The 60,364-nt window shown below is 45.8% G+C and overlaps 5 protein-coding genes across 8 annotated transcripts; 2 read left to right on the top strand and 3 right to left on the bottom strand.

The window, feature by feature from the left end:
* Positions 1 to 7,684: 7,684 nt before the first annotated feature.
* Positions 7,685 to 16,940, bottom strand: AGTRAP (angiotensin II receptor associated protein). 2 transcript variants are annotated; one of them, XM_030963765.1, is made up of 6 exons: positions 16,862 to 16,907; positions 13,563 to 13,610; positions 11,580 to 11,614; positions 11,256 to 11,367; positions 10,477 to 10,675; positions 7,685 to 8,448 (listed from the first exon to the last, which is right to left on the bottom strand). In XM_030963765.1, the coding sequence occupies exons 1-6, from the start codon at positions 16,886 to 16,888 to the stop codon at positions 8,342 to 8,344; spliced, it is 528 nt and encodes a 175-aa protein (XP_030819625.1). In that variant the 5' UTR covers positions 16,889 to 16,907; the 3' UTR covers positions 7,685 to 8,341. The 2 variants fall into 2 exon arrangements, with proteins under 2 accessions (XP_030819625.1, XP_030819626.1); XM_030963766.1 differs by lacking the exon at positions 13,563 to 13,610 and having other exon boundaries at positions 16,862 to 16,940.
* A 7,209-nt stretch (positions 16,941 to 24,149) lies between these two features.
* DRAXIN (dorsal inhibitory axon guidance protein) lies at positions 24,150 to 40,432 on the bottom strand. The gene is made up of 7 exons (XM_030963728.1): positions 39,832 to 40,432; positions 31,391 to 31,869; positions 29,877 to 30,064; positions 29,387 to 29,498; positions 28,933 to 29,022; positions 28,576 to 28,665; positions 24,150 to 25,172 (listed from the first exon to the last, which is right to left on the bottom strand). The coding sequence occupies exons 2-7, from the start codon at positions 31,851 to 31,853 to the stop codon at positions 25,060 to 25,062; spliced, it is 1,056 nt and encodes a 351-aa protein (XP_030819588.1). The 5' UTR covers positions 31,854 to 31,869; positions 39,832 to 40,432; the 3' UTR covers positions 24,150 to 25,059.
* MAD2L2 (mitotic arrest deficient 2 like 2) lies at positions 39,620 to 47,600 on the top strand. 3 transcript variants are annotated; one of them, XM_030963732.1, is made up of 9 exons: positions 39,620 to 39,802; positions 43,327 to 43,378; positions 43,608 to 43,726; positions 44,244 to 44,315; positions 45,172 to 45,272; positions 45,388 to 45,482; positions 45,585 to 45,658; positions 46,702 to 46,794; positions 47,096 to 47,600. In XM_030963732.1, exons 2-9 carry the CDS (start codon positions 43,339 to 43,341, stop codon positions 47,135 to 47,137), a joined length of 636 nt encoding a protein of 211 aa, XP_030819592.1. In that variant the 5' UTR covers positions 39,620 to 39,802; positions 43,327 to 43,338; the 3' UTR covers positions 47,138 to 47,600. The 3 variants fall into 3 exon arrangements, with proteins under 3 accessions (XP_030819592.1, XP_030819590.1, XP_030819591.1); XM_030963730.1 differs by lacking the exon at positions 39,620 to 39,802 and adding an exon at positions 40,505 to 40,567; XM_030963731.1 differs by lacking the exon at positions 39,620 to 39,802 and adding an exon at positions 40,665 to 40,793.
* LOC115912259 (F-box only protein 44-like) lies at positions 45,551 to 52,028 on the bottom strand. Its single transcript, XM_030963729.1, has 6 exons — positions 52,007 to 52,028; positions 51,576 to 51,889; positions 50,837 to 50,963; positions 50,053 to 50,148; positions 49,573 to 49,708; positions 45,551 to 48,864 (listed from the first exon to the last, which is right to left on the bottom strand). The coding sequence occupies exons 1-6, from the start codon at positions 52,018 to 52,020 to the stop codon at positions 48,718 to 48,720; spliced, it is 834 nt and encodes a 277-aa protein (XP_030819589.1). The 5' UTR covers positions 52,021 to 52,028; the 3' UTR covers positions 45,551 to 48,717.
* A 223-nt stretch (positions 52,029 to 52,251) lies between these two features.
* LOC115912257 (F-box only protein 2-like) lies at positions 52,252 to 58,336 on the top strand. Its single transcript, XM_030963727.1, has 6 exons — positions 52,252 to 52,281; positions 54,083 to 54,409; positions 55,503 to 55,629; positions 55,721 to 55,816; positions 56,407 to 56,542; positions 57,429 to 58,336. Exons 2-6 carry the CDS (start codon positions 54,166 to 54,168, stop codon positions 57,561 to 57,563), a joined length of 738 nt encoding a protein of 245 aa, XP_030819587.1. The 5' UTR covers positions 52,252 to 52,281; positions 54,083 to 54,165; the 3' UTR covers positions 57,564 to 58,336.
* Positions 58,337 to 60,364: the final 2,028 nt, after the last annotated feature.

Here is a 60,364-nt window from a genome sequence, read left to right as displayed (position 1 = left end):
TCTTCATTTCTAGCCAAGGCTGAATTTAGAAGATAGCATTGAAAAGATGCAGAAATTATATGTCAGGTCATGCTCCATTCTAAATGACAACCCTTTGAAAAGAAGTGGATGCAGCCCCTCAGCCAACCACAGCAGATTCATGCAGGCTAAGTCCTAAACCCAAATGTTCCTAGGGACATGGCTCCTTAGCCACTTCCCAGAGGTGCTCCCCAGTTAACTACCAGCACACTCATACTTAAACACAGTCTTTTTACCTTTGTTCATTAGCTTTCAATGACCAGAAGCTGTTCTCTGAGATCTGCAAACAGACAAGAGACAGCAATTCAGAATTATTCACACTGCTCCACTCTATTGAAGAATTTGTGGCACACATCATTTTGGATGGAGACCAGAGCAGGACTGCCTCAAGATCCTGTATTATGTGGGATGCCTTGGATGCTGCTCCCACACCATTGCTCTGTGAATATTCTTATATACTTCAGACATAAAAAGGCACAAAAAGCCTGAAATCTCAGGGCCCTGCAACAATGCACAGAGTAAAATCCAGTTTAATGCTTTCCTTCAACATGCAGATCAGGGAATATAAGCAGGTGTTTACATTCCCAAAACAGCCAGGCTGACAAGCTGGTCTTTAGGAATTTACATGTGAGATGGAAAGATGCATATATTGGGATGAAGAAGGACTGTAAAGAGATGAGATTCTGGCTATTCAGTGACAAGAAAAAACCATAGGACAAGCATCCCCATCACTTGTACCTCAACTCTGCACCTCTAGCAAGTGGCAGAAACAAGCACAAGTAATACCTGTGAACAGAGATGCTTCACAGTGACCACACCCTCACCTCTCTGGGCACAGTTTTCTGTGTCTGGTTCCCTTCTTCACAGCACCATGGTTCTTTGGCATTCCTTTCTACAGAACATTCTTCACACTGCTCAAGATTGCCATCAGCTTCCAAATTCCACCGGCTGCTTTGGCAGGAGTATTTGTTTCTCCTTCCTTCTCTGCTCATGTTCATACAATCTACATCAGAATGTTCATTAAAGCCTTCTTCAACTGGTGTACCCAAAGGATTGGACTGGCTGCTGCCCACTGTAGCTGTTCTTCTGGCTGCTCGTGATCTGGAGTGACACACCTCTTCTGACTCTTTGCTGCACTTAACATGAGAGCTGTTGACTTCTACAGATTTAACACTAAGCTGCTGGCCTGGTCTAAACTCTTTATCTCCAGGATGAGAAGCGATGCTCACACACACTTCTGTAGGAGTCCCACACATGGCTACACGAACATTCCTCTGAGCCCCCCCCAAATCTGTCTCCAGTAACACCTGCAGACCCTCTGGATCCAGACTGGCTGAAAGGTCTTTCTTCCAAGACTCAGCACATGGAGACCCCCCATTAGATGTCTGTTCTCCTTTAACAACCCTTCCAGGAGAATGACTTTTTCTGTGAACATAAAGACTACCAGTTTCCAGAGATGGCTTTACCAGGGACTGGCATCTGAAGAAAGGGGAGCAGTTGAAGGAGGAATCTGCTTCTGTACCCACTAGCCTGCCAGAGCCCACTCCAGAAGCAAGGGTTTGTGGTTGGATGCCACCTGAAATTTTGGTTCTCCATGTGTTAGAACCAATGTATCCATATCTGTAAGAGCCAGAGAGAGGCTCAGCAGCACTGAAGTCTCTTGTCAGTGCACTAAGGCTCCAGTCTTTAGCAAATGGGACACTCCATTTCAATCTTGCCTGCGTTGCACTGGTTCTAACTGCAGCTAGCTGTTCTCCCATGGTCAGGATACTGGGACCTAAATCATCAGGAGCAAAGCATGAATGGCCAATGACTGGAGAAGACTCAGACTCCAGAGGGAGGGAACCCCGTATCCCCATCAAAGCACTTTCTTGCCTAAGCCTCTGGACTGAACAGCACAAGCTAGCAGAAATCTGTGAGGATTGCAAATGAGACTGAAAAGACTCCAGATTAGATGGATCAAGACTCCCCAGGGTCAGGGCTGAACTGTGACAAGTGTTCACACTTTCACTTGAGCGCCCTAAAGAAGGACCCACCACTAATTCATGCCTAAGAGGGGAATCTGCAGCATGAGATGACAAATGTGCATTGACCAACAAAGGGCTCACAGGATTCATTCAAGAAGCAGGAGAAGGCTGATGCTGTTGGCTTTCCACCAAATAGTCACAATTCTTGTTCCTTCTTTCTGAACAGTGATGGTGAACAGTGGGCATGGAGCAGTTACCAGCTGCCTTGGCTTCCTGATGGTGTTGTTGAGGAAAGTCAATGCTCTCACTCCTTCTCCCTCCCAAAACACAAGGCTCAAGGTGAAAGTGCCTCTGGGGGAGATACACAGCAGGGAGGACTGACAAAGCAAGATGGGGACTCTATGAACTACACACTTAGGGCTGTGCTGCTGTAGCCTAGAGCACAGATTATTCTGCTGCAGCAAGCAGGAACTGGAGAACTGGCTGGCAGTGTCCAGGAAGGGCTGAGAAGGGCAGGAGAGATTAGTCTGTCTTCAGACCGGGATCTCTTCCCATCTGACAGAGGTGTGGTACACAGCTAGCCCTGTGCTGCTGTCTCTGGGCTTATACTGAATGCTGCAGCCTCAGGCCAGGGATGAGAAATGTCTACTCGACTTCTAGTGCCCAAATACAGATTGAAATTCACGTTCTTCTGAATGTTTCTTTGCTCTGAAGAAAAACAAGAAGAAATATAAGCAAAGGACTGTGAGTATTTCCTATCTCATCTTGCCTAGTTTGCCAAAGCCTTTGGGTACTTTCCTTGTGAATTTCTTGTCTCTGATCCACCAGCCTCAGTCCTGAAAGTGTTATGGACACTACTCTCTTCCTGTTTTTCAGCAGACAATCGTATCTGGCAGAGCAGGAATGAATGAAAAGGACAGATTCAGTTCTCCACAAAAAACCTGGAAAACAAAGACTTCCAGCATTATACACCAGCAGCCTCAGGAGGAGTCTGTTGCTAGAAAGGCTGAATTATCCCAAGCTCAAGACTACACAGACTTATTTCTTTTTGTCTGTACTAAAGGATGAAACCATGTTTACATATTCATAAAATCCACACTGTCCCCTAATCTGGAAGATTTACAGCATAGCTGGGAGACCTACTGTGCAGTCTAGCCACTAAGTCTGATGGTTATACATATAACATTCATGCTGAAAATGGATTCTTAAGTTGCTGCTAACAGGCAAGTGCAATTTGAGAGGACTGTGATTCCATTCCCTCAGATTTTAAAAGCAAGTTGTCAATCACTGTCATTCTAACCACCATTCTTTTCCACCTCTCTTTTAAAAAATGAAAATGGTATTCTATAAAGACACACACATCTCTATCATCTTAAAGCCCCCTAGTCAATCTGAGAAGAGACAGCAACGATATCAATGCCCATTGTCTTTTTCAAACACACTCTAATCCCAGAAAGCCTCCTGCCAAATTGCACTGTTTCTAAGCTGTGTTTATCTCATTCTCTTCTAAGGGAACATTTCAGGCTCAGTTGTCCCTGTTTGTAACAGCTCATTTTTCCCTCTCACATGCAAACTCCTTCAGTAATCACCACAATCTGGGGAGCAAACACAGTTTCTAAAGCAGCAGGAGACAGTCAGGCAGTGCTGCAATTATCCCTGGGAACTGCTGTTACTGCCTTTCATACATCACCGAGGGTGCCACGAACGGAAAGATCCCATTATTTCTTCCAGACCAGTTGAAGTTGGCAACTACAGAGTGAACAGACAAAGCACAGCTGCCTTCCTTAGGGTGCCTATCACTGCATGAAGTATAACCACAAAATGCACTGGACTGGTGTTCCATGGAAGCACTCCTTGCATCCCAGAAATATCCAATCAACAAGCAATGTATCACAAAAGGGTGTTACAAAGGATTTAAATTGCAAAAGGACATAAACCCACCACGTTTTTCAGTGTTATTTTGCTCTGTGAACATCCAAACCCTGGCTCTGGACTACCTTATGCTCAAGAATCTGGACATAATCTATTTTCTTGATAATAATCCATTTTCTTGATAACTTGTGTTTTTTTAGCTTTCCATTTCAATTCTTTGTGCTAGGTACCAGGTTCTCACCACATCACCATGGTTATTTCAGGTGGTTTCCTTCACCTCACTCATTCCTAATTTCAGTCTCATTGAGATCTGGAAGAAATAGTACGCTTTCAAAATCACGTTTGTCTGCCTTCTGAAATTGCTACTCAGATCTTTAAAATAACAACTTTTAAGCAGTAGGGTTAATCTCAGTCACAACAAGATCTTAGGAAGATCTTTTTTAAAACTTCTTCTGAGGCCAAAAGATACTCAAGGCAAACTGCACATTTTAACAACTGCAAAATCCATGACCAATGGATTTTATGTTAGTTTTTATGATTCCAACTAAAACATTTAATGCATGCTTACTATATACACACTTAGCAGCAACACACTAACGCATTAAAACCTGAAACAAATTCAATTAAGCAAATAAAAATTAAGATGATCAAGTTATTTCTGTTGTTATAAGCAAAAGGAAATAAATAGCACAGTTAATGAAAAGTAAATCAAGCGCTTTCAAGCAAATACCATTTCAGCAATACGGTAATAATACCAGACCCATAATAAACACATTTGCACTGCACACACAGCGCTTATTCCCAATCCCTGCAGATCAAGACTGATCCATTTCATATTCCAAGTAGGGGCCAGTGATTACTCCGAGCTCACACTTCAGCTGCCTTAGAAAGCGGATTTTTCCAAACACTGCTCAGCGTTACAAACCAAACCAACCATCGCTGCTGCTGCACAATGCCTGAGATCAACAAGTATTGGAATATTACCAATATAGCCGGACAGGACGTGCCTGAGCTTGTCTGGCTCTTGCTGCTGAAACAAAAAGTGGCAACTGTGGTGTTTTCACCTCAGAGACACTTTTGGCTAGTGTCAAAAGTGTCTCTGAGGTGCAGAGATGCTGCAGCTAGGGGCTTGGAGGCAGGTCCAGGCATGCAGGAGCTCTGATGGCTGCAGGATGGAGCTTCCCCCTGTAACAGGGGCTGCTCCCCAGGTTTACATCTGGTGGAGAAACTTTAAGGTGATGGTGAAGGAAAGGAGTCAGTTCTGATGGAGGGTTTGGATCCGGAGCTTTATTCTGGCCCACAGGCCTCTGAATGCAGCAACAGCTCCAGCAGAACTCACAAACCTCGTGGTTGCTGTTCCTTTTAACCCCGAGGAGAGGGGCAGGGAAGGGGTAGGGAGCCACCAACCAGGTACATAGAAGGAGGTCTTAAGGGACAAAGGACACCTGGATAGTTTAATGTCTCCCCAGGGGTAGAGGGCATCTTTTGAATCCTGCCAACCACTCGATGCCCTTCTGGAATGCCAGGACTGACAGACAGTACTCGGCAGGGGGCAAAGGAGGGGGAAGGAGAGGCGACTGACACACCTGGGGAAGGAATCTTCAGCGAGAAACCCGGGGTATCTGAGGCAAACCATGACATCACACCGCAACAAACACGCACACACAGGTAGCCCTCCCTCGGCAGCGCTGCCATCCAAGCACCCAGGACGCAGTAATGGGAGTGAGAAACTCCTCACCCACGGCCGAGGCTCCACTTACCCACACCGAGAGGCACCGGCTGCACTGCTGGGCCCCGGGGACCGACCCACACCGAGCGTCTGAGCCGGCACCTCCTCCGTGGCACAGCCACCCTCGTCCCGCTCAGCTCCAGCTGCGGCTCCATAAGCAGCTTATCCCCCCGATTAGGTCGGTCACCGGGGCTACAGATGGCCGGGGAAAGCCGCTCTGGGCCATGGCTAATTAAAGCCGGGGACCGGCCGGGGAGAAGGGGGCTCATGCCGGGCGGGAGCCGTGCCTGTCCTGAGCAGTGCCTCAGGACAGCGCCACGGCTTCCTCTGCAAGAGGAACCTGAACCCGCCAGCGCTGAGGGAGGCACCTGCGGGAGCCATGCCGGTCCCGGGCAGTGCCTCAGGACAGCCGCCACGGCTTCCCCTCCGCCCTCCTTCCCAACCCGAACCCGCCAGCGCTGAGGGAGGCACCTGCCCTAGGCGGGCTGGGCTCAATGCTGGGAGCTGCCTGCTCACCGCCAAAACGCCGGGCGCAGCAGCAGCCGAGGGTTTAAAAACACAAAGCGAAACCAGCCGAATGGAGCATCGCAGCTGTATGGGTGAGGAGATGTCACTGAGACCCCTTGAGAGGCAGCAAGGCCGTGCTCTGGCACAGCAGGCCCGTGAATCCCCTCACACCCTCCTGAACCAGATACACTCTCTTCCTCCTCAGCCGGGAGAAGGGTCTGTTTTTATCATCACCTCTGATTTACTGCCCAAAACAGGTATCCTTGAGGTACGGTAAGATCAGTGTTACTCGTGAGGGGTTTGTTTGTATCATCACCTCTGATTTACGGCCCAAAACAGGTATCCTTGAGGTACAGTAAGATCAGTGTTACTTGTGAGGGGTTTGTTTGTATCATCACCTCTGATTTACGGCCCAAAACAGGTATCCTTGAGGTACGGTAAGATCAGTGTTACTCATGCCTTGCTCTGTTTCTTGGAGCTCTCAAATGTACCAAATTTCTCACAGAAAAACGCAGGACAGGTCAGCTAGATGGGTATGTCCAATGCATAACATCTGGAAGGCCTCCCTAGTTAAAACTGACTGTGCCAACACCCAAACCCCACAGCATTAAAAGCAGTGATTTTCAGTCTTTGGTCCATGGAGCTAGGTAAAAAAAACCCATAGCATTTAAATGTCTTACTCAGGGCTCTGTGCTGTCACTGTACAGTTCTAAAGAGCTGAAAAAACCCATTCACATAAAGGCTGTGGAACTCCACAAGCCCCAGCAATTTCTGCCTACTCTTTCCTTCTTTGCCATCTAATTACATGAACAGACCAATTCCTAGTCTTGTGCCCTATTATATGTAAAGCCTGAAAAAAGAATGTGTAACACTTTTATGGCATTTACCATGTGCTTGGTTCAGGTACACCAAGAGGTCAATGTGGTGCTTGTGCAGCAGAGTAGAGGAAGCATCTGCTTACGTTTGAAGTGATGGAAATTGGGAGAAATCTGCTTGGTTTTAAAAATACAAATGGCTCGTTTCTGGAGGTTACAGCAAAGTCAACAGGGATCTTGGTTATTCAAGAATCAACACAGCAGAAGGTCTTGTCAGGAGAAATGCAGTTGTAAAGTAACAGATATAAACTTTGACAATGAACCTGCTTCAGAAAAATACCTATCTTCCTAGCACTAGAATTCTGCCAAAGCTAACATACTCATTTTCTTCTGTAAATGAATCCTGTTGAAATGTGGTTGTTTGCATGCTTCTGGGGTTTTGATTTTTTGGTTTTCTTTTTTTAGAATCTTACCTGAAATCCACAGCAGGACAGATTTATCGTGCATAGCAACAGAGTCTATAGTTTGTCACACCCAATGGAGCTCACATCTACAGTGTAAATAAGTCCATGTTTCCTCAATCATTTTACTAGCCCATCTCCCCACCCACACAATTATATGCAGTATCTTCTACTTCTCAGAGTAAAGCTTAGGCTAAAAGCCACCAGAGCCCTGTAGACCTTCCCCCATAATAACTCTCCCAGATGGCCTGGCTACAGTCCCAAGCCCTCAGGAAAAGCTACATTTTCAAATGAGACATAAGTGACCAGTGTAACTTTTTCTAACACAGAAAAACTGTGTTCATTTTATAGTTTTCTTAGAAAAAGGTAACATTTCAAGTTCTGTTAAGACAAGCAGCTGAAGGCAAAAGGATATTTCAAGGCACAAAGGATGTGTAATCTACATTCAACAGTCATTTTAAGTATCCTGAAGGACATTCAACCTGCATAAAAGCATCAGTTAATAAAACCCAATACCAGATACTGGGAGCACAAGAAGTTAAATAATGCCATCAAAACCAGCTCTTGGGAACTCCCAGATGTTTCCTGGAAATATATCTGCACAAAATCAGGCTACACTGTGTTGTTTTAGGGCAGTCCATAAGCCTTTTAAAGATTGCTTGTCCAGGAGTACTTTGAGTGGTTCTCTTATAAAGAAGAGGAAGCACAATGGAACACTGCAGAAGGTGCATCCAGTCACATGTACAGAGGAGAGATTTAGGGGGAGGGAAGAAAGGAGTACTGGGATTACACAGTGCTTAACATGACACCTCCAAGATCTTCTGGACTTACTGCAGCACCCATCTGCCTAACCTTTAGGCAGGCAAAAGAAATATCAGATCTTCTCTTATTTTCCCAGTAGCAGGTGCTGCTCAGTGGGAAGAGGAAGGCTTGGCTGGGCAAGGGCAGTGTCTGTGCTGGCTGCAGGGTGCCTCAGTAGGGTGGCTGGGCTGCCTTGCTTGAGGAAGGCCACTGTGGAGGTGCCTCTGGCTGATCAATGGGCTCGTAGCTGCTGCTGTCCCGGCCTGCACTGGTGACACCTGAATGGAGATGGAAGAGAACAAGCTTGGCACAAAGGCAAAAGCACAAGAACTGAATGCTCTAGAAGAAACTAACAGCTCAGAAGCACACATTTTACCAGCTCCCCCAGCACCTGTGGTCTGTGATCCTCACTAAACAAGGTGGTAAGAAAAGTCATCCTTCCAACGTGCCTGTTCTTTCCTTGAGAACCAGTCTCTTAGCAGCCACATGGCTGTGTGGAAAGCAAGACCCACAATACCCCATAGCAGCACAACAGGTTCCTGTAACAGTGCATTTCAGCAAGATAAGTGTATGAGAACTCAGGGAAAAATTAACAGACAGAGCCAAAAGCTGCAGGAGCTGTGGCTAGCTGACAGCACAGATTTAAAGGAATGCTACATCCGTGAACCACTCTTCCCAACAATGCAGCTATGCTTCAAATGTGGTCAAATTGCCTCAAATTTGAGTCCAATGGTCCTAACTGAACCATGAACAATTTGCCTCTGCAAAATCATGTTACTGTCCAGGGGATGAGCAGGGAAAGAGGAGGCAGAGAATATCCATGGACAGCTCTTTATCTATGGGCATTTGCCATGGGGAGAAGGCAACTTGAATCAGATAGCCACCAGACTATGAGGGATTTGTTCTAAGCAGCAAGGATGCTCCCAGGCAACAAAGAGGGACTTAGAGTAGAAGAAAAACAAGACAGAAAAGGCTAGGAAAATTTCAACACTGCTGAGTTCAAAAGAAAATGCCAGATAGCAGGAAAATCAGAGGAAATTTGTCAAGCACATTCATCACAAAGCAACACACAGTACTGAAAATCTTGTAAGAAAGACAGTTTCATATCAGGAGAGGATGTGAAACTACAAAGTGTCTTAATTCCCACCTGTGCCTGAGAGGAGACTCTCAGTTTGGCATAGTGTGGTTGAAAAGAAGTGCAGGAGATGAACTCCTCAATGATACCAATACTTTCTATACACATATTGAATCCCAATGACAAGCACAGTGAGCAGCTAATAAAAACTGACACAAAAAAGGCACTGCAGGTGACTCACATGCCTCCTGACCCAGGAGGCATAAGACATATCCATCTGGATTTTCACAAGTAGCTGGCAGAGATGACATCCACACTCCACTAGCAGAGAGGTGCAAATATCACACAGTGCCCTAAGCCATGGTTTCTTTCCATGGCTTCTCCTCCCCTGCAGGTTTCCATCTCTTTTCACAGGAGTGTGATCTTTGCTACCACCAAAGCTTCCAGATATTGTAATGCAGGTACACCATCTTTTTTCCTGCACAGCCTTCTCAGGATGACAAACAGAACTGTGACAGGCTGCAGGTTTTGCCAGCATGAATTCAAACAACAATCCCTGGCAAACAATCAATCCCTGGCAGCTGCCCAGGCATGAATTACTACCAGGAATGCTTGGCAAAGCTGACCAAGACCCAGAACATCTAGCCACAGCCCATCCTCTCTGACAAATCTTCCACGTTATCATTTTCAAATACAACCAGGGGAAAAATTAAATGTCTCCAAGCTAACATTAGTCCCAATTTCCATGTGAGGAACAAAGTCCAAAGCAATCAAGGTAAATAGGACATGTGAGGCCCATGTGGAGTTAGAAATCCAGCTTTATTTCCCTCTTGTTCATAATCCAGCCAGAGGAACTACTGCCTCTACTTTCCCCCAGAAGGAAAAAAAAGGGTTGACAAAGAAAGGACACCCAAAAATTTCCAGCAAACACACACAAATGCAGGAAGAGGAAGAGAGGAAAAGCCTCTCAAAACCATTGTGGGCAAAATGGTGTTGAGATGTCAAAATGTCAAAAACTTCAGTTCTGCAAGGGGAGAGAGGAAGAATATAAATTTAAGGCCAAAGACACACCAGAAGGACAAAATGGGATAACAAACATGAGCAAGACAGAGCAAGCACCCTGTCTGCCTGGAATGGAAGGCAGAATCCAGTTGCACAGAGCTCAGGCTGAAGCGCAAGGCAGCCCTGAGGAGGTGGCCCACACTGATAGGGAAGCAGAAGAAGCTCCTACCTATGTTCAAGGTGTACTCTCCTCCACGCTCCCGATACATCCGATACACCAAGTAGCAGGACACGGGTTTGAGGAGGAGGCTGAAGATGGCCATGCCTACACTGAACCGCTTGGCATCACTGAGGTAGGCGTGGGAAGGGTAGAAGATAGAGATGTGAATGATGTCTGTGAGGACTGTGAGCAGCAGGCCAGTCAAGAACTGGAAACAAGGACAGAGAATGGGACATGAACAGAACAAGGGTTTAACCACCAACACTAACAGTCAGTATCTGTTTCCTGCAAGATCTGTGTTGCACAATCATTCTTCACTCCAGTATCACACAGCACTCTTGGTACTGCCCCAGGCAGACAGCTACTCCTAGATGAATGATTTTGTATTTCATGCCTTTTCCTGTCAAATATCTTCTCATATTCTAGAATTGTTTATTTTTGTTTGCCAATCTATTCAATGTTCAGAAAAGGATTTTACAGAGCCCTTCCAACTGAAGCATATTAAATGCTTTGAGTCCTCATCTGGCATTACAAGTCACAACAGCAGGTTGTGAAAAAAGGAAGAATCAAGTATGTCACATCTCTGAGAAGAAAAATAATTGACAGTGAATGCTTCTCACCATGGTTTACAGAGTTCATAGATTTATATGCTCTCTTAAAAAAAAACAAACCCACCCAAACAGGGAGCTTCTGTATTGGGAACAGCTGAAAATCATCACTAGCTCAAAGACTCTGCCCTCCACCCTCTTCCTGAGCAGCCTGGGGCAGACCAGCACTCTTACACTCACCATCGTTATGGCATCAAGGGAATCTCGCTGCACAATGGCCCAGATCCCCACTGCAAGGACACTGAAATTTCCCCAGGCATAGGAGACAGGTAACATGTAATTCATGCATCCCCTGCCAAAAGAGACAAAAAAAATCCAGCTCACATTCACAATAAGTCTGCAACAGTTTGGTTTCATCCCTGTTCCCATACAAACACCTCACTCTTAGATTTAGGATTTTCTTGCAAACAGGCACAAACAGGGGGTGCTGATTCCCAGGGAACATCCCATTCCTAGTTTGAAGGAATACTCTCTTGTCCCCCAGGCCAGACACTAATCACTCACCACACTGTGAGCAGCCAATGTACCAGAATGATAGCCTATGAAAAAAAAAACAACAAACAGGAAGACAGGTTAGCATGTGGGGAGAACTCTGGGAGGATCAACGTGAAATGGCACCATCATGTTCCCCAGGGATGGGTGGAAGAGTGCCTTGGACCCATGAACCAGTGCAGAAAGATGGTGAAGCAATTGGGACAGTGAAGACAAAGCTATTTTTCTCCACATCTGTTGCTGAGTATGTCCTGTTGTGCTACACTGTAGTCATTCACTCTTCTTGTCATCTCTGTCAACATCTGATTCAGGCACCACTTAGCCTTTTCTAAATGGGTTATTAATTTTGGAACTCCAGAAGAGCTTGCACAGAAAGCCAGGCAATCTGATTAACACTGTGCTAGCACAGTTTATACATGACCAATCTGGCATCCCATCACCAAAATGCCCATGGATAGCCATGCCTCCAGCTCCCAGAATTTCCCTCCAGTCCTCAGCAAATCCTTCTTTTACCTCCTTCCAGTCTGTTCAGAGCAGTGGTCTAACCTCACTGCAGTATTAACAGATCTGAAGGCTTCTTCCAGGACTCTGTGAACCTGATCCTACCAGAGCACACAGCTCTTTCCACTCCCAGTGAAGCCACTAGGTCCCATTGCCAACAGTGCCCTGAGTAACAGTAAGATAATGCTGTCACAAATTCTGTACTTTGCAAGTGTCCTTAATGATCCTGGTCCTTGTGCTTAATGGGACAAATCCAAGAAGAAAGGATTGTACTGTAATAAGTGATACAAGGATTCTCTTCACCACCACTTGCCATTTTTGTAACCAAGGAAACAAACCCTACATGTTTATTCAGAGAGCATATGGGAACAAAAATATATCACTTCAGGCTTTTTCTACATCTATAGCCTGCTGGTCACTCCAGCAAAGGGAGATCACTCATATTTGCTCTCTAAACATTTGTGAAAGCAAGAATTTGGAAGACAGGCTCTGTTAACAGTCTCACTAAAGAAAGGCTGAAGCCTGGACATATCAGAGGATCCATGGGATACAGGTGCACTTTCATTTTTTCCTAGCTGTGAGAAAGGCTTCAAATTGGCATTTCTGCTGACTTTGGTATTAAAAAGACAAAACCTACATTACTAAAACCCCTCTGAAGCACACTCCCCCACCCCAAAGGAAAAAAAAGAAAATTGGGAAATGAGTACACAGCAAAAGCCTAAGTTACTCAGTGGACACAGGAAAGCTGTATGCAGATAGGAGTATTAAGACACACACAAAAAAATTAAAATCTACTGACACCCTGCTAGATTCCTTGACTTAAAACATCTGTCTATGCTCTAACTGAAAACAAAAGTAGTTGCTGGAGAAGAGAGTGAGGCTGTGACATAAGTGAAGCACAGTCAGGACAGCACAGGAGTGGCCCAGCTGCTGGGCTCACACTGCTCGGCCAGGACACCACAATGCAAAAGATTTCCTGCTCTTCCTTCACTGCAGTGCCCCATCACAGCTGCTGAGCACTCACTACACTTCACTGTAACTTCCAACACGGCTCATTTTTACTAATTAATTTCTTTAGTTGTTCATGAAAGCTTACAAAATGCTTCACCACCCCTCATGCTTCCCCTTCTCCCAAATTGTACCACAGACATACTGGAAAAACTGCTAATCAGTCAAATACAAGATATTCCTGGATATGAGAATGGAGACATGCAAATAGCATTTACTCAAGAGACTATCACAACATCAGGAAAAATCTTAATTAGGTAGTCTTTAATTGCATGTTACATACCCTCAAGACCCCTCAAAGCTCACCAGTTAACATAATTAGGCAGAGTGGGTTTTTTTTAAAGCTGTCTAGATCAATACTGCAGTTACTAAATTATGAAGTATGTTTAGTCATCAGCATAAAGTCAGGCAAACTAGGGCTGATACTTTGAATGACTGCTGAAATAAAACCAAGATATTCCCTTTTTAGTTATTAGTCCAATTTACCTGACAGTTCTTCAGCACACTATGGAGTTGGCTGGTGGTGCTGGTATGCTTTAACATAGAAAATATAGTGTTAATGAAAAATTACAAGTTACTATGTGAGATTAGTTAATTTGCAGGCAGTCTCCTGATAAAACAGCAGAATAATTTAAAATGTTTCCATCTATCCAAGGACTTAAGTCTGTAGCTAAGACAGACATACATTTCTTCTTTTGAGAAAATAACTCCAAAGTTATTGATGAACTAGTGGTGAGAGCAGAAATTAAGAAAGGTGGGTCCTTTGTCTCCATCTCTTCTGAGAAAAAGGATGGCTATGTAATTAAAAGCACCCCATTGGAAACTGGGGAGAGCTAAGGAGAATTCCTACCTCCTTTGCAAATCCCAGCATGTGATGAAACTAATTGCCAAGCATAAAAAGAGCCTAGGTCTGCCAGGGTCTCATTAGATGGGAAACTCTTTGGAACAGGAACTCCTTTAAACATGCTTCAGCACAGAGCTTAGCACAAGATTGAATTTTGACCAAGTTAAAAATGAAACAGTTCCAAATTACAATTATTTTCTTGTTGTATCTAAATTTCTATTTTTGAGCAAGCTCACCTACTCTATGAGTGACATTCACCTGAGAACACACAAAACCAAAATATGAATCTGAGTGGCCACCTGTGAGGATGCTCCTCATTATTATAACAGAGTGATAATAATGAAAGTGCTTAAGCAGTGGGACAGGCTATCCAATGGGGCTGACATGGCTCTGTTCTTATTTTAAAACTCAGCTGATTTTTGAGTTGAGCTATTTGATCTAACTTTGCAGTTTGCCTTGCTTTGAGTAGGAGGTTTAATCACATGGCATACAGACATCTCTATTATTCCTTGCTTCTGTGACTTAGCATTTAAAAATGCCTAAGCACAAGATCTGTGTTTCCAGGCACATGAATTGCAGGGCATTGTCCAGGCTTGATCAAAGTTAAACGTTGTATTTTGAGGCTCTGCATGATTATTTCAATAATCACAGGTGTCAAGCTGTCATGGCAAAAGCATGGCTGTGCTGCTCCCCCCGTGTTTTGCTGAACCGAGCCAGTAGATCCTGTTCAATGAGCATGTTCCCCACCCACTCCAGGGCAAAGCCTGCTACCTTAATTTTACAGCTCTGCTTAAAGAGCTACCCCGAGGCTAAGATACTGCTACATTCTGGCACAAACACAGCTCAGTCATGCAGCTTTCTTGGAACTACTTCTATCACAAGGCTCATCTTTATAATCTCACAGAACCAGTAAGCAGATCATGCCAATGAATCATAGCAGTGTGTGTTATTTCTAGGCCCCTTCGGAGTAAGAATCTTCCCCACTTTTGTGGTATTTTATAGGGAGTCAGGCCCTAACTCAGGAACAGAATGAAGTGTAGGTACAACTATTCACTCCCAATTCCTGGCTTTGCAGCTCAGAGCACAAGTGGCAGACTTGACAAGAAGGAATTTCTTAATGCTGAAAACAGTTTGCCCAGGACAAACTCACACTTATCTAGCAAGAGGCTGGGGAATGGTTGTCTGAAACAAGGAAGAAAGGCAACATTTCAGTTTTATTGTCTTTGTGACTCATTCACTGAAAAGTCAGTGCTTTTCACCTGCCCTATCTCCATTTCCCACGGTAGAACATGTATTTTGTGTTGGCAAACTTCTTAATTAAGTGTCCTCAGTTTTTACTGTTGTTTTAGCATGGGAAAAAATAATCAAATCAAGTTAAAAAACAAAGCAGAAGGCAAGATCTTTTAATCTTCCTACTGCCCTGGGAATCACACAGTAGTCCAAACTTGTCAGAGCAAAGTATCAGCTTGTTTCCAGAATGTAATATAATCCACAAGCTGGGCCTTGAAAAATCCATTTGCTTACTTGCCTCTAATGAGGGAAGTTGCTTTTCTTGGTGAACTAGTAAGAGGGGTATTCATCATTATATGAACACCAATCTTTTCTTTAATACAGCCACATGAAAGCTGTCCTATACAAAGCTGAATTAATAATAAAGCTGAGATAATACTATTCTCCTATCCAAGCCATAGGCAGCCTGGTCCTAGGCCACTGCTCACAGCTTAACAAATCAGCAAAAAATGCCCTGATGTGATCTGTGATGCTTTCAGTCTCTAGGCAAAGCTTTAACCAAAGATAGCACCTGAACCACGCTGTATTAAATAAAATCACAAGGTAGTGAAGCTGGGAAAGGACATGAACACCTAGAAATCTCAGGGCTCTGAAAATGTGAAAGACAAAAAAATAGGGGAAAATGTCACGTATCTGGTAGCACAGAAGACATCAGAATCAAACATCAACATCAAAAGCAAAGTGTGATTTTAACATCCACTGGCCAGAAGCAAGGAAGTGCTTCTTCCAAAAGTGAAAAATGCTATGTTACTGGTTAAGTCTGTTCTATCTCCTTTTGTGGTTATCAGATATTCACTGAAATTTCCAAAGTGCCCACAAGTGGAGCCTGCCCTAGCCAGCAGAGAAGCAATTGCAGTTATGTATCAGATTATAAGCCCGAAGTAAGTGGGCTTATTTTTCTAAGATACTTTGCCTGACAAGCAAAAGCTTTGTCTCCTCAGGATCTTGTGCAGTGTTTATCTTGGCTTAGCTCTGGTCAGCTGATCTAGGAACCTCCATGGACATTAGTTAATAGCCAGCTGTTGTCTCTGCCCAGTCCTTGGCCACTTCAGCAATATCCCTGAAGTAGGGGCAAACTTTGGAGTCATCACCTGGTGGGTTTAAGCAAGAATCATCCACTGAGTTGGAAGGGACCCATCAGGATCACCAACTGCTGGCCCTGCACAAGACACCACAAGAATTCCAGCCTGTGCTTGAGAGCGTTGTCCTAATGCTCCTTGAACTCAGGCTTGATACTGTGACCACTGCCCTGGGGAGCCTGTTCAATGCCGGATCACCCTCTGGAGAAAACATTTTCCTGACAGCCAACCTAAACCTCCCTCCGACTCGGATTCATGGCCTTCAGAACTTCTGCAGCCTTTGACCACGTGATAAAAAAAGGAGAAACTTCAGTTTTTCCTCCTCGGAGGGCTCCGGTTTTCCTCCTCGGAGGGCTCCGATTTTCCTCCTCGGAGGGCTCCGCAGCTCCAGCAGGGCCTCAGCCAGGATCTGGAGCGGGCACACGGCCGGAGATCATGCGAGAGGAGCAGGGTACAGGGAGGGCCGATTCGATCCGAACTCCCGGGGGGGCTCAGCCCGCCGCAGCCGCCCCCAGCCGCCCTCCCGCTCCCCCGGCCCCGCTCCCGAGCCCCGGGGCAGGGGAAGCCCCTACCTTGAGGCTGACGGCCGGCAGCTCCATGGCAGCAGCCCCGGGACCGCCGGCAGGGCCGGGCTCGGGGACAGAGAGGGGCGGGGGGAGCCGGGACACCGCCCCCGGCCCCGCCCGGCCCCGGCCCGGACTCGGCGGGCGGTGCGCGGCGGCTCTGGGGCGCGCCAGGTATGGAATTGGTATGGGGAGGGAATGATGCATCTGACTCTATCTTATCAGAAGGCTAATTAATTACTTTATTATACTATATTATTCTATACTATATTACACTATATTACATTCCATCTAAACTGAATCCGCCAAGCACTCCACTGCGCTCAATCTCGTGACTGTCAGCCCACAGTCCCGACACACACACACCCTGATAGGCCAAGGAAACAAATCACCATCACTTTGGGTAAACAGTCTCCATATTGCATTCTACTTTGGCACAGCAAATGATAAGAATTGTTTTTCCTTTCTCTGAGGTTCAGAGAATGTGAAACCCAGAAATATTCTTGAGTTGTGCCTCGCTTTTCTCTGTGAAATGTGGCTACACGGGGGGGCCCTGTTGGAGTTCACAGCTGGTTAGAGGTGTCCCAGCAGAGGAGGCAGCCCGGCTGCTCTGCCTGCCTGATGTGAACCTCACAGCTTCTGATCTCCTTAATGCCTCGAAGGCAGGTGCCATGAGGATGGTGCCAGACTCTTCTCAGTGGTACCCAGTCACAGGATGGTGGGCATAAACTAAAACACCACAAGTTCCAGCTAAACATGAGAAAGAACTTCTTTATGTTGAGGGTGGCTGAACACTGGGACAGGCTGCCTGAGAAGGGCATGGAGTCTCTCTGGAGATGTTCCAAGCACAACTGGTCACGTTCCTGTGTCACCTGCTCCAGGTCACCCTGCCTTGGAAGGGGGAAGGGGTGGCAGGGAGCTGGACTGGATGATCTCCAGAGGCCCCTTCCAACCCTAACAATTCAGTGATTTTGTTTCAAAAGCCACCATTAAGTTAAAAATATGCATATATCAGTTTCTTGGCTGCAAACACCCAGCCAAAGTGTGCACAGATCAGTTTGTTGGCTCCAAAAACCCAGCCAAACTCTTCCATCTGTTTGCACATGCAGTGCAGTGAGACAAGGCTGGACATTATGCTTTGATTGTAATCAGTGTCTGGGTAAGCTAATGTGTGCAAAGGACTTAGCAGCTTTCTGCAGGAAGAGAGTTTTTGTGCATGTATCAGTGGTGTGACCAAAGAGTAAGGAGTGACAAAGAAACTGTTGATAGACACCAATAAAAAAGTTATTTTAAGGTGCTAACTGTGCTCAGCTATGTCACCCCACAGCTAAGTCAAGTTAAGGTCAGTCTTAGGGGTTGAGCCAGGTAGCTAGCATGGCTGGCAGGTCCTTAGTTGCTTCCTTTGGCCCTGGATTTTTCCCTAGAGCTAGATGACTGAACCCTTTGCCTAAAAACCTGGTACAAACAACAAGTTCTTCAATTCTTATTCTGAAAGAAACCTGGTTTCACTTTAGAGCTGGGGAAGTTGGTAAGTGACCAATTCAACCCCACACAGTTCAGCTATAACTTACCATTTCCTGTCCAGTTCATACCAGCAGCCTTTTCTGCAGGTCTAACAAATGAAACAACAGAACCCAGAGGTCGGGGTGACATTTCTCAAACTCTCCCCATCCTTGCCTAATGTATGCTGTCTGCAGTGTAAGGCTGCAATGTCTTACTAGGTTAGTTCCTTTCTTGTCGTTATTCCTTCTTAAAGAAAAGATGGGGCCTCTAAGAAAGCAGCTGGGTCAGAGGTTCATTGCAGAAGTTGGATGTGGAAATGCATGAGTCATCCTTCAGTCTCATTTCCAGTTCAAGGAGTGAGAATTGTGCAGTGCTGAACTTACTGTCATGCATTCTCAAACAAGCCACAAATGTAGTGCAATCCAGCCTGTCCTTGACCATGTCCTGAGTGCTATTGACTGCTTACAGCAGCACACTTCAAGATTTCCCAAGGCAAAGCATTAAATGCCAAAATGAAATTACCTAGAAAATGCTAGGAAGCATCAAAATAAAACTGACTGGCTGCATAGCACAGAACAACAGTAAAAAACCCAAAAAGGCTGTGAAAGTCCCCTCAGGAATCTCTGAATATGTCACTTTCAAATGAAAGATTGAAATATAACTCATCTATTGCCGCATGACACATGAGCTGTGCCTTCACTTCCATTATTGTGTCTTGCCTGGACACATTACTGTGTCTTGCAGGGAAGTCCTGTCTCCATCTACAGAAGTAGTGGTATCAAATGAGATCAATGCTTGTGGTTCCAGTAATGTCAAGTGTCACTGTCATATTTTCTGAAAAATCCCTTTGCCCAGGATTCTTCTCCTGGGAAGCTGAGAATCCTCAGAGAAAAATGAAAATAATAATTATCTGATCTGCTTCTCCTGTGTTTTGCTGCTTTGGAATGTGTTTGGAGATTGTTTATCCAACAGGTGAATGTTTGATTAGTTTCATGTGAATTGTTTTGACTTAATGACCAATCACAGTCCAGCTGTGTCAGGACTCTGGAAGCAGTCACAAGTTTTCATTATCATTCTTTGTAGCCTTCTGTAAGTATCTTTATTCTTTAGTAGACTTTTAGTGTAGCATTCTTTAATATGATATAAGATCATAGAATAATAAATTAGCCTTCTAAGAACATGGAGTCAGATTCTCAATTCTTCCTTCATCCTGGGGACCCAGCAAATACTACAGTCAAGGAATGACTGGATTTCAATGTAAATGACAAAAATATAGGACACTTGGGATGGGGGGAAAGACAGAGAGACTGAATAGCCTTATTGCTGGCTCAGTGCTGTGTGTGAAGTGCACTAGGTATCTATCAAAGGAGAACTGTTTGTTATGAAGATAAATTCCACTGTTCCAGGTGAACGATAAGCACTGTTACGATGCAGCATCATGTGGGTATGATCCTGTTTTTTTAAGATTTTCTAAGCCTTCTGATGTTTGTATTCTTGTAATGAACTTTCTCATGCACTTTATGTAAATAACTTATTGTTTTGCATTCTTTTCTGGTGGAGGAGAAATTTGATGGACTGTTGGTTTGTCCAGTGTCAGTGGAGAGGTGGCACTGTCATCCTCCAATCCACTGTCACCTTTGGAAATCTATAAATGTTGGAGTCAGAAATTAAACTTCCCTCTTTTTTACCTTGGAGAGTTGCATGTCTGCGTTGTTTTATTTCGTGTCCTACAGTGACAGTGTGGGTGTCTTTGATCCCTTCAGCATTTTCACTCAGCCTGAGACAGTCTCATTATCATTTATGCAGCGTGAGCCATGATTTGAATTGACGTGTCCTCTGTTTAACGCAAAGCATTTCCCCTTGTACAATAAAAGCACTTGATTTCATTTTGTTCATCCATGTATCGTGCAGCTAATTCATCCCTGCTTATTTTATCCTGGGCTTGCATGTCATGGACTCGAGGGACTTAGGAATTATCTCATGGATATGAAAACAATGAGAGCTATGACTGACATTATGCATTTGTATGTCTCTCACACCTATGTGATCTGGGGGTTGCTTGTTTTTCATTTCTGCTTTGTGCTGGTGTACCTTGTAAATTGCCTCTCTGTGTAACCCACTGTCTCTCTTCCCTTCCCCAGGTTTGATAAAGCAACACAGCATGGTGAGGAAGATAAGCAGCGAGTTAAAGAAGGCCTGCAGGGAGAAGCAGGTTACCCAGGAGACTGGATGCAGAGATTTTTTGTGACTAGAAGACTGCTCCAGGTGAGTTCAGCTCACTGCAACCAATACCGAGCAATTTGCTGCTTTATGCAAAATCTGTTGTTTTTAAAAATCTATTGGTTTGCCTTGTGCAGACTGAGTAAAACCCTAATACATAGCTGGATCCCCTCCTGATAGCATAAAAGTGAGGCTAATAAGGCAGAAATGCTTTCCTTTGCATTTTCAGGACACTGTACCTTTGGTGTGTTAGATGATAGCAATTCCATAGGGTTAATTCCATAGAGTTAATACAATTGCTCCTGCTGGCCTTTGGAGGTGGAGACAAGCTCACCCCTCACAGTTCTGCCCTCCTTCCCCTCTCTAGGGGTTTAGTCTGAAGACAACTAAAGGCTGCAGCTGACACCAGTATCTCTGAGTTTTGCCCCTGGCTATGGAGCTGAGAGCAGTGAAGGCACCACCTCAGCACAAATACATATATATTAGCCACAGAACCTTTCTGAATAAGTAGTAAGGAAGGGCCTATAGAAGTTGCCTGGCTCTACAAACTCCCTTTTAAATCCCAGTGGGAAATCAGCAAACAGAATCATTATCTGGATTGGAGGGGAAACTGAAGGCATTTTGTAATGCTGGTGGAAAGCCTCCTCCTGCAATTTCACTGCAATTTCACTGGCAAGGTGATCTGGGGAGTGGAGAGGGTCACATTAATGTGGTGTCCTGACAAATGCACTTGGAAGTCCTTCCCATCTCAGCAGCAACGAGCTGCTCCTCTGATTTTCTAAAATCTAACTAAAGCTTTGAGATATCATTAAGAGACCACTCTTCAAGGTTCACTGGCACTCCAGAAAATGAACTGACACACCAGAAGTGGTTTTATGGAGTGCATATGCTCACTCAGAACATTCCAAGAAAACAACAGCCCTCGGGTTTTTTTGATAAAAAATATGAAAGCAATGTTTTTTCCAGGCTTCATGTAGCAGAGAATGACTGGCATGGATGTGAACAATTTGGTACAGCATGGGTTTCAAATTGAAGCACTTTCACACACTGTGGCTTTACAACAGGGTAATTACTGGGGGAGGGAGGGAAGACAGAGAGTTTCAATAAAACACCTCCAAGCGAAAATGAATGCAGACTATTACAGACCTGAGACAGAATGATTCCCAAGTGTTTTAATTTGTGCTTCCACTCCTTGCCTGTCTTGCAGTCATAATTTTGGCAACTACCAGCAACATCCTGGAGATTCAACAGCATTTGCAGAACAGGCAGCTGCTGAAATGATTATGTCAAATCAGCACGCTGTTCTGTCTTTTCCATGTTTAATGATTCTCACCCTTGGGGAGCAATTTAAGGTGATGCATAACCCTTGGACTCTTAGAGGCTACTAACAGCAGTAGCTGTAGAACAGGACTTTGGGTAGGACTTTGTCACTCACCTTTCTTGCATGCATGCTCTGTGATTAACTTTAGAAATTATTGCACAGAGTCCTGCTATGGCTGCTTTGGGCCTGGTCCAAAGTCCTTTCAAGACAATAGACAATCTTGCAAGAGCTGTGACTTAGATTCTCTGGGGGCAGCAGAGAAGCTGAGCTTGTGTGAATTCTTAATTTGAGTTTCTTAAACAATCAGTTGAGAAGAAAATATAAATCAAGTCTTGCTTGACATTTGTATCTCTCTCTTGTTCAGCCCTAATGCCCCCAAAGGCAAAACTGTTACCGACAGCACTGTGACTATGAGATATTGGGTAAAAAGGGAAAAGCTGCTAAAAGTAACCCATGATGGTGATGCTCTGCAGCTGCTGTCATGCCTGTGAGACAGCACAGAGTGGCACTAAGAAACTTTGCTGTGCTCACAAGTGGGTTGGGCTTGGACAAATGTTGCCCTGGGGTTTTATATCACAGGCTGCTCTTGCATTCCACACCTTTGCACGTTATTTACTCAACAGCTTTCCTTTGCACCGCAATTGTGAAGTCAGTAGTTGATCTGGCTGACCCATATTTCAGGCTGATTCTTTTCACGCTGCTGTGGCTATGCAGCATGTGCCTGTACCACTGCTCACCCTTCCTGCTCCACCTCTGTGACACCACAGCTTGACTCAGCAGGAATGGCACTTGGTCACAGGCTCGTTCTGAAACTCCAGTGTGAGCAATCAATCCAGTAATCTGTTAATTGTATCAGTAAACTTGACTGATAATAGTTAACTGAATTTTCACTGACCTTAACTAATCCCACCAATTAAGAATAGTGTTTTCTCTATATTCAGAGTTAATAGCAGACTAAGGGCTGAAAAAACAAGAATTGAAGAAGTCCCCTTTAAGAGTCTAAAAGCTCAGAAAAAATTCAGACTTGCTTGTATTTCATATATGCAACATTCTTGCCTAAAACACTGTCCATGATCCTACAAGGATCCCATTTGTAGTGTAAGAGGCAAGGAATACCTGCATCACCAAGGATCAAGACCCCTGCAAAATTTCCTTTTTGCTTTCAATTGCACTGCTCCCCCCAGATCTTGGCTCCTACACTAAAAGCAGTGTGATATCAAACCTGGTTTTGATAGTGCCTGTGCATGTGGTTCTCATCAGTGTCACAGACCAGAGGCTGAGAGCTCTGCAATTGAATGTGATCAATTAGGAGCCTTTTTTCCCTTTATGCTTCCACTGACAATGGCTCTGGCAGCACCACCCACTATTCACATCTGGGCTGAAGGAGGGGCTGCATTCCTCTCCCTGGGTTAATAAACTGATTCCTTGCTGCTGTGGCATCGAGCTGAAGGCAAAACACCTTCATTTACTTCTGTCTTTTGTGCTAAGACTGTCATGCTGTAAACAGAAATCTAAACAGCTGCATCCAGCTCTCTGGTAGGTTTTGCCTAAGTGCTCCCATACAAATTCCTCCCTTTAGCAGGTGTGCACAGGTCAGAAGTGACATTGTGACATTCACAGTGTTTCTCTGTGGCCATGAGTGGGCACTCATATTAAAGATGTAAAGTGTAACTCTCAGTCTTTGAGTGAACACACAATGCAAAGTGGCACTGTAGCATAAACAAGATTGCAAATTGGAGTTTTGGCTAACTAAAAGGAACATGGGGGGTTTAGGGAAGCTGTGTAGAGGATTCTGCCCATAGCACCACGATTAATATTTCTGTTCCTAAAGAAAGTGCTATACATCTCCAGGCTCTTGGATATAAAAAGCTTCATAGCTGCCTCCCTGCAGAAGTCAGGGTATTGGGATGTTTGCAGTAGCAAAAAACATCTTCACCAGCAACCACGACTCCAGGTTAACACACACAGCCTTTGTTGCTCCAATATATCACTGAAGCCAGTAATTAGGTATTAATATAAAGAAGTTTAAAACATCTGGCTGGCTACACTAATAGATAACTGGTAGAAACAGTTATCTCCAATTTGAGTGAGAGTACAGGCAACCTTGGGCAGAGAAATTTTTCTACCAGTGGCACAATTGTTCTGTGTGATTACCTCAAGTCATCAGTGTTACCTGCTGACCAACTTCCTTATAGGCTTTTCTGGCTCCTCCACATCCTTGGGTGCAGTCAAGAAGCAGAAGAGTTGCACAAAGGATATCCATCATATCTTTATTTACATATCACGGAAACACACATGCAACATGTCACAGGTTTTACTACAATGGAACAGCCTGTCCCTATCTCCTGTTACCAAAAACTTTATTTTTGGCTCACTAGGAAAACTATCACTTCCCTAGAAAGCTCCTAAAAATAGTAATTAAAAATAACAGACCTGGCAGGATAGAAAAATGAGTGAGAGCTACAGGCTGGGATGTGTTGCCACATCCTTGCAGAAACCAGGTGGTTCTCTGAAAGCAAGAAAGAATGGAGTGGGATTGGATGGTCCCAAAGATGACAGGTCCCAAGATGCAGTGGTAGTGTGGAACAGCTAAGGAATATGTCTGGAGCAGTGAAAAAAGGAGAGAGTAGGAGGTCTGCCAGAGGGTCCCCTCTCACCTAGGCAGGCAGCTGATCCATTTCCAATTTTTGATTCCACTTGGATGCTACAAATTTCCTCTCCTCTAGGAACTTCCAGTCCTTAAGGAGGATCCATGTACCTTTATTCTCAAGCAATAATTAAGGGGTAAAGTTTAAGCTCATATCCCCTTGGCCCTGAAGGATTTCCACATCTTGCCTCTCTTGAGAGAAGATGAAACTGCAGAGCCTTTTCCTGCCAGGACCATCAGAATGGGAGTCGCGATCATTGCTCACTAACTAGGAGAGGGGGACTCAATTCAGTGGCAGGAATGTGCTGAAGGAAGGGACAGGGAGTGCAGCCCTGCTATGGAAAAGGCTGATGCCACTGTATTTATAATGAGCGTGAGTTTCAGTCTAGCTGGGACCTGGCATGTTCAGAGCCTGCAGCTTTCCCTCATTTGCTCAGCTTTTTCCTCTAATTCCCACTGCTAGGTATAAACAGTTTGACCCCAGTTCCTGACCATCCAGGCAGGAGTCCCACCCTCCTAAACATTAATGAAAGATCCCTGCTCTCCATTGGCTGAGTCAGGCTCCACACAGCGCCCCTTCCTCCGGGTCACTCTTCGGTTCCGGTGGAATTTGGCGTAACAGCGCAGCCCTATGGAAAAGACGTTGTGAAAAATGTGGATTTTATGATTGGCTTTATACAAATATTAAAAATGAATATTATATGTGTTATGTTAGAAAGTAATGCTGTATTAATTTCCTTAAGTAGTGTGTTAAATATAGTTTTAGGTTAAAACATAATGTTAAAATAGAAACTATGCTATGTAGGATACTTTTTTAAAAAGAGGAATGAGGTACTCTCACTGAGATAGCAGCCACGGGACACCTAAATCTTTCAGAGAAAAAGAATTTATTGCTTTCTTATCGAGTTCTTCCTGCCTCACTCAGCCCTGAAGATGCCATCAGGATTCAGAGGCAGAGGTTGACACTGACCAGACAGAATGTTTGAATGGAATTTATGCATCATGTATGAGGTATATGAATATGCAACAGGCTGTTGCTTTTAAGGGTTAATCCTCTGTTAATATGTGTACTTTTTCAGGCTTATTTTGCCCAGAAAAGGTACCCAGACTGTCCCTAACTCTTTGTTTTTATTGTTTCATGTTGTCCTAATCCCAATTGTTCCAATTTTTATTACTCTAATTATATTACTATTTTTATAACCATTTTATTACTATTAAATATTTAAAATTTTAAAACCAAGTGATTGGCGTTTTTCACGACGTGTAGAAGTGAGGAGGGACCAGGGCTCACTACAGCAGTAACACCAACTATTTCTCTGCCTCAGATACTGCTGCACTGGGGACAGTTCTGGTGCTGTGTCAAATAGGGTGGGAGAGAAATGCCTCACATTCAAGGCATATTGCTCTCTGGGCACTGCTGTTCTGTTTGGCTCACTGTTCTGGTTTGGGATTCATTGTTCAGTCAGGTTTCCCTGGATTCTTGAAATACCAATGAATTATTCCAATTGTTTCCAGTGATTTTATGGAAGCCCTGCTTGGTTTCCTCCTATTACTTCCCATTACTGTCTAAGTAATCTCTCCACTGGGAAATTACTACAGACTTAATGTGCAGCAGCAATGACTAGGGACCTCCCCTTGCTATTTATTTCTCTGAAGCTTCAACACAGAAGGGAAGAGGCTTTGAAGTGTTATTACTGGGAGGTCCAATCCAAAGCCCACTGCTCATCTCCTTTAATTTCTCTGTTTTAGATGCTCAATGTGCACGGTCTGAAGGAAGCTAGCTAATATAGCATGGGTGAGTATGAAGGGGAAAAAGGAATTTATTTGTAAAAACCATGAGTACATATTCTCCCATGGCAGTGGAGGGTAATGGGAGCCTCTGGCCATGGTAACTACTTGGTTTCTGGCTCCAAGAGGTTGATTTTATGGTGTTTCTTGTCTGACTTTGTTAGACCAGAATGTGTAGATAGTTGGGCCAAACAGAGTATAGCCTGTGGCTAAATAATTCTCATGAAAACCCTGCTTTTCAGTCGTGCAGGATCTTGTCATTGGGGTTGGCAGGAGCTGATTTGATCATTCTAGAAACTGCAGCTCTTTTCACTTCTAGAGCAGGCAGCAGAGGATTTATAGCTTTTGTAATAAGACAGCTCAAAACTTTCCTTGGTTGTACAGTGGAGATCCAGATGATGTCACACAGCAGTCCTTTGGAATTATGTCCCTGGGCTACATTGAGACCAGCTACCTTAAAAAGCTGGGTTTGTGCCCCTCATTACCAATCACCCCAGGGCAAGCTGGCCTCCTAAAAGGGGAGCATGCAAGATCAGAGCTCTGCTCCTATCTAAGCCTCTTGTCTGTCTTACCTGATCTTCCCTCTCTGGGGATTTTTTTATGCTACACAGGATGCACATTTCTGATCAACTGATAACTAGCTTAAGGATAAAGCAGGGCCTGGGGCAGCCTCATTAAGGACTGCAGAAACACAATTCTTGTTTCTAGGCTAATCTGTCAGAAGGTCATCTCTGATTAAGACCTTGTGGTGTTACGCAACACGCCCAGGGTGAACACTATCATTTAACGTTGCAACTCCAGGAAAGCTGCCCATTGAACTGAGTAAAAAGTAGGCAAAGAGCCTGGTCAAATCACTGGGTACCTAATGCAGGTCACAAAACTTGGCAAACAGAGTTTTTTTTTGGCAGGCAAGACTCAGTGCCTGGAGCTGATCCTGAACCTGTTTAGACTAGAAGAGTGCCTTTTAACGCTTGCATAATGCACCTGCCTAGTAAAGGCTGCTGTGGGTTCTTCAGAAATAGTTTTAAGAAACAAAAGCCTGAGACCTTCCCACATCTACTAAATTGCTACAAGCTCAGTTGAAATGAACTCAGGAAAGTCATGTTTGGCACAAGGGTATCCCCAGCTGGCCATTGCTGCTCCAGATAGCGCAGCCTTGTGTCACAGACATATTTTATGAAAAATCCTTTCGTTAGGATCTTTTCTCCTGAGAAGCTGAGAGGCCTCGGAAACGAAATGTAAACAATAACTATCTCCTCCTGTGGAATGCAACAGGTGCATCTTTGATTGGTCTCATGTGGTTGTTTTTAATTAAGGGCCAATCACAGTCCAGCTGTCTAGGACTTTCTGGTCAGTCACAAGATTTTGTTATCATTCCTTTCTATCCCTTGCTAGCCTTCTGATGAATCCTTTCTCTGTTCTTTTAGTATAGTTTTAATATATCATTTTCTTTTAATATAATATATATCATGAAATAATAAATCAGCCTTCTGAAACATGGAGTCAAGATTCTCATCTCTTCCCTCATCCTGGGACCCCTGTGAACACCACCACAGCCTTGTCCAGCACAGCTTGCCTGGGCTCCCAGGCAGTTCCCAGCCTCAGGCTACCTTAGCAAGCTCAGCTCTTAGTGAGATCAGCTCTTAGTGATTATCAGCTCATTTTGTGATTTCAGCTCTTTTGCTTGCTAAGTGCCTTAGGCAGATGCAGGGAGAGAGAGGAGAAGGCTGTGTGAGGTTCCACAGGGATGGATTTATTTGCAGCCTCTGCGAAAGTCTCGGGGACAGCTCTTCTCCCAAGCTGGGCAAAAGTAGCTCTTTATATAGGATACAAGAATTTTAGAAATTGTCCAATAGTAAGGGTCAAAAGGAAAGTAACCTATAGTCTTACAGAAAGATAAGCAAGGGTCTGAAGGCAGAAAAAGGCGCTTCTTAGGTCCAGTCATCATGACTTGGCATATCCTGTCTTGGTCATGGAGGCCTTGCAGGCCCTGTGCCTGCTACAACTATAGATATAAAGATATAAAGTTATAAAGATATAAAGATATAAATCTATATCTATAGATATAGATAGAAAAGAACTGTTATTCCTTTCCTCATATCTTTGCCAGAGAGCCCTGTAATTTCAAAGCTATAATAATTTGAAGGGAAGGGGTTCATATTTTCCACTCCAAGGGAGGTTCCTGCCTTTCTTGGCAGACACCTGTCTTTTAAACCAGGACAGGGAGCAAAGAGCTGCACTCACCTTCAGTGCACATACAGTCATCATAACACTTGTTGTTAAGGCCTCGATTGTGTGGTTTGCAGACGTGTTCACGTAGGTCACAGCAAGAGCCTGCAACACAGAACCAGGGGTCAGCACAGCTCAGGCATCCCCTTACCTGTAGGGCTACTGACACCCTTGACAGCCTTATTTTACAAATAAACACCCATGACATTGTACAGACATCATCTGGTCCCACAACACGCCTAGAGAGCCTCTGCCCTTCCCTTGCATGCCACTTCCTATCACTAGGAGAAATCGGAATGCACGTCTTAAAACCTGGGCTAGATTGCAAGCATCCTATGTTTGGAGAAATAACTCTGCCAGGCTGATCCTGACCTGGGAGGCAGTCAAGGTGGTGATCACATGGCTCTCCTTCAGCTGTTGTGGTTTCATTTCCACTGCTGGGGCTCTTACTGCGGCGTTTTTCTGTGTCAAAAAAAAAAAAAAAAAGATGCTGATAGAAAATTTCATGCTAGTGTTTTCATTTTGGAGAATATATTTTTTCCAGGGTAAAAACAGCCTCAAATTTCAAGAGTTTGAACTCTAAAACTTCATAGTCTGATCTCCTCCCTATTTCTCCACTCTCCATTTATCATTTTTACTCTGCCCTCCAAATATGCATCCAAAATGAGAAACATTCTGAAACTGAGCACAAAACTCAATCAGCATTATGCTGCTGCTCTCTTCCTCCACCACTATGATCTCCTGTCCTTCAGCACATCTATGAATACTAACTGTAGACAAATCTTACAGGATGACTTTTGGGAAAGAGTACAGGGAGGTTTAGCACCTTTCTTTTTAGCAGATGGCCACATTTCTGGTTTGAGATCCTCATAATCAGTCCAGTCAAAGAGTGCCATATCCAAGGTGGGCATCACATCCCCATCTTGCCTGAGGCGAGCCTGCAAACCACAAAAAAATCAGACAACGGATTACACTCCTGTAGAGACACTGAAGTCTTTGCAAATTTTCATGGTGCTTTTACATTAAAAAGGCTTTATGATTGCACCTCCCCTCCTCCACTCCTGTCTTATCCACTGGGGATTCCTGGCATCTCATTTTCAAAAGCAAAGACCTTTCCCTTGTGAGGCTGAAGCCAAGAGGGAAGTTTCCACTGCTTCTGTGTGACAGCAAAAGGTGAGCAACAAGCACTGGGAGATGCTGGCACTTCAGTCAAATGCACCTACTGTCTCTGTGGTGCTTGAAACTCAGGGAAGTTGGATAGCTGAGGAGAGAGGCAAGGCTTGGGGGTACAGAACATTTCCCAGCTGTCTCTTTACCTGTGACCGTGGTGAGGTGGCTGGAAGAACAGGAGGCTCCTCTGTGGAAACAGCTGAGTCCAGTGCAGCAATGAGGAGTGGGCTGGGAGTCAGACTTGGAGCTTCCTCTGCTTGAAGATTTTGAAACTGTTCTTCAGAGCTTTTGGGTTTCTTGTACAGGGAGCTTGGCCCAGCACCAGGAGTCTTCCCTGCAGAGGGCAACAGGTACAGTGGCATTACCTTTCTCATCCTTTTTCTCTGTGTGACAGATTTGAATCAAAGGAATTCATGTTTCATCCAGTTGCCAACCACTGTTCCATGATCCTGAGCTGCTGTTTTAACCACTGTATAACAGAGTAATGGGCTATTATAGTGATAAATCAGCTCCAGAGTATATGCAGCTTGATTTTTGCATGCTTAAGACATACAAAATCACACCTCCCTGAAGATCTATCTCTTGTTTAAGAAGCAAAACATGTTTTTTGTGGTCTCAAAAGTACAAAATGTACCTATATAACCATTTTTTAACCAATGGATTAAGCTATTGCAAATACCTGTGAATACATTCTTATTTGATTTTAATAGTGAGTTATTTCAATTTAGTTCAAGTCAGGACTTACCTAACTTGAAATTACCTTCACAGATATGTCCCTCTTCTTCATAAGTATTAATTTAAATATAGACCTTAAGTTAACCTCAAGAAATAAGCCCTGTTTGTAGTCTGCAAATATTGCTTCAAACCAATTTTGTTGCATACTCTTTCATATTGCTAGCACAAGCTGTTTAGTCAGTCCTCTGAAAAAACAATAGAGCTCTTCTTGCTGAGGCAGGGAGGAGTGAAGGATGGAACTCAAGGATGTGACACCCAGCTTGTCACACAGTGTAGATTGACACAAATTGCCTCACTTTAACAGAACTCAAGGTTTACCACACTGAGCTCATACCACAGAAACACCCACCCACAACTTGACCTGCAAACGAAAGCAGTCCCAGTCAAAACCAAGCAACATTTTTAAAGTTATCACTGCAATTTCACATATGCAAAATCTGAATTTCTTGTTGTTGTTGTTTAGCATAAACATAGAAGGGTACAAGCTCTGGTGAGAAGAAACTGGTCTTCAAAGCAAAATAAAGGGGCTGTGTTTTTTCTAATTCTCATTATTTTTTGAATTGGTGGGGAGACTGAGCATGGCTTGGATATATTTGTTCCGAAATTGGGCCATTTGCTAAAAAGGAAAATAAAAACAAAACAGACCACCCTAAAACAGCCCCTCAAGTCTTAGGGTCTCTCAGAGCTCCCCCTGTAAGACAAACTGGGTCATTTTCACAAAATTGCAGCCAGCACTAAAATTCTGCTTCTGCAGTTCCCCTTTTTTCTCGTGCCTCTTTTGTTTGGCACATTTCTCCCCAGAGCAGGCGCACACACCCTCCACACACACACGTGGCTCCCCCACAGCTGCCTCTTCTTGCCCTCACACAAGAGATGCTCATTCCCAGTGCCACCACAGCCCCAGCTCCCCTTGGAGCTCAAATACCTTGGTGATGTTTGAGCCTGTCCCTGCGGCTGTGCCGACGATGCTCTCGGTTCTGCTTCTTTCCTTTCTCAGAGCCTGGGGACTGGTTTTCCCTCTCAGGATACGATGATTCAAACCCCAGGAACACGTCCTTATTCTGTTTCAAGGCTGCTGGCTGTCCCTCTGCCACCAGCTCTTCCACAGCTGAAGCTCCACTGCCCATCTTGAGGGTCTCTTCCCCAGCCAGCTGCCCTCTTGAAGGCATGGAATGGACCCTCTCCTTCTTGGCCAAGCCTTGCCTGTGATGGCGCCCAGTTCTGGGCTGCTGCAGCCACATCTCTTGATTTTGAAGGTGGTGGTTGTTCTCTGGGGCATTTTTGAGCTTTGTGCCAGAGTTCAGGGAGATTGCAAGGCTGATGTCTGAAAGAACCAGCACGCACAGGAAAAAGAAAGAAGAGAAGGTGGAAGAAGTTTCCATAATCATGGGTGCTCTGTCTCACCTGCAATTAAAAAAGGGGGGAAAAAAGCAACCAACACTTAGGAACTGTAAAGGCCATGAAGATTCAGTCCTAGAACACTCAGATAAAAACCATTATGGTGTCCTGAGGTGGAAGCAAGTTATTCCCTCTTTGCTTATCTCCTCTTCTCCCAGCCCTGGTTACAGCAGCTGAGACACATGTGCAGGGCCTGCAGGGCTGAGAGGTCCCAGTTTCATGTGCAAATGAGGTCATCAATCAGCAGGACACTTCCCTTTGATTGCCCACTAGCCCCCCTACCCTCCTATTCACAGCCACCATCTGAGGGGCTGGGGGGCTGGCTCCTGCCCACAGCTCTTAAGCCTGGCACAATCCCAGCTGCCAGGCTGGCATCCTGGGCTAGGGGCACTGGCCCCTCCTCACAGCTGGTTTTCTTGCAATGAAGATGTCAAAATGAACAGAACTGGAGGCAGATGGTGGCCACACAGGACCAGTAACAGCCCTGAGCAGCTCAAGACAAGAGACTTTCACACCATGCTTGCATACTGCTTCAGGGTGGTGGAAATTGGTCAAAGAAAGAAAAAACACTGGAGATTTTGTGCTGATACCCCATGGCATAGCAGGGAAATAAAAAGGCTGTCAGCAGAGCAGGGGATGCTGGTCTAAAGGACCAAGGGGCAGAGGCAGGCTGAGGTTTCCTTAGCTTGTCCCACTTTCCTTCCTTGATCCTGCACAGGTCACCAGGGAAGGCTGTCACTGGGAGGGTAATTTAAGTCCCAAGAACATCAAGACCAAGTTTCATTGAGTCCACCAGCACAGTGGCTGCAGACTGTTCTCATTCATTCTGCTTCACTGTTATATTTTTGAGGGTCTTCTTTCATCCTTTTGTTTGTGTTACAAGACATGGCTTTGGGACGTTGTGGCTTCGTGCTCTGTACAAGTCAGAGCATTCTCTAATTAAGTTATTCAGTCATTCTCCCCTGTCCTTTCCCACAAAATAGGGAAGGAATTTGCAGCATTTCTAGTGCAGCTTTTCCAGACTGTCCCTCTCTCTCTGGGCAGCATGAAGAGAAGACATGCTTAAAAACAGAGTTCCCTGCTATACTGACTGCCACAAAACCAGGCTTGTGCTTACATTTGATAAACACTGTCAGAGTTACAGCCACAGCTTTTCACTCAACCTCATCTCAGTCTTTCTGCACCTCAGCACCTGGCTGCACCTGATTTCCATCTGTTCACCAGGAGAGCCACTTTGCTGCTTAATCACAGGGACTCCTACTCCCTCCTCCAGGTGATTTTCTGCTTGGCCAGTGTGCTGATTTGGCACAGCCTGGTTGTTGGTAGTGGGGAGGGAGCCACAGGGGTAGATTCTGTAAGAAGCTGCTAGAAGCTTCCACCATGTCCAACAGAGCCAAAGGGAAGGGAAGGAGGTGTGAGAGGAATGGTGGATTTGTCTTTACAAACCAGCTGTGGATCTGCTGGTAGATAAAACCAGCACTGGGAGATAAAAGAAACAATGGGAAGGATTCCAATGATTGATGGATGGAAAAAGATATTTGCTTTTACAAATAAACTTTAGGTTTGCTGATAAATGAAATTAGACATTGAAAGATGAAAGAAACAATGGGGAAGGAAAACCCCTCAATTCCATAAGAATTACAAATTAAAAGGGAGGGTTATACATGAGAGGGAAATCTTTGGGATCAGGCATTCTGGGAAGTCTGAACCTCTCAAGTACCTCAGCCAATGGGGAAAGAGAGAAGGGAAATGTGGCTGGGAAATTGGGATAAAAAGGAGGCTGTGTCCTCCAAAAATTGGAGAGATCCCAGGGGAATGCCCCATGGCTTCTCCCTTTATTGGAATAAAGTCAAAGTACTCCTCTGTCTCCTTTTTGGACATAAACCTCTGGTGTTTGTGGATTAATTTTCCTAACAGGTGCTCCAAGCATCAGAGCAGAGATTCCTCTGCAAGCTGTGATGAGGACCCTGGTGAAACAAACTGTGCCCTTGTGATGCATGAAGTCCATGGGGCATGCAGGGATCCACACAGCCCATGGGAGAAGTGCTCGTGGTGGGGTGGGTGGATGGCAGAGAAAGCTGGGGTACAGCCGGAGACCCGAACAGAGAGAGGGCTCCTGCTTCCAGACATAGAGAGAGAGGGCTCTGCTCCCAAACTAGAGCAGCCTGTCCTTTGAGGAGTGCACCCTGTGGATGAGTGACCCACACCACAGCAGCTTTGGGATGGCTGTTGCCTGTGGGAGGGAATCCATGGCAGAGCAGAGGAGATTCCTCTCCCTGAGTGAACAGAACAAGACCTTGAGTGACAAACTGACCAAAACCCCCTGCCCTGTCTCCCTGTGCTGTTGGTGGGAAAGAGGGAAGGGCTGGGGAGGGGAAAAGGTGTTTTAAAGGCTTCTTTTACATGTCATTATCCTCCTCTGGCTCCATTAATAATAAATTTACTTTATACCTTTAAATTTGAACCTGTTTTGCCCTTAGAGTATTTTCCTCCCAGCCCTTATCTCAATCAAATTTGTTAATTTTTTTCCCTCTCCTCTGCCCAGCTATAGCATAAGAGGGTGAGCAAACAACTTTTGTGGGTGTTGATGTTTGGCCAGTATCAAACCATGACACCAGCCATAGCAACCTGTGCCTTTCAGGCCAATTCTGACTCCAGTTCTTGTGGAGCTGGCAGAAGATGCACTCGGATTAGCTTGGGCTCTTCCTTTCCCCTTTTCTTTCAGCCTGAGAGACAGATATGGAGAATTTTGAGTCAGTGAACACTTTACCATCACAGCAGCTCAGCATCCTGGAGTTAAGAGAGAGATGCCTTCATCCTGTTAATTGAAAAAGCCCTGCTCATGCACTCACCAGCCAATCCTGCCTTTCCAGGATTCCTCTCTGTTGCTGTTCATAGCCTGGGAACATATTTTCAGTTCAGCCATTCCCTGGAAAGAGGCAGGCAGCACAGGGGCCTTCTTTTCATGCAGTTTTCAAAAAGCAGGTATTTCTACTGGCCATAAAAGACAATAAACTGTTCCTTGAGGACTGATTTAGGAGGCACTGGGAAGCTCACTTGCAAAGGCATAACACTAGAAATGCTATTTTATTGGAAGCTACCTGGAACAAAGGAAAACCAGACTGACAGCTAAATCTATTTAAAAAATTTTAAGATCTTCTCCCAAACTACTAGAACAAATATCAACACACAGCTCTGCATGGGGTCTTTGCTCTTCCCCCAGACCATGGGGTCTTTGCTTTTTTTCCTAGGATTCTCTCTTTAAGAACCAGAGCGAACCAGCTGGATTAAGACATCACTCAGAACAACTCAAAGAGCTATAAAGAGCATCTTACCTTTTCATCTGTAGGCAAAATACCAAGAGGAGAGAACAAGTGCAAAGAGAATGCAAGGGTGTCTCCAATCTCACTCTCACAGACGTGTCCCTTTGATGGGGAATCTGACAGACACATTCTGATTTTCAGTGGGAGCTGGGAGGCAGCTAAATGCTGCAGGGCAGTTAAACAGAAGGTCTGCTTCAAAGCATAGGGGGTGTTTATTTAAGCTGCCCAGCTGTCTTGTTGGCACAAATCAGGATGAAAATGCAGGTAGGAACACGGATTGCCTGTGCACTGGCAGGTTAACGTCACCGTGTTACTGTCGCTGGGAATCTTGCATTAATAATGTACCGGCATTACCTGACAACCTACACTGCTACACTGTTGTCAGGGGAGATCTGAGCTGTTTGCTACACCAAACCAGTGCATGGACAAGTTTTGGGTTAATGCAACACTGCTGTGCTAGAGGCAAACAGTCCCAGCCTTCTCCTAACCACTTGTTTCCATGGCCTGATCTATCTGTAATTTCAGAAAACTCTTCATACCTCCTTCATTTTTCTTACCCTACAGAATTCACACTTACAAAAGACAGCTAGATAACACAACAGCCTCCCTAGCTCTCAGTGCTCAGGTTTATTGTATTTGCTGGGAATGTCCAGATGAAGGCAGGAATGATGCATCTGACTCAGATGCATCATTAGCCTTCTCAGAAGGCTAATTTTATTATTTTATAATACTCTATTATATTAGAGAATACTATACTATACTAAAGAATACAGAAGGCTAAAAAGATAGTAACGAAAACTTGGGGCTCTTTACTGAGTCCTGACACAGCTTGGCCCCAATTGGCCAAAGAGTGAAAACAACTCACAGCAGAAACCAGTGAAACAATCACCTGTGGGTAAACAATCTCCAAACACATTCCACATGTGAGCACAACACAGGAGAAGCAAATGAGATAAGAATTGTTTTCCTTTTCTCTGAGTCTTCTCAGCTTCCTAGGAGAGAAATCCTGGGCGAAGGGATTTTTTCAGAGAATGTGAATGCTACACAGGTTCCTCAATGGCTGAGCACCAAAATAAACTTCACCCTCTTTTCTAGCAGGACCACAGTCCACAAAAAAATCCCATGCTAGCCCTGGGCTCATTGATGTAGGTGACAGCAAGGTTCTCACCCTGCTGATGGAGCCTGCAAAGGATGACATTCTGCCTGAGACACAGACCAGGCAGAAAGAAGTCTGGCCTTGTAAGGAGTTGCCTTTCCATTTAAAATGCCTTTAAATTGCTATAAACAAACACACATGTTACAACAAAGCCCAGAATTCATCCTCTTCTTAGGGTTCATACATTAATAAGGGAAATAAATGGAGTATTTGCCATGTTAAGCTACCCCTGTAGTTCTTCACAACACCAGACCTACATCCTTATTGCTCCACCCCTCTTCCTGCACTGCCTTACAGACCCTCAAGATTACAAGGCACCTGAGGTAGCAAATCTGCCTCTCACATGAACGTATGTAGAGCAAAGAGCTGCCCAGAGTGTGGACTCAGGGCTGGGAATTGAGTTGCAGTGCTGTTTTCTAGCCACAATTTCTGATCCATTTGGGGTTAGTAGTGGATGCTTACAATCCCCTAAGTGAAATTGAGGGGGGTGGGGGGTTGCATTTTGGATAATTTTCCCTGTGGGAAGTCTTCTCGGGACTCACTGATATAATTGCTATTTTTCTGCTCTCTGCTTGTAATCCTGCAAGGATTGAGCAGGGAAATGGAAATTCTGTCATGTTTTTCTGCTATAAATACAGTTGTGTCACCTTGGCTCCGAAATAGACTCTGAAAATGTTCCTGGTGTATTTGGTTTGGATTTGACAAAACAGGAACATTAGATCATCTACATCCATTCACGTGTCTCTCTTAAAACATGACATCTGACAGTCTTAGCTTTAACTTTTCACATTTCTTCATGTCACACCCAAGAGGAACAAAATCCTTGAACTGAGAGACTGTCAAGATCTTTGATGCATTTATTATGCTCAAGGGCTGAACCAAGCTGGACCCAAGCACGTGTGCTGGGCTAGATTTGTTTTTGGCTCTGATAAGCTCAGACTTTGGCAGACATGTGTAAAGATTTCCTGGACTCCAGACAGCCCCAATCTGCAGCAATACACAAAATGTATGGGCATCTGCATGGGTGTTGTGTGTATGTGCCTGTGTGGCAGGGATGGCAGACAATAAACCCAGCTCTGTGTGCCAGGCTCCCTGTAAATAAGGAGCCATGGGGTGATGGATGGGCTTGAGAAGGCCTGGAGCAGAATGGATGGGGTGGGCTCTATGGTGGCTGACATGCAGAGAGCTGGCTGGAGCCATGAGGATGGCATTGTGCAGATAAATGAGATTTGACTTCCCTGCTGGGTCTCTTTCCATCTGTTTTTCTGTTTCTGGAGGCAAATGCTGGGAAGGTTCACAATCTGCCAAGAGACTTTCCCATTTCTAAAAGCTCAATCCCAGCTTTGTAGGATCTCCCAAAGCAGGCAGGTAATATTTGCCCTTCTCTTTTCATTTCCAGGACAAAAGTATTAAGATTTTTATTCTTTCCAACATTTCCTGCACACTAGATTTGTAAAGAATTTCAATTGTTTTTGCAGTTGTCCCAGACATCCTTGGGATGACAGAACAGCTCCCTGCTCACAGATCTTCAGTCCTTTTGTGTTCCTTTTCAGAGCTGCCCTGCTTTTTAGGTTTCCTGCTTCCATCATCACCATTCCTCCCTATCTTGCCTTTCATACTTACCGGACTCCAAAGTTTCTTTGTCCCTCCTGACTGTGATGCAAGACATTTCCTCTCTGCAGATATTCAGGCTACCTGAACACCCCCTCCGCTTTGCCCTTTGAAACATCTGGTTCCTTTACCTGTGCTGTTTTCTCTCACTTTTGCACTCCAGAATAGAAAGGGCCAAGTTCAGTATCATACCAATTGCATTAGTGGTAGGAGAGACAGGACATAAGGATTCAGGCTTGCAAGGCATGAAGTAGTAGTCGTAGCTTCACAAAGCCTCTCCCTGGAGCAGTTTGTATCCAGTGACCACTTGAAACTTGATTTACTCAATGTTAGTTGTAGGGCTGGAGCTGGGACTCCCCTCACCCACCAGCTCCACTGACAACCTGTGCTCTACTCTCCTGATGAGGACAGAAGTCATCTGTTCACACAGCACAGCCCAGGGAGCTCCCTCTGCCACAGCCCAGGTTTGTGAGCTGCCTGAGTCCCTGCTGAGCTCCAGCACCCGGGGTTTGGTCGACACTGGACACTTCCAAGTCAATACATGCCCCTAGGCACAGCTGAGCCACTCTTTCTCCTGCCCTGAGAGCTTCCCAACACAACATCTGCCAGGGACAGGTCAGCCCAGCAAGTCACTGCCTTGAAGGGTAAGGGGGGCCCATGAATGAATATGCAGAACCCTCTGCTCTGCTTCCCTCTGGGATTTCACAGGCATCACAGGCGACCTGCCATCAAACAGAGTCTGCTCTACCCAATAAAGAGACTAAAACAGCAGTGAGCCTGAGATTCACACCCAAGATAGGGTTGCTTGCTGTCAGCATGGCAGAGAAGACTCTTCAGTTTCATGCCCAATGCCAGGTGACAAATGGGACACAATCAATAGGAGAGGTCATTGCTCACCCAGCTGGAAAGTACTCGCCAGTGTTACAGGGAAGAATGGGGCAGATTTGCCCTGATCTCTGCTGGGAGGGAGACAGGGCTGTGTCTCGACTGGCAAAACAGTTAGGCTGTGCTTTAAACATCCTTCCTTGCATGACTCTCTCACTTTGAACCATATTTATAGAATTAATGCCTCCTTCTTCAAGTGAGAGGACATGGCAGTACAAAACCACTTCCATTAAACCCTCCAGCAGACAGAAAACTTCAGGTGTGCATTGGATAAGTGCCACTTAAATTCTGTGTGATTAATTACTAGTTGCAATAAGCCATTAACTGATGCCAAATTGATTTAATTCAGAAATGAGACCTCACTTTTATCAACAGAGGAAGAACAGACAGCAAACCGCGGGTACGCAGGGGCAGCGCACGGCTCTGTAAACACAATGACTCGGTGGGAAAAGCTCCCGCCGCCCCTCAGCATCGCTGGCTCGGAGCCGGGACGTTCCCCCGGGGTGTGCGAGGGGCTCAAGCCCTGAGAGAGGGACGGTGCCTCTGTCCGAGGCGACTTTGCTTCCCAGAGCGATGTGGCAGGAATGACCCGCAGCGGGGCGGTGGGACGTGAGTCCCAGAGCCCGAACCGCGCATCGCTACGAGGCACAGGGCACGGAGGCGACCCGTGCGGCAGAACCGCGGCGGGACCCGCAGAGTCCGGAGCCCGCTCCCCTGCACGGGTGACAATAGGTCCGGCCGAAGGCACCGCGCCCCGGCACCGGCGCTGTCCGAGCTCCGTGCCCGCCCGCACCGCGGAGCGATGCCGCCGTAACCGGAGCTCCGCGGCAGGACCGGGCACCCCCGTCAGTCCGTGTCTTTGTCTGCTCCGGGGCGCACGGAAAGTGGGAAGGTGCTCTCCACTCCTCCCCAGTCCCCGCCACAGAAGAGGGGAATCAGCTCGGCGGAGCATCCACAGGGGCGGGTGAGCACGGCGCGGGCAGCGCTGCTTACCTGTCCGGAGGTGCCGGTCCGGGGTGCCTGGCGGGCAGGGCAGGGCAGAGCTGTGCGAGCGGCGGAGGGGAGGCAGGTCTGCGGGGGGCAGGGGGTGTTCAAACCCGAAAGGAGAGGAGGAGGAGGAAGAGGAAGAGGAGGAGGAGACAGGGGGAAGGCAGTGGGGGAATGTGGAGAGGAATCGGGGACATGGGGAATCCCGGGGGAGTGGGGTGCATGGTGCCGGAGGAGGTGGGACTGGGAGGGGCGGAGGGGCTCTGGCCGTGCGGGGCTCACAGGAGGAGTGCGGGCCATGCCAGGGCAGCGTGCTGCGGAGGAGGTGGGTGCGGGAGCGCAGGGTGCTGGTGGCAGCAGCGCTCCCTGCCCCGGGCACGGACGGGACAAAGACCGGAGACAAAGGCGTGGCAGCCCGGGGAGGCGGGGAGCGGGTGAGCCGGTGAGCCCCGCTCACCTGCGCGGTGCGGCGGGCTCCGCTCTCCCGCGGGCTTTCCCCGGGCGCGTTATGGTCCCGGGGAGGGAGAGCCGCTGGTGGCTGAGCGTGCCCCGCTCTCTGCACCGAGCCCCGGCCCCGCCGTGCCGGGGCAGCCGCGGCCGTGCCGGGACCCCGCGGGGCAGCGGGACCGACCCGCGCCCGCTCCTCCCGCCCGCCGGGGGGCGCTGCCGGTCCCGCCATGGCGTCATCCGCAGGCGCTGCCGCCGCTTCCCGCGCTGGGCGGTGTGAGGGGCGGCGGGCCCGGTACGGAGCGGGGAGCGCCGGGGCGAGAGGGAACAGCGGGAGGGGCACAGCGGGGCGGGGAGCAGCGCTGGGCGGACACGGGGACGTACAGGGGCGGGCGGCTGTGCTGAGGCGGAGCGCTGGGCGGCAGTGGAGCCGTGCGAGGAGCCCCGTTCCGGGAGGGAGCACCGGCGAGCGGGCGGTTGCCAGGCTCGGTTCTCAGGCTGAGGAAAAGCGGTGCCGTGCGGTGGGTGGGACCGGGGCGCTCGAGGGGTCTGTCCCCGTCCGCCCTCCCTTCTGCTGGCGTGGTTGAGACACCGGAGTGGGCGAGGGAGCGGCGGTGACGGGAGCCCGGGCCAGGGGGCGGCGGTGACGGGAGCCCGGGTGAGGGAGTGGTGACGGGAGCCCGGCACGGACACGGCACGTCCGGGCTGCTGGAGCGGCCTGTGCGGGCTGCTCTGGGCTGGTGCGGGAGCTCCTGTGATAGGCACGGGGAGGCCGCTGGGTTATACTTACATGATATGCCCCATCCCCGCAATGTCTGAGGTTGGATGGAGTTGGTACCAGCCTGGGGTAGTGGAGGGTGGCCAATCACGAAAAACGCCAATCACTTGTTTTTAAAATTTTAAAAGTTTAATAGTAACAAAATGGTTATAAAAATAGTAATATAATTAGAGTAATAATAATTTGGACAATTAGGATTTAGGACAATACGAGACAAACAGTTATGGACAGTCCGGGTACCTTTTTCTGGGCAAAATAAGCCCGAAAAAGGATGCACGTTAACAGAGGATTAACCCTTAAAAGCAACAGCCTGTTGCATATTCATACACCTCATACATGATGCATAAATTCCATTCAAACACAGGATTCTGTCTGGTCAGTGTCAGCTTCTTCCTCTGAATCCTGACAGCATCTTCAGGGCTGAGTGAGGCAGGAAGAAGTTCGTTTGTTCTGATAATAGAGCAATAAATTCTCTTTCTCTGAAAGATTCGGGTGTCCTGTGGCTGCTACCTCAGTGCAAGTGCCTCATTCCTTTCTTTAAAAAAAGCATCTGACATAGCATAGTTTCTATTTTAACATTATGTAATAACCTAAAACTATATTTAACACTATATTTAAGAAATTATATGTTATAACCTAACACTATATTTAAGAAATTAATACAACATAACTTTCTAACATAACACATATAATATTCATGTTAATATTTGAGAAAAGCCAATCATAAAATACGCATTTTTCACACAGGGTGTTGTAATAAGATGAGCTTTAAGGTCCCTTCCAACCCAAACTGTTCTGTGATTCCATGATCTCCCAGCCTGCACAGTCCTGGAGCGTGTAGTGCCAAGTTTCTACTTTGTGATTGCATGGAAGGGTGGATCCCTTGGGTTGCTCGGGCCTCTCTTTAAGAAGGAATGGAGTTTAAGTGAGGATGTGACCCTAAACCTCTAAAAACACAGATTGTTTATGATACTCTGTAGATGTTTTGTACTAATTTGAAAGCCACTGTGGCTGGGGTGCTAGAGAGATGCTTAACTATCTTAGTGTAGCAGATCACTGATATTCCAGGAAGGCCTTGTATATAGGGGTATAACTCTGTTTTAAAAACCGGGGATGAAAGTAGCTCCCTGTTTTGTGTAGGTTGAATTAATTCTTTTTAGGTCTGAAAAACATGTTTTGTTGCAGCTGAAACAGCTTGAAAATCAGTATCTATAGAGCTTATTGGAACATCTGTGGTTTGTCAAAAGTCTTTGTAGAACAACTGAGTTACTGGCGGAGCCAGAGTGCTCCAGAGGCATTTAAAGACCTCTACAGTTCATGAATGGTGCTGCTGTTAGTGGTTACAATTTGTTGGCTTGCAGAGATAAAATAATTAAACAAAATGAAGTTTCTAATAGATAATTATGTACAGAGTGTGACTTAAATTATGTAAGGCATGGAGTCTGCTATGCAGGGAAAGCTGTTGGGAACCTGAACTCCAGCACTGCTGTTTGATTGTCAGTTTGTCACAATAATGTGCTGCCCCTTGTTGCTCACAAATTTCAGGCTCCCCAGGGATGCAGTCACAGCCCAAGCCTGTCAGAGTTCAAGGAGCAGCTGAATGATGCTCTAAGTCACATAGTTTAGTTTTTGGTGGTCCTGTGAGGAGCAGGGAGTTGAACTCCATGATCCTTATAGGTGCCTTCCAACCTGAGGAATTCCTTAATCCTGTGTCACAAAGTTGACTTAATTATGCAGCTCTGCAGGGTTTGGGTTCCATGGGACTGCAGAGAGAAACTCAGAAGTTGTTGAGAGTGGCAGCAGATGAGAACCTGTGTGATGATGTGTCAGTGGAAGATGCAGCTCCAAGCTTGGACAAGCAATGGTTCATGGAGGTGAAATAGCAGAATAGAATAAACCCAAATAATAGAATAAACCCAAAACCCTGAGAAGTTCTTGTGTTACAGTAAGAAATAGGGCTTAGAAAAGGCAAGTACTATGAAGCTTTAAAAAAAACTGTTTCTTGTGTTACTAAAAAGTATTTGTCTGAACTTTGCTGTATCCCAGAAAGGGAGAGAGACTGAAAACCCCATTAAATTATGGATAATCTCTCATCCTGAGCTGTGAGCACTGCTTTGTGCACTGCTGGTAATCTCTGAGGATGTGCTGGGTTTATGAGGGGTGCTCACACCTCTCACTGTGGGCTCACAGGGTCTTCTGGTGTACAGCTTCATGATCTGACTAGATGAATAAGACAGGAGCCAGAGGATAACCATTCCTTTTGTGGTTATTTCCAGGGTCTGGGGAAGATGACCACTCTCACACGGCAGGACCTTAACTTTGGGCAAGGTAATGTGTTGTACCAAGCTGCATCTGGTGTCCCTGTGAGGCTCCTCTTGGGTACTGAGCTTGGGGGAGTGTTGTAGGGTTGCTCTGTCCCTAAACTTTCTGCAGCTAAGAGGAGGCAGGTGAAATTTATGCAGAAAAAAAATAACCTGTAAAAAAAGGTCCCCTGAGTGTCTGGTATTGCTCTAATTTCCCACACCCTATTCCAGCATCCTTTACTTCTGTTTTTCAGTTGTTGCAGATGTTCTTTCAGAATTCCTGGAAGTGGCTGTTCACCTCATATTGTATGTCAGAGAAGTTTACCCTATTGGGATCTTTCAGAAGAGGAAAAAATACAATGTACCTGTCCAGGTAGGAGATTTTCCTGGAAGCTGACAGCCACATGGACAAGCCAAATAGCGAGGATCAATCAACACTCACCAGAAAAACCTTACACTCTGCAAGTGATTGTTTAATGTACAGACTTATTTTTGAGGAGAGCTTAGTTCCAGGATACAGCAAATGCTCATGGGACAAGCAGGTCGTGGATAACAGTAGGAGAAGGCTGCCCCAGCTCTGTGCAGTGAGGTAACAGGAATGATGTTCACTAGGAAGCAGGGATGGTTGGAATATGCAATTCCCAATATGCTGTTCTGGGTATACATTCCAGATACACAACAACTGTTTGGGTGCAGTGATCTGCCTCAGCTGATTAACCCTTCCCTGAAAGAATTGCTGATTTGAATGGGCAACTCAGCATTTTCCAGCACTATTTGAAGCATGACTCGAATGCTTTGTAAACATTGGTGCTTCTATTTAAATCTTCCCTTTTAGCATTGTCCTGGCTCATGTCCAACACAGCTCTGACTCTTTCCTGTGTTTGCTGCAGATGTCCTGCCACCCAGAGCTGAACCAGTACATCCAGGACACGCTGCACTGTGTGAAGCCTCTGCTGGAGAAGGTGAGCTCAGACTGGGGACCTGGGCAAAAGTACTGCAAGTAGATTTAATAGAAAGTAAGAGAACATACATATTATCTTAACTGCAACATTTGTTTACAAATTTACCATACGCAGTATACTAGCTGATAAAAGTTCCTAACAAAACTATAAACATCATAACCTTTCCTGGCAGTTAAAACCCTGCCTTGCTTGTCTCATATAGCACACAAGGACACATGTCTGTATATTTCCAGTTACATCATCCTACCATTCTGCTTTACAATCCATCCGACTTTAAGCACCTGCTGTGGCAGAACAGTTTGAATGCTTTGCTGTGAACCAGGAAGGAAAGGTAGGCCTGGACTCCAGGTTTTGTGAGAGAAGTGTGTGACCAATGAAACATTTCAGGGGGCTGCTGGCAGGTTTTCTATGCCTTACTCCTTACAGACAATTGTAATGCACATGTAGAAAATGGAATTAGGTCTGTTCTAAATTGTAGTTGTACAAAACTGCTCTGTTTGGACAACGGTCTGAATGTATCTTAACTTCATCAGTGTCCATCCCAGAGTGATGCAGGGAGATGGCTGTGCATTTCCTCCTTTGTTCCAAAACAGGATCTAGAGGAATGTACAGTTTAGCACGCTTCATCTCCCTCAGCCTTAGCCACAAGCTGACAGCTTAACACCCAGCAAGAAATGACTTTGCAAAAACATTTTTTTTTCTGATTGCTGAGAATAATCTAAAGTCAGGTTTTGGATAAGGGCTTGTGCTGTGAGCCCCAGCAACTGAGTGTACTCCACTTCATCAAAGAATGTGAAGCACAGTGTGGGCAGCAGACAGCTCATATTAAGGGATTTTCCTGTCTTGGTTCCTGCAGAACGATGTGGAGAAAGTTGTGGTTGTAATTCTGGATAAAGAGCACCACCCCGTGGAGAGATTTGTCTTTGAGATCACCCAGCCACCTCTTCTTTCCATTAGGTGAGGTTTCCACTCCTCTTTGCCCCTGGCATCCAACACCCAGCCCTGGGAAATATTCTGGGAGCAACTTCAGGCCTTTGCTGCATGCCAGTAACAAGTGCTGTCTCCTCCACAGTTCTGAGTCCCTGCTGTCCCACGTGGAGCAGTTACTGCGTGCCTTCATCCTGAAAATCAGCGTGTGTGATGCTGTGCTGGACAACAACCCCCCAGGTAAATGTCACCTGGATCCAAACAGCCTCATGCCTGGCATTGCTTGGCTTGGCTGATCCTCTGGGAGCTGTCCCCTGAGCTGGAACCTGACACTTCTCTTAGGTTGCACCTTCACAGTTCTGGTTCACACACGGGAGGCCGCCACACGCAACATGGAAAAGATCCAGGTGATAAAGGTGAGTGATATCCTTGGGCACCTGATTGTGTGTGAGAAGCTGCACAGCAAAGACTGGGCACTGCAGAGTTATTGGCATCTTTAAGGTTAAGGCTGAGAGATATTTTGAACATGTGGGTTAGTGTCACGTGAGGCCCATCATAACTGTACTTGAAATGTGGTGAAATGGTAAATGCTGGTGAGCTGACAGCACATTTGCCACACACGGCCACCACTGCAGACAACTTCAATTGAAATAGATTGTAACAATACAACTTCAAGTCTTGAAATAGATTGTAACAATACTCACTGTCCAGTGCGTCTCAGACACTTAGAAATACTCAGGCATGTAGAATAGGTGCTTTAATTAAATCAAGTAGAAAAGCAGCCCTCACCCACCATCCACTTTTGTATAAAGAACAAGAAAAACTAAGATTACAGTAATGAGTAGGTTTGGGGGCACAAATACATTGTATCTTACAGGAAACTGTGTGCAGAACACTTTCTAAAGCAAGATTATTTTCAAAGAATCTTTGTTTAGATACAGGGAAACTTTTTACCTGATTGAAGTTATTTTAGCTGTCCTAAGGCACAACAAATAAAGCTAGCAAAGTATAAAATTGTTTCAAAATGAAAGTCTGCTCTGCATTGCTTAGTAATGGAAACTTATGGTGTAGTAGACTCACCTTTAGACTTGCAGGGCAGGATGGAAACCCATGCCCTAAGCATTCTGGAGTTGCAGTTAAATCTTGGTGTAATGAACTGGGCATGGTAGCTCAGGACAGCAGAGAGTGTATCTTTTAAAGAAGTGAGATATCACCTTTGTAGTAAGTGCAGTGGGTTGACCTCACAGTTTGATGCTGTAACTGAAGACAATTATGCTGAGCTCAGGGACAAGCGTGTAAGTGTTAAGTTTTGTTGTTGTGGAAGGTTTGAATTACCTGTTCCTTCCCTCAGCCACTCTGTCTCTCTTTCAACTTAACACAAAATAAGTGCTGAGGAGGAGCTCCCATTACAGCACTGCTGGGTTCTGCCAGTAACACCTCCTTGTGTTCCTGCCCCCAGGATTTCCCTTGGATCCTCGCTGATGAGCAAGATGTGCACATGCACGACCCCCGGCTCATTCCCCTGAAAACCATGACATCTGACATCTTAAAGGTGAGCAGGGCATTCTGACCGAGAGGTGCTGAAACTGCTGTGGTTTTGAACTGTGAATGCTCTGACATCAGCTCTGCAGTTTTCTGTGGTGTAACAACTTTAAAACATACTGCTGAGCAGTAGCTTAGTCTTGCAGATGTCTGTGCCAGTAATCAAAGCAGGGCAAGACTCCTCATAGTAAAATAGGAAACCTGGATATGGGGGAAGGTATAAGCACTTCCTATTCAGCCTGTTGCAGACTTTTTTTTTTCCCATTCACCTACCTGTATACCAACAGGACTGTGCTTGTTTCTCTCTCCAGATGCAGCTCTATGTAGAAGAGCGAGCTCACAAAGGCACCTGATTCCAAATCTTCCTTGCCTTCAAGCTTCATCTGATCTTCCAGTGGAGTAAGATCTGTCACAAACTGTATCTTGATAACCATCTCTTCAGCTGGCCTTCTGAGGGAATGTAGAGCAGCTGCTGCCTCTTTATTTCAAGTGCTCTTACCACTGGATAAAGAACTGACTTGGAATGGGGAGCCAGAGCCTGTTCCCATCCTGACTTGTGTGAGAGCACAGGTGTTGATACAGTGCATCTCTGGGGAGTCAGTGCTTTATTACCAGTCCAGTTCTCACCTGGAAAGGGCAGCTCCATTGCACACAGGCAGTGACAGACAGCTAGGAGCTGTCACACAATCCACGAGAGCAACACTTGTGCTAAGGGGGAGTGAGGCCTTATGTAGTGTCTGTCCACTGTGACCATCACAACTAGTCTTCAATAAATACCAAGTTTTACCCCAGTTAAACTGGGCTGTTCTGTCAAAACCATGCTCCCTTCAGCAAAAAAACTATTTTTATTTTCTGTGAAGTTTCCACCACTTTTCTGGCCTGAATGTGGACTCTGTCAATTCCTATGAAAGGCTGTACAACCTTGTCTCTCCCCTTTCACTCAGAGGTGGCATTAGCAATGTGGAATTTGTCTGTCCATCAAGGACACCTGCCAAGTGTCCTACTCCTAACTGAGAATAAGCAAGGAAAGCACAAATAATCCTACACCTGTCAGGGGAGATGGAACATGGCCTTTACATCAGTTCTGGGTATATAAGGGTGGGAGACACAGTTCAAACAAGCTGAGCTTGTTTGTCAGAGAATTTGGTACACTAGCTTGTCCAGCACCTCCTGCTTCCTCCAAGTAACAAGTGTAGGAACTTTATAGATCAAGTCTGGGCACTGCTTGAACATTCTATATTGGGTTACACTGCTCAGTATAAACCAAAGGTGATGTGGGAAAAGCCCAGCACAAACAAAAGGCACTTGTGTTGTTAGGCAGCTGCCTGAAGGGACTTCTTACCTCCTCTTTCTCTACCTGTTTATTCAAACACCAAGCGACTGTTTTGGATCATTTTGATCATACACACTTAGAGAAAGGGTAAGGAATTCATTACCAGTGACACAGCACTTAGGAAAAAAGGGTGACAGTTTCCTGATGCTATGAAAGGTCTGGTGCAGATCATAAATCTTAACACTGACACAGGAAAGAAAATACCATACAAGACAAGCTGTGGCAGAGTCCTTGTAGATACCATTTATAATCTGAAATTAAGCATTTTAGCCTTATCTTTCCTATGTTCCATAAACATAAAAGTGTCTTTAAGACTGTGTGTGTTAGCATAATAATGTATTAACTAGAAAAGATAGATCTCATATTTAATTGTCCCAGTTTTCCTCTGGAAGTGCAGCAGTAACTGCAGTAGCATCCATGGTAGAAGAGAATGGAAGATGAAGACAGAACACCCTTCTAAAGGGGTGGGCCTGCTGAAATTCTACTGTGAACAAGAGCTGCAAGACAAAGCTAGGACACACCCAGACAGAACAGGCATATAGTGCACCTGAGGCCACTTGGTTCCAGTCCTGAGGTAAAAGCAAACGCTTCCACAGTGCCTCACAGTGAGCTTGGGGGCCCAATGGTGATGCTGCTGTTTGTCACACGGACCCCATACCAGCCTGCCCAGTACTGGGTGTCCTGGCCTCCGTGCTGGAACCAGATGTAACGAACTCCTGCTGGGTAATTCTGGAAGGTGTGAGAAATCTGCACAGAAAAGAGAATTCCTCTTAATTTGCCTAAATAAATCAGGGTTCACCTAGAAGCTCAGAAAATGACAGTGTGTGAGTCTTAGAATGAGCTGTTCCTGAGCCTAGATAGCTTTCACTGAAAGTGCACCATACCCTGTTTTTTTGGGGAGGAGGGAGTGGCAGGGGGGGAAAGAAGCTTTTCTCACTCAGCCTTCTCCCCAAAATCCTATTTGTGTTAAGCTAACATTAATCTTGAGTTTTAAGTGCATGTATAAGTAACATCTAATGCAGAATGTACAGCAAATTAAACCAGTTAAACACCTGTAACAGTTTAAGAAAAGTTAAGTCTGCAATACTTGGCTATCCATGCAATAGTTTTAAAACAGTTTTTTGATCAAAAAAAACCCCTAAAATCTGCTCTTGTTATTTAATTATTTAGACAGAATCTTACATAAAACCAAGAAGCAATTAACTGCATTAAAACAACAAAGAAGCCCACAGGATACTCTATAGAAAATGCTGGGCACCTAAAAATATTATCTGTCTCATTCAGGACACTACTGCTTCTTCAGCATCATCCACAGCAAGGACTGACTCACCTCTATAGAGCAGAGGAGGCTGAAGAGCAGAGAAAGTCCACTGGCACTTTTGGCCAAGTAAGACTTGCGACACACCAGTGTCACAACACTGCTGTAAAGCTCCTGCCTCCCTGGCTGCTGCTCACCTCTCTCCACTGGGCATCACCCCACTGCTCAATGACCACTGGCTCAGGACGGAATTCCTCCAGGACGATGTAGTCTTTGGAGAGCAGCCTCACGGTGAGCTCGTAGCGGCACCCGCAGTCAAACCTGGCAGCGTACCTGGAGAGGCAGGAGGAATCAAGGAGCAGGGCTGTATATACAGCACTCAGTGTTCTTTATTTTTCAAAAGCAGTCTCCAAGGGGATCCCTGTCTGCAGAGGAAAAGGAGTAAAGGAGTGTCATCCCCATAGCTATAGAGAAGTTGTGCAACTTACAGCTATCCCACCCTTCACAGGATTGCCACCATGTAGTCCATTGAGTAAGTTCAGATTTAGCTTATTCTTCACTCAAGAACTACAACTCCCAAAGAAGAGACAACTGATTTTATGGCATGAAAAGCTCCAGAAGCCTAGCTTACCTCTAGACCAATGCTAGAAATTCTAATTTTCAGTGCTTCCACTCACCAGTCCTTGACTGTAATTTCAGGCCGTATCTCATCCATCAGCTGATTCCAATAACCTTCTTTATCCAGGGTAATGAGTTGAGACTTGAAGCATGGCCTGAAACAGACACAGAAATACAGTTCTACAGAGGACTTCTCTCTTGCTGTCCTTTCCCTGACAGCTTTAATACCCCCCCAGATCCTGAAGGCCCACAAAGCTGACCTGACTAAACCCTGCCTTATCCATAACCAGAACTTGACAAGAAAATGAACTGAATTAGCTTCACCCCAAGATAAAAAGAATAGTTACCTACAAGCTGGATTAAGAGGAGTCTCTGTATTGATGTATTGGTAACAGGAAACCAGTGCCTAGTGCTTGTAAAAGCTGTTGATCCTCCTCTGGTGACAGCTTTTATTACAAGTTGTTTGTGTGACACACCCACGACTCCTGAAGCTTACAGAGCTTTGACCTTGTCATGTAAGTACAGTTGATTGAGTTTCTCAATCAACCTTTCTCTACCACCTTTGGGAGAGGAGAAGCAGGGATCCCATGTAGATTATCCTAACTAAAAAATTACAGGAAGTTCCTGGTAGGTAGAGAAATTTAGCAGCTGCTGTGATCAAATCCTGCAGCAGTACCCACCTCTTTAGATTAACTGGCATAAAGGGTTAATGAAGCTCCTTCCTTTTCCCACAGGTGATCTAAGGTTCAGGACCTGCCACCAGCCTTCTAACCATGGTGCCTTTTCAGACAGATGGCAGGAAGCAGGTTTCCCAGTTCCAGATTATTGGAATTCAGTTCTTACCCATATGAAGTGACAAAGTATTTGTGTACTCTGGGGTCTGACATATGACTTCCATGAGCTCCAGGCAGATCCTCAATTTTCCACTTATCTCCTTCATTGGCATCAAGTGTCCAGTGCTGGAAGTTCTCTAAAAACAGGTATCCAAGGTGAAGGTTAGGACCTCACTTCAGCTACCAGCAAGATCTCACCTTTTCTTAGAATCAGCAACAGGAGAATTCTTGGAAGCTACTTGATGTTTTCAGATCCATTGTATTTTTCCTACAGCTCCAAGTGACTCCTGTCATTATGCTGCCATTACCTTTATGTGGCTGTCAGCATCTAGGACAGCAGGGAGCAGATTCCTGACCTCATCAGAAAATCAGCAGCAGCAATAAAGTAGGGTTACTGTAGTTATATTAGTCAAGTCTTTGGTAACAAAAGTTCTCCAGTTGCCCAAATGTTTAATCCCAATCCCTGATCGTTTCACTACCACATTGTACTTGCAGTGCAAATTATTTGTCCCTGCCTGTTGTACTGGGGCCTTATGACTCCAGATTTTTCTGGCTAAAACCATAAAGTATTGGTAAATACATAGCTATTTACGTACAGCAGTTTTATTGCAGAAGCTGAGCTATAAATCTGACCTAGCAGAGCTACACCCAATAGCTGGACAGTCCCACAGCACAAGCAGAAGTTGAGGCATGACTCATTTAGACTGCTCGGAAACTCTTAGTCCTTTATTATAAATAACGAAACCAACCTTCAGCACGAGGGTTTTTGAGTAAGTTTTTCTTCATGTGGCAGAGCATATAGAAGACCTTCCAGTCAGAGATGCTCCTGTCATAGCTCTGACGATAAAACCCGTCGCGCTGGCACTTGCGCTTCCACAGGGTGTTGAGGTCCACCACGTAGCGCCACTGCGAGCACACCAGGCGGCAGGTGCGGAGCAGCTCCCGGGCGGGCAGCAGCGACAGCAGCTCCACCAGCACGTCCTCGGGGAGATCCCCGATGCTGGTCATGGCAGGCCGCGGCCCGCGGGAGGGCGAGGGGAGATCCGCGGCACGACGGGCCGAGCTGCCGGAGGGGAAGGCAGTTTCCTCTCGTGACTAACAGAACCGCGGAGAGCCCGCCCGGCCCCAGGCCCGCTCCCCGCCGCAACCCCCGGGCCCGGTCCCCGGTACTCGGTCCCACCTGGCTCCGCCCATCTGCGCCTCCGGACACGGATGTGCGGGGCCGCGGGGCGGGGCCGCCGGCCTGGGGCGGGGCGGAGCCGCGCTGGGGCGGAGCCGCCTTTGGGCGGGGCTGCTTTTGGGCGGGGCTGCTTCTGGGCGGGGCCGCTTTTGGGCGGGGCCGCTTTTGGGCGGGGCCGCTTTTGGGCGGGACCCGGTTCTCTCTGACCGGTCCCGGTTCTTCTGATAGGCGCCCCAGTCCCGTGTGCCGTGCTCGGTGCGGCCCCTGCGGCTCAGGTAAGAGCGCTCGGTGCCCCCCCCCAACCCGAGCCTCCGCGGGTTTCGCGGGGTGTCTCTTGGGGAAAGAGAAGGGACGCGCGAGTGCCCCGCACACATCAGGGGATGCGCGCTGCCCGGAGCGTGTCCGTGATGCAAAGCCTTGCCGGTTTGGGCGCTTGGCTGGGGTGGGAAAGGAAAAAGAAAAAGGTAAAAGAAAAAGGAAAGAGGAAAAGAAAAAGGAAAGGAAAGGGGTACCTCCATCCCTCTCCCGTGTGCAGGAGGAAGCCTGGCTAACAGCGCTCTGTCAGCACGCAGAGAGCAGGAGAAGCTTCTGAAATTCCTGTACGAAATGAAACCAGTATGATCCCTCCCATCTGCTTTTAAAAAATTACCTTTTGGCCTTCGGGACTGTGGTTGAGGGTTGCAAGTGTGGGGGGAATACGAAATCATTAATTCTGTCCGCGAGTTTTAAATTACAGTTTGCCCCTGCTGGTGCAGTGCAGATAGAGGATGCATCTGAGCATCTAGATGTAGGATGCTGCTACAGCAGTGACTCCCAGTTTCTTCCCTTCCTTGCCAGGTTTGGCACTGCTGTATTTTGTTTAGTTGCATGCCAGGGTATTTCACCTCTGTTCTTAGTGCTCTCCTAGACTTAGTGAGTAATTCCTGAGGAGTTTGGTTGCATCCATGCGCTGTGCTGCAATCTCAGCAGCTTCCCAGCACCAGGACTCAGCTGACATCAAAGCAGTGTCACAGTGCATCCCTCATGGATGCCATGGGCTCTGAATTTGCACACTCATCATTCCATAGCCCTGCAGCACCTGCACCTGGGCCTCAGGGCAGCAGAGAGCTGTTTGGAGTTCAGCATTAGCACATGAAGTTACAGCAAACACTTCTGACTTTATTCCTCCAGTAATGAGGCCATAGAAATTAGAGTATTATAGAATATCAGCTGAGTTATTTTCAGTTTTGCTCAGACCTTTTCTTTATACAGGCTCCTGATTAAGTGCCAGCACTCTGAGGGAAAGAATGTCAGATATAGAATGAGCCACTGCAAAGGTGGCTGGCAAGAAGCTTAACACTGATATTTGAGTACTGCTTTGCAGCATTTGTTATTAGGGATGTTCTTAAAGGCAGAACAAGCACCCATGTGCCTTCCTCTGCAGAGGAAATCATTACTAGGAAGCTGATTTTTGCAGCAGCAGAGATTCTGGAAGGACTGATTCCAGCCTGGAAAATGAACAAACTTCATGGTCAAATACATACATTTTGTGGGCAGATTGAATTCAGGGCTTTTACTTAAAATATATAAATAGTAATCTGCTTCAGGCTATTAATGTAATGAGGAACAGGAGACCTTGAGGCTAGGAATCAAAAATCCTGCCTTCAGATAGCTGTGGTGGTGTTTGCAGGGGTCCTAGGATGAGGGAAGAGATGAGAATCTTGACTCCATGTTTCAGAAGGCTTGATTTATTATTTTATGATATATATTATATTGAAAGAAAATGATATACTAAAACTATACTAAAGAATAGAAGAAAGGATTTCATCAGAAGGTTAGCAAGCAATAGAAAAGAATGAATAACAAAAGCTCGTGACTCTCAGAGTCCAAGCCAACTGACTGTGATTGGCCATTAATTAGAAACAACCAACATGGATCAATCAAAGATACACCTGTTGCATTCCACAGCAGCAGATAATTATGGTTTTTCTTTTCCTCTGAGGCTTCTCAGGAGAAAAATCCTAACGAAAGGACTTTTCATAAAATATGTCTGTGACAGATAACATATTCATTTTCCCTTTTTTTGTACTGCATCAGTGTCTGGCATTGCTGAGGGTGGGAAACTCTCACCATTGCTTTCCACCCTGTCTCTCAGTCAGCTGTGCCCACCTGCCCCAGGGATGGAGTCCCTCCCTGAAGCAGTCCTGGTCCGGATCCTGGCCTCCATTCCTGCCGTGGAGCTGGTGCTGGTGTGCCGCCTGGTCTGCTGCCAGTGGAAGAACCTGGTTGATGGAGCTGCACTGTGGATCCTGAAGTGTCAGCAGGAAGGCCTCGCCAGCGCAGAGTCAGATGTAGAGAACTGGCAAAGCTTCTACTTCCTGAGTAAGAAAAGGAGGAATCTCATCAAGAACCCATGTGGTGAAGGTGAGAGACATCACAACAAGCTTCAGGGTGTCAGAGAGGTGACCAGTCACTGAGAATTGTGTATGTTTGGTCTTTGAAAATACATCTTAGTTGCTGTCATGTTGCAGAATTTTCTCCCGGCCCAAGAGTCAAGTCACTCAATCCATGCAGCCAAATAATTTAATGAGCACAAAGGCCCTTGATAATCATCGGCCTTTGCAAAGGGCTTTACATAACATTCACTTTATCTAACCTCTGCAAGGATCTAAATCATGTTTGAGGCACAGAGATGTCCTTTGTAGAAACCATCCAACACAGTAATGGCTGTGGCATTTGTTTCTGTATGGCTTCTTGCCAAGCCAGGACAGGAGAGATGAAGCCTTTCCCAGCTCAGGGGTGAGTCTGCCCTCAGCTCCCCAAGCCCTTCCAGGTTCTCTCCTTGGAGCAGCTCAGGCCAATCATGTTTTTACTCTCCTCACCTCAGCCCATGTTACAGACTGGGCACACACCCCATGTGCCATCATTCTGAATCTATGACCTTCGCTTGCCAGAGCTATAAGCTGTTTAGCAATAAGCAGCAGTAACCAAGCCTCACAACCCAAGCAGCAACAATTTCACACATCATAGACCAAAGCAGTATCAACACAGCTTCCCCATTTTGTTTACAAGTGACCTTCTGCAAGCTTTTGCAACATCCAGGTTTGCCTCTTGAAAACCCCAATGTTTAACATCTTTTGCTTCAGAAAATACCACTTAGTGCTTTAGAAAACTTAGAAACAAAGGAATCAGCATCTGTCCCCAGAGTCCTTGTGTGCTGTGACACTGAAAAGGGTGACACTTCAGAATACCTAAATTCTTTCCCTGGAGTACTTTCTTAAACCCACACATACACAGCCACTTTGCTGGGGAATGTTAAAGTTTGGTGTGATTAGGCTCAGTCAGACTAAAGGTTTTTGCCTGACCTCTACTTAACCAACATATCCATATTCTACATATAAAATCAGTGCTCTGTCTAATATCAAACTTTCACAAGCCAGGGGAAGGTCCCAGTGGGAGATGGTCAAGTTCCCCATATCCACAGGACTCATCCAAGTCTCTTTTCTGCCATTTGCAGAAGGCTTGGAGCACTGGGGAGAGGTAGAGAATGGAGGTGATGGCTGGAAAATTGAAGAGCTCCCAGGGGACTTTGGAAAAGAATTTCCTAGTGAAGAAGTCCATAAATACTTTGTGACATCTTTTGAGTAAGGCTGCTTTCTTCTCTTGCTCAGGAAAGGGGGCATTTTTGGTTCTCCCAGGAGGGGCTGTGATCCCAATTAGCATCTTGTGTTTCAGGTGGTGTCGAAAGGCTCAGGTCATTGACCTTAGGGCTGAGGGCTACTGGGAAGAGCTGATGGATACAACCCAGCCTAAAATCATGGTAAGAGACTGGTAAGTATTAAGGAAGGCTCTGAGGACAGGCAGAGGGTTAAGAAAGATAAGGAAGAGAGGGAGGGCATAGACCTTATATATATATGATATATATAAATCTATGAATATAAAAATATAAAAATAGATTAAAATATAGTAAAATGCTTAAAAATATAAAAATATCTATTTTATATATAAATGTATAATATATATAAAACTATATATATATATATAAAACTATATATAAAATAGATATAAAAATACCTAAATATATAACTATATTATATATATGGAAAATTATATAAACATATATATAAATTATATATATATAAATTATATAAATAAAATTTTTATATATATATATTGGGCCTTAAAACCTCAGCTGCCAAGATCCTGGATGTGGCACAGGGCTCCCAGGCAGCTCCCACAGGCTTTTGGAGCACATGAACTCCAATGCCCAAGTTCCTGTGGTCAGTGAAGGGAGGTGGTGGACCAGGCTAAAGAACCATTGCAGATTTCCATCTCAAAGCAAGGCTGCAGTCACTTGGTGAGCATGGTGAGCCTTTGCAGAGATCTTACAGGTAATGCCAACACCTGGGCTCTCCTTGTAGGTATGCAGGACGTAGTGATGCTGGTTGTCTCTATGAGCTGTGTGTGAAGCTGCTCTCTGAGAATGAGGATGTGCTGGCTGAGTACAAAAGTGACACTGTCACCATCCCAGAGGGAAATGATGGCAGCTGGACTGAGGTGAGTTACAGGTATGGGCTCAGCAGGTGACACCTGACCTACATGAATCAGGAATGTTTTTTAAGCAGAAGAATTCTCCAAGGGGAGGAGGAGGCTCTGTCATGTGTTCTCTGGAGCCATAATCCTATGACTGAAAAAGGAAAAGGGAGGCTGCTTTACTGGAAACTTGCTGAGTGACCACTAGCAGGTGTAAGGTGCAGGAGATGTCACAGAATCACAAGGTTGGAAGAGACCTTCAAGATCATCGAGTCCAACCCGTTCCCTGACACCTCAACCAAAGCCTGGCACCCAGTGCCACATCCAGGCTTTGTTAAACACACCCAGGGATGATGACTGCACCACCTCCCTGGGCAGCCATCCCAGAACTTTGTCACTCTTTCTGTAAAAAACTTTTTTCCTAATATCCAACCTATATTTCCCTTGAAGCAGCTTGAGACTGTGTCCTCTGGTTCTGTCAGTGCTACCTGGAGAAAGAGACCAACCCCAGCTGAGCACAGCCACCCTTCAGGAGCTGTAGAGAGTGATAAGGTCACCTCTGAGTCTCCTTTTCTCCAGGCTGAACACCCCCAGCTCCCTCAGTCATTCCTCACAGGGTTTCTGTTCCAAGCCCCTCTCCAGCCTCGTTGCCTCCTCTGGATGTGCTCAGTGTCTCAATGTCCTTCCCAAACTGAGGGGCCACAACTGGGCCCACAATGTCCAACTGGGAGTAATTCAGTGCCCTCGGAACAATGGGATCAAAGCTTCTCCCACTGTGAATGCCCCCACTGTTACCCAGCCTGGCAGGTCTGCCTGTGCCCAGCGGGGCTGAAGGCTCTGTGCACTGAACAACAGCAGGTTTGTGGTGTTCTGACACTTACCAACAACTGTTTTATCTCTTGTCCCACAGATCTCTCACGCCTTCTCCAGCTACGGCCCCGGGGTGCGCTTTGTGCGCTTTGAGCACGGCGGGCAGGACACGCTGTTCTGGCAGGGCTGGTACGGCGCCCGTGTCACCGGCAGCAGTGTGACACTGGAGCCATAGCTCTGCTCAGCCAGGACCTGCATGCTGCAGTTGGCTTCCCTCAGGGCATCCATCCCCCAGCCTCTGGATGGTTTCTGCACGGTGCTGCTGCTGGCTGTAGAGCATTTGGCCTTCCTGCATAGGAACGTGTGTGCAAGGTGCCAGGAGCCACTGCCTGTCCTTCCTCAGGAGGACTGTGCAAAGAATGTGAATGAATTTGGGAGTGCACCTCACCACTTGCACTGGGGTTCTCTGTCAGATAGAAGATCACCTAAAAATCCTGCAGAGCTCCTCTGTTAGTCTCTAATCCCTAGCACCCAGCCTGAGTCAGCTGTCTCTCCTGCTCACTTCCCTGACTTGGGCACTCATTAACTTGAAGGGATTCCTTAAGTATATTTTCTGGAAGTTAGAGTGGGAAGAAAAAAATAAAGAAAACCACAGACCCTGTGTCTCAAAACATGCCAGGGAAACCCAGAGCCCTGTTCCCAACTGTTTCCATGACCTGCAGTGAGAACATTGCCTTCTTCCATTTATAAAAAGATAGCATTGTTTACCACAGAGGGGCTGCAGCAGACAGGGCAGGATGACCCAGGAGTTCTTTCTGATAAAAAAAAAAAGCAGCAAATATAAAGTGAAATCAGTAGAATGAATACGTATGAACCTATTGTGAAATTGCATGCATATGTATTTGAGAGGGAGATAAAAAAGGATCTGGAGTTCCCAGAGGTACACATGTCATTTAAGGGAAACGATCCCCACACGTGTCCAGTGCTGTAATAAACACACCGGCTTTACAAATGTCACAAAAGTTGTGAAATCTTCTGCAAATCACTCCTCCAGCTGGGTCCCTGGGCGGTGACAGCAGAGGGCACTCAGGCTGCAGGCAGGAGCTGCTGGCCCTCTCCATGCTGAGCCACACAAAAGAGATGTAATTAATTACACCGCTCTGGATGCTGTGGTTTGGGTCTGCTCCTGAGCCCTGCACCTTGTTTTTTCCAGCTGCAGCTTAGTGTGAATGTTTTCTTCTCATTCTCTTGCAGTGCCTGCTGGCGTGGTTTGCAGTGCAGCCTTTGCTGCCCAGACCCTAATGCTTCTCCCTGCCATCCAGGACAACTGTACACATTTTGGAAGGATTGCTGCCTCTTGGGCAGCAGACACAACACACCTCTGTTGGATGCAGGCAGCCTTTCAAACTGCAGTGAGTAATCAGAGCAGTGAAAGCTGCCTGGACATAAACCAAGGCCTTTCAAATTCAAGTGGAAGCAGCACAAGTTGCTCAAAACTATCCTAGAGTGTTGAAGTATCACTCAAATTAGTAACATGCCTTTCTTGCAGAGTATTTTCTAACCTTAATGCAGCCCACAAGACTCAGAAGAGTCTTGTCACATTCATATTTTTTGGAAAAATCCCTTCACCCAGGATTTTTCTCCTGGGAAGCTGAGAAGCCTCAGAGAAAAAGGAGAACAATTCTTATCCTGATTTGCTTCTCCTTTGTTTTGCTGCTTTGGAATGTGGTTTGGAGATTGTTTCTCTAACAAGGGATGGTTTCATTGGTTTCATGTGAATTGTTTTGACTTATTGGCTAATCAGGGCCAAGCTGTGTCAGGACTCTGGAAAGAGTCACAAGTTTTCATTATTATCTTATTAGCATTGAGTAAGTATCCTTTCTGTATTCTTTAGATAGTTTAGTATAGTATTCTTTAATATAATATAGTATCATAAAGTAATAAATTAGCCTTCTAAGAACATGGAGTCAGATTCCTAATTCCTTCCTTCACTGGGGCACCCCACAAATACAAATACAGCAGCAGGGCTGTCTGTGTCTCACAGTGCCCCATGCCCAGGTTCTCACATCCCCTCTGCCCTCCTCCTCCTCTGCATGCAGAGCTCTGCAGCCCTCCCCAGCCAGGCAGGAGTCCCAGATAGATCACACAATGCCCTTGGCTGACCTCCCCTGCAGGCACTCAGAGCAACTCATCCGGAGCTGGATCTGTGCAGAGCCATTAAGCACAGTGCAATCAGTGCTCCCAGAGAGGCTGCAATAAAGCCATAAGAGCTCTCTTTGGGCTGATGGATGGTGGGAAAACACATCTCACTGCAGCAGGAGCAGGGGCTTGTTGCAATAGGACACGAAATAAAATGACATGCACGCTGGAACCTCCGAGGTAAAAAAGAAGATTATTTCTCAACCTCGATATGTAAAGAATTCCAAAAGTGACCTTGGATTGGAGGATGAAATTGCCTGTTGTGTTGTTGGGGTCTCCAGGACGAGGTGAGAAATGAGAATTTGACTCCACGTTCTCAGAAGGCTGATATATTATTTTATGATATTCTATTATATTAAAAGAAATGATATATTAAAACTATACTAAACTATAGAGAGAGGATACAGACAGAAGGCTAGAAAAGAATGAATAATAAAAACCCATGACTGACTCAGAGAGTCGGACACAGCTGGACTGGGATTGGCCATTAAGTAATAACAATTCACATGCTGGGATAAACAGTTCTCCAAATCACATTCCAAAGTAGCAAAACAGGGAGAAGTTGAAGCTTCCCAGCTTCCCAGGAGAAGAAATCCTGGCAAAGGGATTTTTCATAAAATATCATGGTGACAATTGCCACCTCTCCAATGACACTGGTCAAACCAACAGTCCTTCAAACTTCTCCTCCTCCAGAAAAGAATGCAAACCCAATCATTATTTACATAAAAGTGTGTGAGAAACTCCATTACAAAAATGTAAACATCAGAAGGCTTAGAAGAACTTAGAAGAACAGGGTGACATTGGCTGGGCACTGGCAGGGAGAGGAGGAAGCTTTGG

This window comes from Camarhynchus parvulus, chromosome 21 (assembly GCF_901933205.1).
Source record: "Camarhynchus parvulus chromosome 21, STF_HiC, whole genome shotgun sequence".
NCBI lineage: Eukaryota > Metazoa > Chordata > Aves > Passeriformes > Thraupidae > Camarhynchus > Camarhynchus parvulus.
This window is presented reverse-complemented; position numbering and strand designations above follow the sequence as displayed.

What these genes read in the sequence shown, in the direction of transcription:
- LOC115912257 (XM_030963727.1), top strand. Translation starts at nt 54,166, where the DNA reads ATGGAGTCCCTCCCTGAAGCAGTCCTGGTCCGGATCCTGGCCTCCATT. An exon ending in CAAGAACCCATGTGGTGAAG is followed by an intron (nt 54,410 to 55,502) that starts GTGAGAGACATC and finishes TGCCATTTGCAG; the next exon opens with AAGGCTTGGAGCACTGGGGA. An exon ending in TACTTTGTGACATCTTTTGA is followed by an intron (nt 55,630 to 55,720) that starts GTAAGGCTGCTT and finishes CTTGTGTTTCAG; the next exon opens with GTGGTGTCGAAAGGCTCAGG.
- LOC115912259 (XM_030963729.1), bottom strand. An exon ending in TACTTTGTCACTTCATATGG is followed by an intron (nt 50,149 to 50,836) that starts GTAAGAACTGAA and finishes TGTCTGTTTCAG; the next exon opens with GCCATGCTTCAAGTCTCAAC. An exon ending in GAAATTACAGTCAAGGACTG is followed by an intron (nt 49,709 to 50,052) that starts GTGAGTGGAAGC and finishes CTGCCTCTCCAG; the next exon opens with GTACGCTGCCAGGTTTGACT.
- AGTRAP (XM_030963765.1), bottom strand. Translation starts at nt 16,888, where the DNA reads ATGGAGCTGCCGGCCGTCAGCCTCAAG. An exon ending in CATTGGCTGCTCACAGTGTG is followed by an intron (nt 11,368 to 11,579) that starts GTGAGTGATTAG and finishes CTCTTTTGGCAG; the next exon opens with GGGATGCATGAATTACATGT. An exon ending in AGAGTACACCTTGAACATAG is followed by an intron (nt 8,449 to 10,476) that starts GTAGGAGCTTCT and finishes ATCTCCATTCAG; the next exon opens with GTGTCACCAGTGCAGGCCGG.
- DRAXIN (XM_030963728.1), bottom strand. Translation starts at nt 31,853, where the DNA reads ATGATTATGGAAACTTCTTCCACCTTCTCTTCTTTCTTTTTCCTGTGC. An exon ending in CAGGCTCAAACATCACCAAG is followed by an intron (nt 30,065 to 31,390) that starts GTATTTGAGCTC and finishes TGCCCTCTGCAG; the next exon opens with GGAAGACTCCTGGTGCTGGG. An exon ending in CCACCTCACCACGGTCACAG is followed by an intron (nt 29,499 to 29,876) that starts GTAAAGAGACAG and finishes TGTGGTTTGCAG; the next exon opens with GCTCGCCTCAGGCAAGATGG.
- MAD2L2 (XM_030963732.1), top strand. Translation starts at nt 43,339, where the DNA reads ATGACCACTCTCACACGGCAGGACCTTAACTTTGGGCAAG. An exon ending in TGAAGCCTCTGCTGGAGAAG is followed by an intron (nt 44,316 to 45,171) that starts GTGAGCTCAGAC and finishes TGGTTCCTGCAG; the next exon opens with AACGATGTGGAGAAAGTTGT. An exon ending in AAAAGATCCAGGTGATAAAG is followed by an intron (nt 45,659 to 46,701) that starts GTGAGTGATATC and finishes TCCTGCCCCCAG; the next exon opens with GATTTCCCTTGGATCCTCGC.